The sequence below is a fragment of the Salmo salar genome, chromosome ssa21, assembly GCF_905237065.1.
Source record: "Salmo salar chromosome ssa21, Ssal_v3.1, whole genome shotgun sequence".
Lineage (NCBI taxonomy): Eukaryota > Metazoa > Chordata > Actinopteri > Salmoniformes > Salmonidae > Salmo > Salmo salar.
This window is the reverse complement of record NC_059462.1, coordinates 14,978,108-15,039,581: the sequence shown is the minus strand read 5'-3', so window position 1 is coordinate 15,039,581 and position 61,474 is coordinate 14,978,108. Positions and strand designations below refer to the sequence as shown.

General features: G+C 41.5%; 2 protein-coding genes across 6 annotated transcripts; one reads left to right on the top strand and one right to left on the bottom strand.

Moving 5' to 3' along the window:
* The first annotated feature begins 3,302 nt into the window (after positions 1-3,302).
* Positions 3,303-4,853, top strand: LOC106581724 (glucagon-1). Its single transcript, XM_014163974.2, has 4 exons — positions 3,303-3,564; positions 3,738-3,843; positions 4,003-4,158; positions 4,541-4,853. The coding sequence occupies exons 2-4, from the start codon at positions 3,749-3,751 to the stop codon at positions 4,659-4,661; spliced, it is 372 nt and encodes a 123-aa protein (XP_014019449.2). The 5' UTR covers positions 3,303-3,564; positions 3,738-3,748; the 3' UTR covers positions 4,662-4,853.
* Positions 4,854-8,393: 3,540 nt separating this feature from the next.
* LOC106581805 (sodium-driven chloride bicarbonate exchanger-like) lies at positions 8,394-60,167 on the bottom strand. 5 transcript variants are annotated; one of them, XM_014164138.2, is made up of 27 exons: positions 59,874-60,167; positions 45,556-45,582; positions 37,982-38,063; positions 33,782-33,925; positions 33,392-33,530; positions 32,368-32,528; positions 31,724-31,906; positions 28,843-28,934; positions 26,204-26,361; positions 25,816-25,903; positions 25,573-25,719; positions 25,363-25,457; positions 24,086-24,260; positions 22,735-22,868; positions 21,619-21,864; positions 20,761-20,866; positions 17,740-17,901; positions 17,204-17,317; positions 16,922-17,083; positions 16,175-16,426; positions 14,491-14,559; positions 14,110-14,283; positions 13,087-13,209; positions 11,747-11,814; positions 11,530-11,616; positions 10,993-11,010; positions 8,394-10,064 (listed from the first exon to the last, which is right to left on the bottom strand). In XM_014164138.2, coding segments are annotated over exons 1-26 (3,237 nt in total). In that variant the 5' UTR covers positions 59,922-60,167; the 3' UTR covers positions 8,394-10,064; positions 10,993-11,009. The 5 variants fall into 5 exon arrangements, 4 of the variants coding, with proteins under 4 accessions (XP_014019613.1, XP_045560421.1, XP_045560423.1 ...); XR_001323174.2 differs by having other exon boundaries at positions 10,993-11,616; XM_045704465.1 differs by having other exon boundaries at positions 8,394-11,616.
* Positions 60,168-61,474: the final 1,307 nt, after the last annotated feature.

Genomic DNA, 61,474 nt, shown 5'->3' with positions numbered 1-61,474 from the left:
TTGCTTGTATTGACTATTTGTATTTGATATTAAAGGATTTTGTTGATCAAAAGAAAAATGTGACCATTGAATTCGCCACTATGTACTGAAAGCCAATGCATGTTTGTATTGTATAGTATTTTCATATAAATGATTTCAGTGGTATTGGTAAACTTTTTATTGCACTGAATTAGTTGTGTAATGTTAATCTTGTTTTTATTTGAAATTGTATGAGAAATATAATTCAACTGTATTGTAATTTAAACATTGGTATGAGTATAATGTACCAAGTTTACATGGTACAGTGCCTTTAGAAAGTATTCACAACCCTTTACTCTTTCCACATTTTGTTGTGTTATAGTCTGAATTTAAAATGGATTACATTTTGATTTTATGTCACTGGCCTACACACATTACCCCATAATGTCAAAGTGGAATTATGTTTTTAGAAATTTTAACAAATTAATTACAAATGAAAAGCTGAAATGTTTTTGATTCAATAATTATTCAAACTCAAATAAGTTCAGGAGTAAGAATTTGCCTAACAAGTCACATAATAAGTTTCATGGACTCACTCAAAAATAGTGTTTAACTCTCACGTCCTGACCATGGTAAGCTGTTATTTTCTATGGTAGAGTAGGTCAGGGCGTGACAGGGGGGTTTATTCTATGTGTTCTATTTCTATGTTCTTAGGTTCTAGTTTTTGTATTTCTATGTTGGTTTGTTTGGGATGATCTCTAATTAGAGGCAGCTGGTCCTCGTTGTCTCTAATTGGAGATCATACTTAAGTAGGAGTTTTTCTTCCTGGGTTTTTTGGGTGATTATTTTTGAGTAGTGTTTGTTTCTCCTCTGTGTCACAGTTTGTTGTTTTTGTATTCAGTTTATTTATGTACTGCATAGTTTCACAGAGTAAATAAAATGTGGAACGACACACACGCTGCACCGTGGTCCTCTTCTTCCTACGACAGCCGTGACATTAACCTGATTTTTGAATGTCTACGTCATCTCTTTCCCCCACACATACAATTATCTGTAAGTTCCCTCAGTCAAGCAGTGAATCTCAAACACAGATTCAATCACAAAGACCAGGGAGGTTTTCCAATGCCTCGCAAAAAAAGGGCACCTATTGGTAAATGGGTGAAAAAAATTAAAGCAGACATTGGATACCCCTTTGAGCATGGTGACGTTATTAATTACACTTTGGGTGGTGTATCAATGCACCCAGTCCCTACAAAGATACAGAAGTCCTTCCTTTCTCAGTTGCCGGAGAATAAGGAAACCGCTCAGGGATTTCACAATGAGGCCAATAGTGACTTTAAAACAGTTACACAGTTTAATGGCTGTGATAGGAGGAAACTGAGGATGGAACAACAACATTGTAGTTACTCCACAATACTAACCTAATTGAAAAGAAGGAAGCTTGTACAGAATCTAAATATTCCAAGACATGCATCCTGTTTGTAACAAGGCACTAAAGTAATACTGCAAAAACAATTTGCAAAGCAATTATCTTTTTGTACTGAATACAAAGTGTTATGTTTGGGGCAAATCCAAAACAACACATTATGGAGTACCACTCTCCATATTTTCAAGCATAGTGGTGGCTGCATCATGTTATGGGTATGCTTGTAATCGTTAAGGACTGAGGAGTTTTTCAGGATAAAAAAGAAACGGAATGGAGCTAAGCACAGGCAAAATCCTAAAGGAAAACCTGGTTCAGTCTGCTTTCCACCACACTGGGAGATGAATTCACCTTTCAGCAGAACAATATCCTAAAACATAAGGCCAAATCTACACTGGAGTTGCTTACCAAGAAGACAGTGACTGTTTCTGAGTGGCCTAGTTACAGTTTGGACTTAAATTGACTTGAAAATCTATCGTAAGACTTGAAAATAGCTGTCTATCAACAAACAATTAGACAGAGCTTGGAGAATGTTGAAAAGAATAACGGGCAAATGTTGCACAATCCAGGTGTGGAAAGCTCTTAGAGACTTACCCAGAAAGACTGACAGCTGTAATCACTAACAAAGGTTTTTCTAACATGCATTGACTCAGGGGGTTGAATACTTGTCTAATCAAGATACATTAGTGTTTTATTTTTCATTACTTTTGTACAAATGTTAGCATTTTTATTCCACTTCACAAAAAATGACAATTAAATACATTTTACATTTTTACAACATTGTATGCTGTTGCGTTAAGATTTCCCTTCACTGAAACTAAGGGGCCTAACCCAAACCATGAAAAACAGACAATTATTCCTCCACCACCAAACTTGACAGTTGGCACTATGTTTTGGGGCGGATAGTGGTCTCCTGGCATCTGCCAAACTCAGATTCGCCAGATGGTGAAGTGTGAATCATCACTCCAGAGAATGCATTTTCCATTGAGCATAGTGATTTTAGGCTTGTGTGTTGCAGCTTGGCCATGGAAACCCATTTCATGAAGCTCCCAACAACGAGTTCATGTGCTGATGTTGCTTCCAGAGGCAGTTTGGTACTCGGTAGTGAGTGTTGCAACCGAGGACAGACGATTTTTACGCGTTACGCGCTTCAGTACTCGGCGGCCCCGTTCTGTGAGCTTGTTTGGCCTACCACTTTGCGGCTGAGCCGTTGTTGCTCTGAGACTTTTGCACTTTACAATAACAGCATTACAGTTGGCCGGGGCAGCTCTAGCAGGGCAGAAATTTGACGAACTGACTTATTGGAAAGGTATCATCCTATGATGGTGACACGTTAAAAGTCACTGAGCTCTTCAGTACGGGCCATTCTACTGCCAACATTTGTCTATGGAAATTTCATGGCTGTGTGCTCGATTTTATAGACTTGTCAGCAACGGGTGGAGCTGAAATAGCTGATCCACTGATTTTAAGGGGTGTCCACATACTTTTGGCCATGTAGTGTATATGAGTATATACCAAGTTCACATGGTATATGATTCTTCAGTCTGGACACATTATTGATAGAAACTGTGTGTTTTGCATATGATCATCATATCATCATTCATCATTGAACAAATTAACAAATTAATATAATCCTGAATTATATTGTGTTCGTGCCTTGATCACCTAAATATCTGATAATTCTCTAAATTCCACTCAGGGATAAAATGCTGAAAGGAGGTGTTTCAATGTTTGCTTAACTCCATATTCTTACGTTCCACAAACACTGAACCTGCAGTGCAAATCAGGCTATCTGAAAACAGATGGTAGACTGTTATATAAGTATTTGGATTTGTTGGACAGGATGAAATCATGTTTGATTTCGACACCTAAGTGACAGCTTTTACCTCTGGACATTTCCACATTTAAACAAAGATGGGCTGCAAATGTATCTAGTGCGTTGAGTCGAGTTCTGACTAATGGATTGAAAGTAACGAATGTGCTTGTGCGTCTGTGAGGAGGGTGCCACCTGAGCAGACAGTCACCCAGCTCAACTATATAAAGGCTGGCCAGACCAAGAAGGGGCCAAGAAGCAGCTCCAGGGAGCCAAAGAGAGAAGAAACCAGCCGAGATCTACCTACGCACAGCAGGCAGCCAGGCACAGACTCCCCCTTTCTCACCGACACTCAACAGAGGGAACACAGGTGAGCAGCACCAAACCCCTAAAACTCATTTTCAACCGCTGATACCTCACATCGGGAAGTTTCTCTGAATTATATTCAATTCAGAATGAGATTCTCTTCAATGTGATGCTGTTTGGCTGAAGTTGCAGATTTGTTTTTTTTAACAATCTCCTATTTCCACTGCTAATATCTAGGAGGTCAAAAGATGAAAGGCACCCACTCTTTCGCTGGACTTCTGCTCTTGATCATTGCTCAGAGCAGCTTGCAAATCCCGCAGGAGGACACAGAGGACAACTCCAGGTAAGAGCCTCAAACTCGGAGCAACTTCTGAACTCTGCACTATTCAGGTTGAGAGTCTCTCTCTCTCTCTCTCTCTCTCTCTCTCTCTCTCTCTCTCTCTCTCTCTCTCTCTCTCTCTCTCTCAGCATCCTGTAACTACTGACTTGTCTGTTTCCGCAGCCTGTTGACAGAGGACTCTATGTTCAGCGAGCCAAGGGAGCTTTCAAACACGAAGAGACATTCAGAGGGAACATTCTCTAACGACTACAGTAAATATCTCGAGTCGAGACGAGTGCAAGACTTTGTCCAGTGGCTAATGAACTCCAAGAGAAGTGGGTGAGTGTTTCTTTCTTTCTCTCCTACTGGTGTGTCTGTTTTCCTCATTCCATTTCAAAAAGCAGTGGATCATCTTCCAGTATGTTCCAGCTTAACCTGAAACTGTGTGAATGCAGTACTTAAGAGATATGATGAATTTAATGTCAAATGTTTTTGCTGAGCTAGAAACAAAGATAAAAATGCCCTAAATTTTTATGACATACTGTAGATATTAACTACATGTTGGTGATTTTCATGGTTTTATATGGTTTTAAGTTACAGCTCAGTAAAATCTTACTATAGCAGCATAATAATGCACAGTGAATCAATATGTTTAACAACTGCTTATTTCTCATATATTATTAACTATCAACACTATAAAATCTCTCCATATTTCTTTCAGGGGTCCCATCAAACGACATGCAGAGGGTACCTACACCAGCGACGTGAGCTCCTACCTGCAGGACCAGGCAGCCAAGGAGTTTGTGTCCTGGCTGAAGAATGGCCGAGGCAGACGAGAATAGGGCTCCTCTACTCAGCCACAGAGTCCCAGTGTCTTATTACTCAGTCACAGAGTCCGAGTGTCTTGTCTTATGAGCCCCCAGTCAAGAGAGAATGCAACACATCCAGAATGTTCCATCCCCCTGTTCCATTTCCTGTTTTATAACCTGTATCCTCCTTCCTCTGGTCATGCTAATAAATCCCCGAACAAGAAATTGTGTTGCCTGTCAATTGCTTTTGTTTGTTTAATATAAAATGGTGACATAGTGTATTAACTAAATGCTTCACTTTGTACTTCAAGGGCAAGATTTTCAGTGTTAAAAAAGGAGGGGAACAAGATTGAATGGTTAAACAATAGCCTAATTAAAAGTTTGATTTAAAAAAACACTCTCCTTCTAAAAATAACAGGTTAAAAACTTTGGAAAAACTGGCCCAAAATCTGTGGTCTGTACCTTGCTAATTTTGTGGAGAAAAATGTTAATAAACCATTATTCTAGCCATACAAAATGTATTCAAATATCCAAAGACACACTCAAAAGTATGTGGACACCCCTTCAAATTAGTGGATTTGGCTATTTCAGCCACACCCGTCACTGACAGGTGTATAAAATCGAGCAAACACCCATACAATCTCAGTGCTCCGTGACTTTCAACGTGGCACTGCCATAGGAGGCCACGTTTCCAGTAAGTCAGTTTCATCAAACTTCTGCCCTGCTAGTGCTGCCCCGGTCAACTGTAAGTGCTGTTATTGTGAAGTGGAAACGTCTAAGAGCAACGGCTCAGCCGTGAAGTGGTAGCCCACACAAACTCACAGAGCGGGAACACCGTGAAATGGGTTTCTATGGCTGAGCAGCCGCACACAAGCCTAAGATCACCATGCTCAATGCCGAGTGTCGGCTGGACTGGTGGCCTGCACAGAGCCCTGACCTCAACCCCATTGAACACCTTTGGGATGAATTAAAACGCCGACTTCGAGCCAGGGCTAATCACCCAACATCAGTGCCCGACCTCACTAATGCTCTTGTGGCTGAATGGAAGCAAGTCCCCCGCAGCAATACATTTGGCCAACATTCTGGATGTGTTCACATACTTTTGGCCATGTAGTGTATCTAAACACTAACCAGAGAGATGCCTTATCATATGAACCCATAAACACACATTTTGTGGAAATACTATATTCAGTTCAAATATAATCCTTACTTTTATAATAAATGTAATTGTAATATATATAATTATAGAACCTGTGTCAATCGATGAGTATCAATTCAAGATCATGTTTAAGTCGAGAACCTGTGTTCACGGAGGTGGAACCCAAATCAATCAGCCTTGAGGACAGCCATATCACCAAGGGGAAAACACACCCAGGGATTTCAATCAAGTAATGGAATGACGTGATGTGAATCAACAGCCTGGCAGGGATCAGTGATCAGGGACCACTTCCTAGGTGTTACTGGCATGGAAGTAAACTAGTCACATGAGCCAGATATATGTCATGCTTTGGGATGTGATACCTCTCTAAGCTGTCAGCAAGTGAATAGAAAACCATCTGTTGGTTTTAAAAAAAAAACACCTGCCCACACAATTCTATTTATATTCCAAATCTCTAAGGGTCATACTGGGCATTTGTCGTAATAGAATTTGGGTCTCTTTTGTTGTTGAATAAAAAATGATATGTAATTCACTTCTGTGGATGAGGCTGTCATTGTTTTGTACAATATGTTCAAGTGAAGTCACGGTGTATAATCCATCGTATTACCTCCAGGCAAATTGAGGTCATGCAATGAATGACTTCAGCAATTGTACTTCCTCTTTATCCAACCTTATGCTCACAAGGCAGATATGGCTGTGAGTGAAGTGGAAGACTCAGTTCAGTTGAGGGGATTTCTGTCAAACATTTCACCCACAGTGTAATGTGACCTGACCTAGGTCAGTGTAATGTGTGTAATGTGTGTAATGTAATTACAATGTAATGTGACCTGACCTTTGACCAATCACATCAGATTTTTTTCAGAGCTGATCTGATTGGTCAAAAAAACTATTAGTGAAAAAATTATTCTGAATTGGACTGCCTGTCTAAACGCTGCCCTAGTGTATAAGGTTGACTAGTCAACTTGAACTCAAAGTTGACCCTCCCTGCCTTTATTCACTGGAACTTGCATACTCCTTGGTTTCTCGTAGGTCAAAGCATACAGAGTAAATCTAAAAACTCTCACAAATTTAGAATTAGGGTTATATTTTGGGCATTTGTTTTAGGTGTCAAGGCCATTTCAGATCACTAGTTGACTTACTCCAAATCAGACATTCCAAACAGCATGAAGTAATATTGATGGGGAAAAGAAACATGTTCAAATAAATGTATTAAGTTTGAGTTTTATACTTTCATAGTAAATGTACATGCAGTTGAAGTCGGAAGTTCACACACACTTAGATTGGTGTCATTAAAACTCGCTTTTCAACCACTCCACACATTTTTTGTTAACAAACTATACTTTTGGCAAGTCGGTTAGGACATCTACTTTGTGCATGACACAAGTCATTTTTCCAACAATTGTTTACAGATGGATTATTTCACTGAATCACAATTCCAGTGGGTCAGAAGTTTACATACACTAAGTTGACTGTGCCTCTAAACAGCTTGGAAAATTCCAGAAAATGATGTCATGGCTTTAGACGCTTCTGATAGGCTAATTGACATCATTTGAGTCAATTGGAGGTGCACCTGTGGATGTATTTCAAGACCTACCTTCAAACTCAGTGCTTCTTTGCTTTACATCATGGGAAAATTAAAAGAAATCAGCCAAGACCTCAGAAAAGAATTGTAGACCTCCACAAGTCTGGTTCATCCTTGGGAGCAATTTCCAAACGTCTGAAGGTACCACGTTCATCTGTACAAACAATAATACGCAAGTATAAACACCATGGGTCCAAGCAGCTGTCATACTGTTCAGGAAGGAGACGCGTTCTGTCTCCTAGAGATGAACGTACTTTGGTGCAAAAAGTGCAAATCAATCCCAGAACAACAGCAAAGGACCTTGTGAAGATGCTGGAGGAAACAGGTACAAAATGATCTATATCCACAGTAAAAATGTAGAAATGTCCTCTGGTTTGATGAAACAAATATAGAACTGTTTGGCCATAATGACCATCGTTATGTTTGGAGGAAAAAGGGTGAGGCTTGCAAGCCGAAGAACACCATCCGAACCGTGAAGCACGGGGGTGGCAGCATCATGCTGTGGGGGTGCTTTGCTGCAGGAGGGAATGGTGCACTTCACAAAACAGATGGCATCGTGAGGAAGTAAAATGATGTGGATATACTGAAGCAACATCTCAAGACATTAAAAGTTAAAGCTTGGTCACAAATGGGTCTTCCAAATGGACAATGACCCCAAGCATACTTCCAAAGTTGTGGCAAAATGGCTTAAGGACAACAAAGTCAAGGTTTTGAAGTGGCCATCACAAAGCCCTGACCTCAATCCCATAGAAAATGTGTGGGCATAACTGAAAAAGCGTGTGCGAGCAAGGAGGCCTACAAACCTGACTCAGTTACACCAGCTCGTCAGGAGGAATGGGCCAAGGTGTATATTTGGCTAAGGTGTATGTAAACTTCTGACTTCAACTGAATACAAGATACATAATAAACAGTAATACTTCAGCTCTAAAGATCAGTAACAATAGCAGAAAATAAACAAAATATTGTTTTGGAGTGCCATGTTTCCTTACACTGCTTCACAGATTTCTGCCACAAATAAAACAGATTGACTTTTCAAACACATTTATTCAGAGCTAAGTACAATTAGCAACAGGAGTAGTAGCAGTTGAGTAGAAATGCTCAACAAGAGATTTCAAAATATTTTGCAGATACTGATCATTAAAAATGAAGCAAAAAGGTATTATAGATAAATAGGTTTAGAAAATTAGATGTGAACAAATTCGTTGTTGGTATTGTACAAAGGAAATATAGTTTAATCTTTATAACAATAAATATAGCTCCTATAAATGTTCCCCTTCCAGAAAAAGTGCTATTGCAATTGTTTCTATAGCCATGTATGTTACCTTTCAGCAGACACCTTCAAGTATTAGTTAAGCTTCATCTTTAGTTATTGACTGGACAATCATTCCTGGGCAGACACAATGCCCCCATGACAAACAACTCAAATAATATGACACACAAGCATTAACTTTGCAGCTTGAAAATATTGATATACTGCAATAACTGCAACTATTTCAACTTTGGCAACAAATATTATGATTTAAAATAAAGCCAGGATTATATTTTATTCTTGAACATTGTTTCAATTCTATCTATTGATATGCATAACAGTATTCTACAACGTAAGTCAGGCGTTTTACTAATCAAATGCTCAATGCAATGTTTGCTCTTTGTACAATAATAAATTGCCAACAATAAATAATATAAAAATGCTATTTTCAGCTAATCTCTTTACTGGTAGTAACACAATTGGAAAATATTCTAAGATTAAAGACTATTGCAAATAGCTAAAATCATAATGCAATACATTGAATGCTTTAACACAGATACTGTAGATTTTATTTGCCAATGAACGTAGCCCTTTCCTGCAGTCAAATGACCTAGTGGCCCCATGGGTGAAATGTTTCTTACGCCGGGATGCAAACTTAAAACGTAATAAAAAATGTTTAAACCCATAACCATGTGTGTGAGGTGTATACTTTTGTTTCAAAGAAGATTTGTTTATGACTATCCAATAAACCCTTTAAGTGACCCTGATTTAGCCCATTGCAGTAAAAGGTTAATCAGATGCTGTATATTTCATAAAAGTGAATTAATTAAAGCTGCATGCACACAGTACATTTTCACTTTGCCTATATTGTAGATATATGAACTCATGAATTGTATATACTGATGTACAGTACATAGTCTTTAACTGCAGTATTGTACAAACGTTTTAATCGATTGTTTATCTGGTTGGATAATTTATCCATTTCGAAACAACTGTAATATTATGATATTGAAAAAAATTACAAAAACATACAAAATACATTCAATAAATTCAAAAACATACATAACTTGAAAATAGTTTCTTAATGTGACAGATACATCCTGGACAGAAACATTCCGTTGCTTTCACATACAGTCAAACTAACCTCTCCTATATCTGCTGGTATTACTTGACATTTAAAAACACAAAAACAAATAAAAAGCTTACATTTCTGTAGATTGCCTCACAAAGAAGCAGCTTCTGACACATAAAACTAAAAACACTAACGCTTTTGAACACACAAAGATTTACAAGACAAATGTAAAGGAATGGTAAACTGTGGCACACAATATTGATTTGTTTTGAACACAGTGAAGGGGGAAACGTCATAGACTTGTCTCCCTGTCGAAGCAGCCCTTCTGCAACGTTCTCCTCTTCTTTTGTTTCCTTCCATTGTTCTTGGATAAGCTGTGGGTATAAACACTGGCTGTTAGTGCTTTCAAGTATACAATTTCAGAACGTAGCTTATACCGATCAGCTGTCCGGCTCCAACAACGGAGATTCTCCATTATGAATAATTTTTTGGTCCAGGATTAGGCTTAATCTGTGTCCCCAAATGTATCAACAACTGATGTTTTAGTTGGGAGGGGCTTTACGTGAACATTAACACCATATTGATGTGCTTTAGTAAATCGCATGGTAATCCCCTCCCATACAGAATTGCACTGTATGTTCAGGCAGCTGAGAAGTATAATGGGATCAGAATCTCAGACAATGTTCATGAAAGAGCAGTTTTCACAAGAGAGATGTACTAATATAATTACACTCTCCAGCTGTTGAGTAATGGGAGCCTGCAGCTAGTACGCTGTAGTGCTCCTTGCCAAACTGCCCGTCACGGCCATTGGCTGAGGCATAGTAGATTGGGTAGAGGGATGATTGTCATGCTAGCAGAGCCTGATTGGTACAGCAGCATCATGTTGTCAGAGATGGCTCCTACATGCACTTTACATCCTTGCTTTCTCAGTCATGTCACTTTAGACTGAGCACATTCATTCGTCACCGCCTGTAATACGCTGGGTTTATATTCCAAGCAGTGAACAGGTAATGGACTCCGCATCCATAATATTTATCTTTGCCTGACATTAGCAGTCATCAAAGAGATTCAAAGAGCTGTGCTCTCCCAGTGTTCATGAACTCGAAAATGCATAACATGACAATTTGAACGATGCAAAATAAGCAGCATCTAATTTCAACCTGATGGTAAATTGAGGAATTAGACATTGTACAATCCTGCCTCATATCATGCAAAGATAAACATAATTATTTTTATTCCAAAAAGTGATGGTCACCAAATGGAGTAAGGATGATCAAACGGGCACGGGGATCAGACTCTTACCTTTGAGGGGTTCAGCATCTAAGAGGACATAAGGGAGTTTATGACAGAGATGGAATGGGAAAATACAGTCAAGAAACTCATCAGTTCTAAAATGGAGAGACAACTCCTTTCTACAGTGAATAAGTAGCATCTAGTTTCAACCGAATGGTGAATCTGTAATTTTGTTCATATACAATAGCAATGACATATCAATATCCTGAAAATTCTCTATATGAGCATGGAACTTGGTCAATATGAGGCATTTTATGAATTCAATGGTACATTGTCATCAGTTTCTAATATAATGGTTATAACACAATATCTACTCAGTATAGGAGGAATCCTAACTTGAGATATTCTCAACAAACTCCATATTTTCACAAGGACTGATGCCATGGGGAAATGTGTAAGAAAGCTTGAGTTACATGCACATATCTTAAATGAAAACACATTTTTAAACAAACTGACAGAAGAAAAACAAAGATACATTTTAATGGAATAATGTATCAACTCCCAATGTGCTGATTTTGGGTATACATGCTTGAGGCAATGCAATACCATTTTGAGTTGTCGGAGTTGACATTCCACGTGTTTCCAAAAGAGCCTTTGGACATTTCATCTGTGATGTTGAGTACAGATTCACTCCTAAAAAACAAGACATAATCATGCATAATAATACACAACAAACAGTCAACTATTTTACTACCAATGAAGCTTGAAGTCTTTTTACAGTATAAAAAGGGAGATATAATGTTATCATAATAGCCAGACTTACTTTTGATATCCTTCTAATGGTAATTGCACTACTCCCTCTTCCTCTCCCAACATGCTTTGCTCCTCCTCCTGAAGAATATGATAATCAACAGGAAGTTGTTAAACTATAGTGATAGTACTGTACTGTATATAATTAATTGGTTAAAACACATGCAGAGATAAATCATTACAAGAAAAGTTACATATCTACAGTAAAAAACATTAAAAACATTATTTTGAGTTACTGACATAGCCTTGTTCTGTTCAATGTTCTCTACCTAGATATAGGTTCGTGCCGTGAAAAGATCTCCGTGGGCTATACTCGGCCTTGTCTCAGGGTAGTAAGTTGGTGGTTGAAGATATCCCTCTAGTGGTGTGGGGGCTGTGCTTTGGCAAAGTGGGTGGGGTTATATCCTGCCTGGTTGGCCCTGTCCGGGGGTATAGTCGGACGGGGCCACAGTGTCTCCCGACCCCTCCTGTCTCAGCCTCCAGTAATTATACTGCAATAGTTTGTGTCGGGGGGCTAGGGTCAGTCTGTTATATCTGGAGTTTTTCTCCTGTCTTAACTGGTGTCCTGTGTGAATTTAAGTATGCTCCCTCTAATTTTCTCTCTCTCTCTTTCTCTTCTCTCGGAGGACCTGAGCCCTAGGACCATGCCTCAGGACTACCTGGCCTGATGACTCCTTGCTGTCCCCAGTCCACCTGGTCGTGCTGCTGCTCCAGTTTCAAATGTTCTGCCTGCGGCTACAGAACCCTGACCTGTTCAATGGACGTGCTACCTGGTCCCGGACCTGCTGTTTCGACCCTCTCTTCCTATCTCACCTGCTGTCTCTAACTCTGAATGATCGGCTATGAAAAGCCAACTGACATTTACTCCTGAAGTGCTGACCTGTTACACCCTCTACAACCACTGTGATTATTATTATTATTTTACCCTGCTGGTCAACTATGAACGTTTGAACATCTTGGCCATGTACTGTTATAATCTCCACCCGGCACAGCCAGATGAGGGCTGGCCACCCCTCAGTGCCTGGTTCCTCTCCAGGTTTCTTCCTAGGTTTTGGCCTTTCTAGGGAGTTTTTCCTAGCCACCATGCTTCTACATCTGCATTGCTTCCTGTTTGGGGTTTTAGGCTGGGTTTCTTTCTGTATAGCATTTTGTGACATTGGCTGATGTAAAACGGGCTTTATAAATACATTTGCTTTGATACTCTAAATAACCAAATTCATGTTGTTACGTTCAAAAGAATACAAGATAAAAATCGCTGGCACCATTCAAACCAATGAGGGTTTGGAACGTTAAAGCCAATTATCTCAGAATCATCTTTTTGCAGAGAGAACCTTTTAAATGCTATTTTCATACCTCTTCTTCAGCATCGTTCAATTTCTTCTTCTTACTCTCTGGCATGAGATCATCCAGCCAGCTCATCTCTCTCTTGGTGAAGAAGCAATCCATCAGCTTCCTAATGAACACCAGAGCCAACACCTGCAAGGAACACAAACACACTTACTACTTAACTTACTATTCACGGATTGCATGTTTCCTCAAAATATAGTTTTGAACGTTCGTTTTGGACGGATGCCTGACTGAGCATTCTACTCAATGCATCATCAAGGAGCGCTGATGAACATTTAATCAAAAGTCCATTACGGTGGCTTGGAAATACAATGACATTCAAAAGGGCAAATAATTAGTAGGAAAATCTTTTGTCATCATTTTGATGTCACCAAATGTACTTTAGATGCAGTATAACATTAGCTAGCTAGCTAAAATTGAGGGGGGTGGCACCGGATTTTTAGCTAGATAACGTTATCAATGCTAGCTATTTTTGACGAACATTGCTGGCTAATGACAACATTGCCAACTGTCTAAAGTTCATTTGACAACATGATCATGCTGGCAAAGTTGTTTCCTACAAAATATTTCACTACTTTATCAATGTCATCATATTTCCATGCACTATAGTGTAATTTCGACGAGACAGTAGTTCTCCTCGGTCCAGAATGGCTGAGTTTATCACCACTTTAGGGCGCCACTACGGTGCCGCCGATAGAGGAGGGCTTGAGAACGTTCAAAACAATGGCATGACGTGACGGAGGTGCAACCTATGCTACTCAAGACAAAATGATCTACGTAAATAATCCTTGTCCCAGCAAGAACGGCCCATAGGGCAGGAGCCTATCTCCTGTTTCTAGTGTGCATCTATGCAGCTTGATGTACAAGTACACCCCACTGTACAGGACGCGTTCTAATGTATAACTTAAGTCAATGGCTATACTGTACATCTCATAGTGGTGCTAATTGTGTTGAACTACAATGTGGCCAAATAAATCTACATGTAACCTATGACCCGGGGAGAAAGCTAGGAGAAAGGCATTTGCGAACCATCATGGGGAAGACGATGGCATAATTGGAGGTCTTGATGACCCAGAGCATGACCAGGCAGCTGAGCTGGATGATGGTGAAGAGGTGGACCTTCCTCAGGGGAACGTATCTCAGGTAGATGAAGTCTGGCTGGTGCTTGGCTGGCATACCAAACAGCTTCAGACGGTCAAAGAACTGATGAGCAATAGAACAAAGGCTTACATGACAACCTCAGGAGCATTCAATTCAGGCCAACTGTGTTGTGATGAGTCTGCATTTTCTCAGATGGTCTTTTTGAACTTAGCTTCAGATGTTAGCCAAGTGTGTTCGAGCTTAGCCTTACAAATCTATTTTGACAGAGTGTACATTAACTTTATCTGAGTGTGCTTAGTGACATCTTACCTGTATTCCTCTGAGCGAAGATGCTCCCATGTACAGGAATACTCCATACAAGACAGGCATGGGAATATACTGAAGGGATGAGAGCAATCGTATTATATGATTCAGTTATACAAGTATCAGTAAAGACAGGAAACAGTCGAAAACGTGGGATTGAACCATATGAAACATAATGGTATAAATGATCTGTTCACTTTGAGGCACTGCAGACTAATACTCTGGGTGCAAAATAAATACAACTTGAGCAAGACGGACACTTATATTGCATTCGGAAAGTATTCAGACCCATTTACCTTTTCCACATTTTAATATTACTTTTTCCACATTTTAATACGTTATAGACTTATTCTAAAATGTATTAATTTTGTTTTCCTCGTCAATCTACACACAATACCCTATAACGACAAAGTGAAAAGAGGTTTTTAGAAATGTTGGCAAATTATTAAAAATAAAAAACAGAAATACCTTATTTACATAAGTATTCAGACCCTTTGCTATGAGACTTGAAATTGAGCTCAGGTGCATCCTGTTTCCATTGATCATCCTTGAGATGTTTCCACAACTTCATTGGAGTCCACCTGTGGTAAATTCAATTGATTGGACATGATTTGGAAAAGCACACACCTGTCTATATAAGGTCCCACAGTTGACAGTGCATGTCAAAGCAAAAACCAAGCCATGAGGTCAAAGGAATTGTCTGTAGAGCTCTGAGACAGGATTGTGTCGAGACACAAATCTGGGGAAAGGTATCAACAAATTTCTGCAGCATTGAAGGTCCCCAAGAAAATAGTGGAACCACCAAGACTCTTCCTAGGGCTCGCGCCCGGTCAAACTGAGCAATCGGGGGAGAAGGGCCTTGATCAGGGAGGTGACCAAGAACCCAATGGTCACTCTGACAGAGCTCCAGAGTTCCTCTGTGAAGATGGGAGAACCTTCCAGAAGGACAACCATCTCTGCAGCACTCCACCAATCAGGCCTTTATGGTAGAATGGCCAGACGGAAGCCACTCCTCAGTAAAAGGCACATGACAGCCCGCTTGGAGTTTTCCAAAAGGCACCTAAAGGACTCTCAGACCATGAGAAACAAGATTCTCTGGTCTGATGAAACCAAGATTTAACTCTTTGGCCTGAATGCCAAGCGTCACGTCTGGAGGAAACCTGGCACCATCCGTACGGTGAAGCATGGTGGTGTCAGCATCATGCTGTGGGTATGTTTTTCAGAGGCAGGGACTGGGAGACTAGTCAGGATCGAGGGAAAGCTGAACGGAGCAAAGTACAGAGAGATCCTTGATGAAAACCTGCTCAAGAGTGCTCAGGACCTCAGACTGGGGTGAAGGTTCACCTTCCAACAGGGCAACAACCCTAAGCCCACAGCCAAGACAACGCAGGAGTGGCTTCAGGACAAGTTTTTGAATGTCCTTCATGGCCCAGCCAGAGACCGGACTTGAACATAATCTCTGGAGAGACCTGAAAATAGCTGTGCAGCGACGCTCCCCATCCATAGACTGATGAGGGGGGGAAATTATTTAATCAATTTTAGAATAAGTCTGTAACATAACAAAATGTGGAAACGTGAAGGGGTCTGAATACTTTCCGAATGCACTGTATATTACCCTGCGATAGGAAAAGCCTTTGGACAGTCCGGAGGCTAGGGCCAACACAATATGAGCTCAGAGAAGCTATCTGACCTTGAGCACAGAGGTCATGAAGACGGAGCAGCCCATGAGCAGGAAGATCATGAGGCCGGTGAAGCGTTGCTCCCGGATGCCCAGGAATTTGGGCTGTTCCCCGGGGGCCGAGCACTCCGACTCCAGCTTCAGACTGTTGACGTGGGAGATGGAGAGCACGGTGGCAGCCACGAACCAGGGCAGCCCCATGATGGAGCACACCCCCAGCATGAGGCCCACCACGAACAGATCCAGATGGTACCCACAGCCTTTCTGTGGGAATTCAAAGACAATACAACACACCTGAGAATACACTACTCAATACTTAGGAACGCCAACATTTTAAAATCGAATGTTTCAAGAAATGATGTTTACAGAAGTGCTCCACTGTCAAAATGTTGACTACTCTGCGAAGATAAAAAAAAAAAAAAAGACTTCTGAAGGGTGCTTCTTTAATCCATATCAACAACTGTACCAAACACTTTACAACATTTCATAATAAACTACACATGCACCAAATCAAAGCCTTCTAAACAGGTAACGGTCAGGCTATGGTGTACAAAGCCTCCCAGATGATCTGAGCCTCCCCATTCCAGTGGCCTACTGCAGGGTTTCCCAAACTCGGACCTGGGGTGCACCTTTTGGTTTTTGGCCTAGCACTACACAGCTGATTCATATAATCAAAGCTTGATAATGAGTTTGGTTATTTGAATCAGCTGTGTGGTGCTAGGGCAAGGACCAACTTTGGGAAACACTGGTCTAAAGTACCTTTAGTTTGTGCTCCTTCCTGTTGATGATGACTGCCGTGATCTGTTGGTCCATGAAGATTAGGATAGTGCAGAGCAGAGCAGGGATCACTGTTACTAAGGTGGTCCACCAAGGGTTTCCGCCTAACGGGCTGATCAACCAACCACGGTCATCTCTGGTCGGCTGCAAGAATTTAGGTTATTGGTAAATATTGCATCTACATAGCATGGCGACTGTCCATAGTGTAGAGTATCTTGAGTAAAAATGTATAATCACATTGTAATATCTTGTTATCTACCTCACCTTAAACACACTGGGGACTTTTAGTTTTGGAGATGGGACCCCTAAGACATAGTCCACCAGTACCATGGTAAAGATGGTGATGAACACAGCAAAGTCACTGATGACAGCTCTCAACTGTGCAAGAGAGGGGTGCATGTCAACTGTCTGGTCTTAGCACGGGGAAAAATCTGTATTATTGTTTAATATCAAACTACAATGTCAATCACAGATTGCACAGGTAAATCAAAACACAGAGCACCTTGGTTGTTGATTCAATTCTCACATGGGATACACATTTTGCTTGAAGAAAAAAGGGGGGTTCTGTGCTCAGAAAACGGGAGAAAAAGTGCTGCCTTAAACCATAACAGAATCCAAAGAAAGTGGTGGAGGCGGACACTTCTCCATTAGAAACTCCGACAGTACTCAAATATGACCACTAGAGCGCTCCACTGCACCATAAAACTCAGGAGCATGACAGAAACCCTGTCTGCAGTCTGCAAACACATAACAGATACAAATGAGTGGGATTACAGTAGGAACTGGGTCTGCTGCCTTACCTTGGTGGGGAAGTAACGGCTGAACTTGAACTCTTTGAGGAAAGCCGACATGAAGACAGTGGAGAAGAAGAGAACAACAGACCAGAAGAGAACATCTGGAATGTAGGGTCCATGAGGGCCACAGGCGGTGCCCACAAACTCCCCTCGCCTCTTTATGCAGTCCTGCAACAACAGGTGGTCATTCAAAACATCCTGTGTTACAGGGTTGGGGTCAATTCCATTTCAAATCAGTCAATTTACACGGACAAGGTGACTGAGTGTATAGGGGATGTTGTTCCAAATGTGACTATTAAAACCTACCCAAACCAGAAACCGTGGATAGATGGCAGCATTCCCGCCAAAAACTGAAAGCGTGAACCATCGCATTTAATCATGGCAAGGTGACTGGGAATATGGCTGAATACAAACAGTGTAGTTATTCCCTCCGTAAGGCAATCAAACTGGCAAAACATCAGTACAGAGACAAAGTGGAGTCGCAATTCAATGGCTCAGACACGAGACGTATGTGGTAGGGTCTACAGACAATCACGGATTACAAAGGGAAAACCAGCCAAGTCACGGACACCAACGTCTTGCTCCCAGACAAGCTAACCACCTTCTTTGCCCGCTTTGAGGATAACACAGTGTCACCGACGCAGATCTCTCCCAAGGACTGTGGGCTCTCGTTCTCCGTTGACGAAGTGAGAGACATTTAAGCGTGTTAACCCGGCCCAGACGGCATCCCCAGCCACGTCCTCAGGGCATGAGCACACCAGCTGGTTGGAGTGTTTATGGACATATTCAACACATCACCGGGGGCACACTTCCTGCCCTCCGGGACATCTACAGCACCAGATGTCACAGGAAGGCCAAAAAGATCATCAAGGACAACAACCACCCGAGCCACGGCCTGTTCGCCCAGCTATCACCCAGAAGGCGAGGTCAGTACAGGTGCATCAAAGCTGGGACCGAGAGAGTGAAAAACAGCTTCTATCGCAAGGCCATCAGACTGGTAAATAGCCATCACTAGCCGGCTACCACCCAGCTACTCAACCCCGCACCTTAGAGGCTGCTGCCCTATATACAGTTGAAGTCGGAAGTTTATGTAAACTTCTGACCCACTGAGAATGTGATGAAAGAAATAAAAGCTGAAACAAATCATTCTCTCTACTATTCTGACATTTCACATTCTTAAAATAAAGTGGTGATCCTAACTGACCTAAGACAGGGAATTTTTACTAGGATTAAATGACAGGAATTGTGAAAAACTGAGTTTAAATGTATTTGGCTATGGTGTATTTGAACTTCTGACTTCAACTGTACATAGACATGGAATAACTGGCCACTTTAATAATGGAACAATAGTCCCTTTAATAATGTTTACATACTGCTTTACTCATCTCAAATGTATATACTGTATTCTACTCTACTGTATTTTAGTCAATGCCACTCCGACATTACTCATCCTAATATTTACACTACTGTTCAAAAGTTTGCGGTCACTTAGAAATGTCCTTGTTTTTGAAAGAAAAGCACATTTTTTGTCCATTAAAATAACAGCAAATTGATCAGAAATACAGTGTAGACATTGTTAATGTTGTAAATTACTATTGTAGCTGGAAACGGTTAATTTTTTATGGAATATCTACATAGGCGTACAGAGGCCCATTATCAGCAACCATTACTCCTGTGTTCCAATGGCACGTTGTGTTAGCTAATCCAAGTTTATCATTTTAAAAGGCTAATTGATCATTAGAAAACCCTTTTGCAATTATGTTAGCACAGCTGAACACTGTTGTTCTGATTAAAGAAGCAATAAGACTGGCCTCCTTTAGACTAGTTGTATCTGGAACATCAGCATTTGTGGGTTGATTACAGGCTCAAAATGACTAGAAACAAATAACTTTCTTCTGAAACTCATCAGTCAATTCTTGTTCTGCGAAAGGAAGGCTATTCCATGCGAGAAATTGCCAAGAAACTGAAGATCTCGTACAACGCTGTACTACGCCTGTACTACCCCTTCACAGAACTGCACAAATTGGCTCTAACCAGAATAGAAAGAGGAGTGGGAGGCCCTGGTGCACAACTGAGCAAGAGGACAAGTACATTAGAGAGTCTAGTTTGAGAAACAGATGCCTCAACTGGCAGCATCATTAAATAGCACCCGCAAATTAACACCAGTCTCAACGTCAACAGTTGCAAAGAAAAAGGCATATCTCGGACTGGTCAATAAAAAGAAAAGATTAAGATAGGCAAAAGAACACAGACACTGGACAGAGGAACTCTGCCTAGAAGGCCAGCATCCCGGAGTCGCCTCTTCACTGTTGACGTTGAGACTGGTGTTTTGCAGGTACTATTTAATGAAACTGCCGTTGAGGACTTGTGAGGCGTCTGTTTCTCAAACTAGACACCCTAATGTACTTGTCCTCTTGCTTAGTTGTGCACCAGGGAGCACTGTTGGAGCTAGGAACACAAGCATTTCACTACATCCGCAATAACATCTGCTAAATATGTGTATGTGACCAATAAAATTTGATTTCAATTGATTTGAATTAACTGAAATTACAATTAAAAAAAATTCTCAGAGCATTTAAGGAAATTGGAATTGGAACATCCTACATTTAAATGGAATTGACCCCATGGTCCTGCTGGGATAAGAGCATCCTTGTCCACAAAGAGTTAAATTAATACTAAAAATGTGTTTTTATGATTTGGCATGGGGTAATCCAGAGTAATCCAGCCTACATGTCCTTAATCTCCTGCACTGGGCCATCTCCATCTGGGAGAGCCTGCTACTTTGTGTGGAACAACCTAAATGTGCTCTTTTTTGGTTTCTACCGTCATGCTGGGGGTGTGCTACTTAATCAAAAATACAATACAACGTTTCCTTTTCTGTGTAGGGTAAAACGTTTATCCTCAACATGTGACAAAACCTGGAAAAACCATGGGAGACTAACCATGGGTTCTATTTACAGTATGCATCATCTTTCTAATTTTGCTTGATCCTATCAACAAATTATGCCACAGCCTCTCATACACTACCTTGACTTCAAGTGCCTCCCAATAGATCTCCGAAGCAGTAATGTTGTTCTGCTCCCAGTACCGTAGGGTGGCATTACTGGGATCCGGAGGTTCAACACATGAACACCTATGGAAACAACAGAACACTTCAACATCAAATCCCTTACTGATCACGATCATCTCAAATGCTACGTAGGACTTCTTTCAAACACAATATAAGATGTTGCTGTCATTCTGAACTCTAAGGGACGGTTTGCTTGACACAGATTATACCTAGCTCTGGATTAAGATGCACCTTAAGAGGCCAAGAAAATGATCAAGGACCTCAGCAACCCAAGCAAACGGTCTGTTCACTCTACCTTCTAGCAGAAAGAGACGGTACAGGTGCATCAAAGAGAGACTGAATAACAGCTTCTATCTTCAGGCCATTACTAGCCACCTGGGAATCTGCCCTGCAGTTTGAGACTAATGTGCCATGTACTGCATATAGAGTCATTGAACGCTGGTCACCTAATATTATTTTTATATACTGTTGTTTACTCACTGTGTATTTATACTGTATTTTCGACATAGCCCATCCTAATATACCTACCAATTTATATCCAAATGATATACTGTCTATACACACCGCGTATTTATATTCTGGTTATGACACATGCTCACTCTAATATACAGTATCTTCTCAGGATTATTAATTGGACCCGTTCTGTCAATTTTATTTTTGTGTTTTTTTTTTATTGTACTTGCGAGACATTCTATTGCACTGTTGGAGTTAGTACCACAAGCATTTAGCTGCACCTGCTATAACACCTGCAAATCTGTGTACGCGATCAATAAATGTTGATTTGATTTGATTCAGTGGAGTCAGTGCACACTTACGAGTATCGTGTGAGTTTGTCCAGGTTGTTGTTCATGTTGATGGGGTAGTGTTCCCCCAGGTGGATGAGCTTCTCCAAGGCCTCGTAGATGAAGATGATGCAGATGAGCGAGGCGAACGCCTCCTCTGTGAATCGTGTGATGTAACAGACCAGGGAGCTGGCATCTGTGGCCACCAGGAGCAGACAGAGGAATGCTGTCCACAGCCCTATACAGGTTCTCAGTGAGAGGTAGGATAATCCATACTCCCTGAGGACAGAGTGCAAAACATCCCTTTTATTTTATATTTTTTAAATGTAATCTTAATTTAGTCAGGAAAACCCCAAAAAGGGCAGCGCAATTAAAAAATACATTGATCCTTCACAATACAGTGCATACACAGCACCGGAAGAAAAATCATTGACACTGCAGCACTAACATTTCGTATATTATATGACAACATCTGTGAGGTTTTTACCTCCGATCTGATCTATCTACAGGATATGGGATCTGAGGTTGTCATTTTCACAATGGTATTTTAATACTACTTTAAAGCAGTATAGAACATTAAAACAAATAATCAATGTACTATGGAAGTACTGTATATGACATCCGGTCATCAGTATGTGACCTTAACTATTGTTATAGGGTCGGAAGATCCTCATGCAATCAAATCACACATTATCAGATGTGGTGACAGAATTTGGTGGTGAGCTTTTGTAACTTCTCAAGGGATATGTTCTGTGTTGGACTGTGATGTTATGCCTTTCACAGACTCCTGGTATGTCTGCACCCTAACTCAAGGCCATTGTGTTCCAGAACTGTTGTGTAACAATATGATTGTATTATCACCTCCCACCATTTATTATTTGAGTTCTTCCCTGTGAAATCAGAGGTGGATCTCCCCTCCAGCTCCTTGTATTAAAGAATGTTCTATTGTATCATTATATTATATTATATCTCTGCCTTAATCTTTGGATCGAATTTTCCACAACACAGAGATGCGAGTACAGAAATGGCTTGAGTGCTATAGACAATACATAGAGATAATTAATCATGTGGGCCCATAGTGTTATACTACTGTATATATAATCATAACTATATATAACAATACAACTATACTGTTGTCAACAAACTTACTTGCAGAATTTGTACAATATCTTCTCAAACACCAGCACAGGCCCTGTGCTGCCCAATATGGTGAGTGGCTGGCCAGCAAAGAGGGAATAAGCTATTCCTGTCATTGAGGCGCCAAACAGTGATTCAATTGCACTCTGCGGGACACAAAGAAACATACACGTAAACCCCAGGGCATTTTTAACTCAAATACTTCTAGTAAGTTGTACGCAAACTCAATGAAGTCATTATTACTTAAAATGTTAATGTGGTACTGACTGAAATCTAAATGAGAAGTCACACCAACAAAATTTTTTTAACGTATGATATCAAATTTAAAAAAAATCCCAGCATGCTCTTTTGCAATTGTTTTTAACATCTGCATTTTTGCATGTACCTTGAGTGATTGATTGATTAAATGTTTAGCTACACAAATATTTTTTATAAACTTATCCAATCATTGAATTTTTGCATCCGTTACTGAAATGGTTGTTCCAGTTTAAATGGCTTAGGTAGTTTCCTACCACTGTGTTCTTAACCCTGGCAGTCATAATGAATGCTGGTTGCGGGTGAATACAAATGTAAACTGTTGGATAGCCTAATGCTGACTAGGTTCCAATAGGAATTACACATCACTTTGCAAGCCAACAGAATGTGATTTACAGTTAGGGTTGCAAAATTCTGGGAAATGTCCCAGGGTTTTCCAGAAATCCTGGTTGGAAGATACCTGAAAAAATATTTGGGAAAGCTTGTGGAATTTTGCAACCCTACTTGCAGGACTGATGTGGCCTAACTATGAGTTTCAGGCCACTGTATAAGGCCTCACGATATGTAATGGTTCAATGATAATATTCACCTAGGAACTCACTTGGTTTAGGCCACAGGACTGAAAATAAACAAATTCAACAACCATGTCTCTGTCACTGACAAATAGTCATGGATGGCAACTCTACAATTCAATCGAAAAGGCAAGGCTCGCTGGGAAATGATTGGAGGCGTGCCTATGTGGGGCATTAAATTTAAGTACACCTTACAACAACAACAAAAACTGCATTTGTGTTACTTATATGGAGGTAGTACTGCTCACTTCAGCTATTTCATCTTCTTAACTGAATTTCTTTAGGTAATTGGTTTCCTCAAAATGTTTGAGCAGCCAGAATTGGTTTTACAGTGTAGATAATATTTATGAGCAAGAAAGATCTCTCAATAAATGTCTAAGCAGTTTATTATTATTTTACTGTGTATTTGATCGGGATGGGTTGCATCCTAAATGGAATGCTATTCCCTATATAGTTCATTACTTTGACCAGGTCACAAAAGTAGTGCACTATGTAAGGAATAGGGAGCCATTTGGGATGAAACCATGGTGTCTTACTATGCGTCCTTCTGTTGCCTCTCCCAGTAAACCGCCGAACGTGATGACAGGTGACATGCAAGCACAGTACAGGAAGAGGAAGGAGGCCAAGCACTGCAGGCTGAGACCGTCTGTGTAGTCGGACAGGTAGTGGGGCGCCTTGCGTTTGATGTCCAACAAGAGACCACCAAATAATCTGTAAACATCATAATAATAAGACATTTAGCAGACACTTTTATCCAAAACGACTAATATTATTGTGTGCATACAAGTTTAGGTGGCTCCAGCAGGAGTCGAACCCAGAATCCTGGCTTTGCAAGCTCCATGCTCTATCAACTAAGACACACAGAACACCTACTGTATATCTAATACCGGCACAGATCAAATTATATTATTTTATATAATGGTCATTCATTTAATCTCTTGTGACGCTCACATTGAAAATAACCTCCTAACAACTGCCTGCATTTCAAATCCATATCCAACCCTCATAGGTAATCTGCTGTCTCATGGTGAAGTGTGGATTTTGCAGTTGAAGCCTTTAAAAAAAAAATGTACTCCTCACACTACTTAATGAGCATGAAATACTGTAGAGAGAGTAATGAGGATGACTTGGCATGAGCTCATGCGGAAGAATATAGACCAGGCATTTGGGAACCCATCAATAGGTTGCTACACTCTGAGAAGAAAAGGTTGCAAATTGTACTTAAATTGGTACAAATGCTTGTCACTATAGTTCTACACTATAAGGTACAACAATTGTACTATTAGTTATAGGTACATAATTGTACCCTTATAGGCCATGCTCAAACTTGAATTAATAGACTATAGACAAATTTTCCTCTCACGGGTGGCAAAAAGAACTGAATGCCACTCCCCCACTAAGCCACACCTCCAATAATTATACCTTTCTATTCAAAATGTTGTGTACACAAATGTACCATTATACTAGATTGTCTGCACATATACCCTTAAAGGGTCCGGACAGTACCATGTGAGATCATGTGTGTACCTCTGTAAGTACATTATGTGTATTTTGATCTTTTGTACCCCATGGAACAATACTGTATCCTAATCGTACCTTTATTCTGAGAGCGTATGGCAACCATTGCATGACTTTCGTTCACACCTAAAGTGAACTGCATGCAATGGCATCCTCTGACAAGGTTCCGTAGATGTTTTTCAAAAGAAATAGGTGAAAAACCTGGTTACTTTTAATCTAGCGTTATTTCTTAATACACAACCACGACCACATACACTCACACTCTCTGAGCACCAGGCTGCCCCACCTCACCTACCGTCCTGTCCGCTGCAGCTCCGGACCACCATGTCCCTCGTGCTCCTCTTCATCACCTAGGTCTGTGCCGGTCTGTGCTGCAATCTTCCTCTTCTCCTGTTGTTCAAAGAACACTTATCTGTTATTTCTTTCATTTTTTTGGAATGAAAGACAATGCTGTGATTTGTATGTCTGCTGATGACAGACTTGTTAAAGAAAAGGCTAAACTCACCTGAGATGGCACATTTTTTGGTGGCTCTATTCGTATAGAAGGATCCCACTCCCCTGGTGGCAGGACAGTAACTTGGTCCAGGAACTCATCGATTCCAGCAATCAGATCATTGCGGTCCTTCGCTTTGTAGGCAACATCATGGAAAACCTTGGAACAAAGAACAAGAATAAATTCAGTCATGAATTGACATGTTAATTCAGTCATGCCCAACAGCTATGTTCATTATCGGAGAGGCTGTCTTACCTCGTCTGTCATTAGTGTTGCGATGGATCGGCCAATCTCATGGTACTGTGGCCCTTTCCCAAGAGGCCCTAGAAGAATGAACAAGAACCTAAAAAAACAGAGCGGTGTAGAGACAGTTGAGGGTCAGCCCAAAAAGGACTAAGGAGGGCATAGCGTTAGTCATAGACAGGAGACCATAGCTACAGGCTTATAGGTAGGGTTGTGAAATTCTGGTAACTTTAAAAAAAATCCCAGGCTTCCAGAAATCCTGGTTGGAGGGTTCCCGGATGTCCTGCTTATTTTCTCCTGATTCCAGGAGTATTCCATCCGGGATTTCAAGAAATCCTGGGAATTTTGGGAGAGTTACGGGAATACTGCACCGCTAAATGGGGGTCATAGTGTTACTAACCTAGTAACGATGGGGACCTCAGCCAGCCCGTTGAGCATGACTGCAGGTGAGAGACGTACAAACGCCACCACAGGCTTGTCTAGGAACTCCGCCTCACCCACCAACACATTGGACGCTTCCGCTCCCGGGGGAATCTTCTTCATGAAATGGAGGTCTATCTAGATGGACACAGGATAGAATATGCAATTTTTAGTGGAGCATTTTACGACTGAAGTCTTAATATAGCATTTTACTGTATTAATATCTCAACTCCTCAATTCAAAAGAAGAGTATTCATGGATTGCACGTTTCGTCACAATATTGTTTTGAATATTTGTTTTAAGACAGAATTCTACCCAATGCATTGTCAGTGGGCGCTGTCTAAATTGCATTACTGTGGCTTGGAAACACGATGACGTTTCAAAAGTAGGCAAATAATTAGTAGGGAAACATTTTGTTATCATTGTGATGTCGCCAGATTGACTTTAGATACAGTATAACTTTAGTTAGCTCGCTAAGATTGAGGGGACAGCACCGAATTTTAGCTAGTTGACATTACCATTGCTAGCTATTTTTTGACAAACTTTGATAGCTAATGGCAACATTGCGATCTCTCTAAAGTAAATTTGACCACATCATAATCATGTCAAAGTTGTTTCCTACTAATTATTTGCCTACTTTAGCAATGTCATCGTATATCGAGGCCACTATAGTGTATTTCTAACGAAACAGTCATTAATCCCCGTTATGTGTGGGCATCAGTCGCCTTAATGGCGCAGGTGTTGTAAGAATGCTCATAACAATGGCATGATGTAACCGAGTGATGAAGGTGCAACCCATAAATAGGAAAAGAAAAGCCGAAAATCTGAAATACATTCTCAAAACAAAAATAACCCTACTGAAAATGTGTGACTAGGGTTACAGAATTCTGGTAACTTTCCTCAAATTCCCTGGTTTTCTGGATTGCCTGCTAGTTTTCTCCTGATTCCGGGGATCGTCCATCCAGGATTTCTGTCAAAACTAGGAATTTTGGGATACTTACCAGAATGGGCGGCAGTGTAGCCTAGTAGTTAGAGCGTTGGACTAGTAACCGAAAGGTTGCAAGATCGAATCCTCGTAGCTGACAAGGTACAAATCTGTCGTTCTGCCCCTGAACAAGGCAGTTAACCCATTGAAAATAAGAATTTGTTCTTAACTGATTTGCCTAGTTAAAAATAATAATAATTATGCAACCCTATGTTGTGATAATAGTGCATTTCCTGTTAATAGCTAGATATAGATTGGCCAACCATAACATGAACATGTTATAACAAACTATTACAGAAGATTACCATAAATCAGTCTAAAGTGGTATCTCCATTTACATAACATTTCCAGAGGTTATCATCTCCTTGTTGTTACACGGTGTCTGCCCCCGCAGTGACACATCCATCCAGACCTGAGCCTGCCTGGCTGCCTGCAAACTGATCCTCCTGTCTCTGTTCTGCTGTGATCCTGTCTGTCTGCTATGGAGCCGCACTGCGTCAAATGGAAGTGAGGTAACTTTAAGAAGAGGCAGTAGGGGCATCGGAGTCCCATCTGTAAACACCATGCTCACTGCTAACAGAATAAGGAGGCCTCAAACTATATTGTAGCGAAGTGGAACAGAAAAGCTCAGCCTACAGAATGTGTAGCAAATTGAAGTAACTTAGCAATTGCATTTTTTAATAATATTCTAGGACAATAAATGTGTAACATGAGCTTCCTGACGGAAGAGTATGGATATGAACGAGCAGCAGTTACTGAGGTTAAATATATTATTTATGTCATTTGTACATTTTATTGACAGATACAGTGAAGACGTGATTGAGAGGAGGGGGATAGAGGAGAGGGACATAGAATGGAAAGTGACACAGTCAGGGTTTGAACCCAATACTTCAGGGGCAATGTGTGGTCTGTGAGCAGCAGTACCACCACCAGATCAACCCCTGGCACAATACTGAGGTTAATGGAGGTGCTATTGTTAAAGTGTACCGTTCAAATACAGGCCTAAGAATGTTAAATAGGCATGTTAAATCCAGAACATCCGTAGAACACTCTCTATTAAGCTTCTTTGTCCCAAAAAATATTTGGCTGCATTTTATTTCTGGTTTTATTCAACCACATTAGACAGTCTTAAATACATTCTCAGAACAAGAACAAAAGGCTCTGATACTTTGGTATCAGGTCACAGACAAATGGTTACTGACAAAAGGTTAGGATTTAGAGGTAAGTGAGACTGCTGTTGTCCCAGTCTAATCTACAATGCTAACGGCAGTGTTGGTGAGATGACTGTTTTGCAATAGAGTGGTTATAATGGTTTAAATCCTAATCCACAAAAAGAGGGCTTTTGTGGATCAAAAAAGCAACAAGTACAAACAAATGATAATGGAACAGATTATTTTTAACGTTCATACACCCGTCAACTGCAACAGCTGGTATGTTAAGTGCAGTATGTGGCAGTGTTGTATGTTAGTGAGTTCAAGGCCTATATTCTTAAAGTGTCTCCGAGTTGGGAGTGCTGATCTAGGATCAGTTTGGCCTTTTAAATCATAATGAATGAGAGGGAGGGACCTGATCCTAGATCAGCCCTCTTACTCTGAGATTCTTTGAGAATACGGGCCCAGAATGTCTTACTGTACCTTACTGAAGTCCACAGCACTGTTCTCTCTGCTGACTTCAGCTTTGCCATCATTGGGGATGGGTAGAGAGGTCTGGGGAGGAATCACCTGACCTGGAACAAAAAGAGAGGAAGGAGTCCAATAAGTCAACTACTGAGCCCTCTATATCAGACCAACATCAAGGTTTCACAGCAGTGCAGGTGCCAATGGCAATAAAGCACAGCGTCTCACAGAGAGAGAGAGAGAGAGAGAGAAAGAGAGAGAGCGCACTCTTGGGATACCAAAATGACCAACAGTGCTTTAGATATCTATAGATTTGCACTGTAATGGTGATGTAATCTGGGATTTATCAGACATTGGTAAAGTACCCTTATTTAGTGCAGATCCCAAGAGAGGACTGAAGATAAAGCCTAAGAGTGGCTGCATGGGGGAGGATGGGTGTCATGGATGGCCTTGGTGAGGATGGATGGGCAAAGCTTGTCCATTAGGATTTCAGCATGATCATTTGAGCATTATCATTGTGTCAAGGAGACTGACTGATGCAAACAGGAAATTAGCCCACAGCTGCCAGAGTAGAGCAAAAGGATTTAAATCGGAAGGATTACTTTTTATTTGTGAGAGGGCACAGATTAATACTAATTTCAGTGTTTGATCCATTCACAAGCCAGTAGAAACTCTCAGTGACTTACGGATGCATAACAAATCGAAATAATCAGAAATAAAAGCATGCCTTGCAATGATTCATTTTGACTCATATTTCCACATGAACTCAATGAGAGAAGCCTCAAGCAATTTACCAAGCTAGCTGCCCATGAAGAAACACCACAGCCTCTTTAGCTTTAAATGGCATTACTTGCAATGAGTAGGAGGTTGCCCTCGCTAACATGGCCCTGGTTTTGTTAATTAGTCCCACACTCGCTGTTTGCCACTCTTTAATTTAGCTTTTGGATAAACACTCTACTTAAATGAACATGCCTATGTCACACCACTCTGAATTAAATTACAGCAGAGAGTGACTCGCTAAAAGGGTTTTGGGTGGTCTTCATGTATCAAAATTGCCATGTGGAATGCTGGCAAACTTGCTTCCCGAAACATAATTCCTGTAAAAGGTGATGGACATTCTCAATAAGGTCATTCCTTATTATCAGTGAACCCTGCTGCTCGGGGTCCTTTCTCTTCTGAATGTTTCCCTGTCCACATCTTCTACACTGATCACACCGTATCTCTATATTTTCAATTCTGATATTAAAAACATATAACTCCATGTATAGTCGATGTTAATGTTCACGATAAGTACAGCGACTTGATAAATATGCCTAATAACTGTCACTGATGTCTATTGTGATCAATGGCATACACTTAACACTTACAATGTACGGCTCACATGATATGAGTTGTTGTCTACACTATACACTAACTGACTTGGTTAAATGAGCTGAAGCACAAATCACAACCTCTGTTATTGACAGAAACAACTTTGAAATTAGCAACCTTCACAAGTTATGTTTTAGGATATGCTCGCAGTAGAGAAAGGTTCTGTCAAGGTTTAAGAGTGGCCTGGGTCTGGGTCATCCTCCTTGTCCACAGGCTGGATATCAGACTTGGGTCTGGGGCCCTGTTTCTGTGGTCTGGGGCCTGTGTGTGGAGTGGCTGGAGGGTGGCGGGTGGTGGATGAGGTCAGGAGATGGAGGAAGAGACACACTGGGGACAAAACAGTGGCCGTGGGTTGCAGGATGAGACCTGCCTTTCACTGCAAGACCCCGCTGCCATAAATGAGCACCAGAAGGAGGACTTAAGGGTAGAACAGAGTGATGGACCACCTGCCAGACACACGTACACACATTCATCCACATATACAGACACACACAAGGAAACAAGAGAAGAGAGACACACTGAACACTGAACAGAAGGTAAATTATGGACAATGTAATGTAAAATGAGAAAGTTATCCACATGGGATGATTGAAACCACTACTTACAAGATTATTTCCAATTTTAAAGTTGCTGTGACCAGCGGTAAAAAGTGAGGAGAACTGTAACACTTCTGAATGGACCAGGGCCCAGGTTTAACTAAATATTTTTGAAGAAAAAAATAAAGGATTTTTCCTAAAAGAAAAATAAGAAGCTCATAAAATAGTTCTTAGGTGCAATTCCTAAGAACTATTCTTAAATCCCTCGCTATCTTCTGCAATATTTTAGTGCTTCCATACCCTCTTAAACATCATGTGTTTGAGCTAAAGACTGCTGTAGTTCATTGTTGGCATCAGATTTGTCTATTTCTTCTGCATCCACTGATGCCAACCATTAGTCTGTGCGATTGACGGGGGCTGAACTAGAGACTTGCGAGACTCGAAAACGATTCATATTCAATTATTGCATTGTGATCTTGCCTAATGTTTTCTCAAGCTTTCCTATATCTCTCAGATGTATTTCAGACACTCATCTTGTGGATATTAATGTTTATTTCACTTATTTCAAGTTCAAGGACAAATTCTGCCCAGGACATAGATTATAGAATATTGTAATAACCTCACATCGTTTCTGTCACAAACTCCAAACTCCACACAGTTGTCACTGACTGGTTGGATATTCATTTCCAATTTCTGTACCAACAGGTTTTTGCTTGACAGACCTTGTTTTTTTATTGACATTTGTCAATAAAACTCAAGAATGCAACTGTTTATGTCAATTTTGTGTTCTACTTGTAGCCCTGGTTGTCCTGAGAAAACACTTCAATGTGAGGCTAAATAGGAGGACATAAAAGATAAGATCAAATGAAAAGAGTGAAATTTCAGGTTTTAGATCCAGGGACTGGCTGGATTAAATTAGATAAGAACTTTTCAAATATCTTCTTAAGATGATTGTTGCTACTTACTTGAGCAGAGAGCTGCCTGTTACTCACCGTTCTTGTCCATGGACTGGGGCTCGGACTGCTTTTTGTCAGCGAAGGAGCGTACAATGGGGATGCGGTTGGCCAGCTTCTTCTGGTTCTGGTGGTGGTGCTGTTTGAGGAGGGACTCTCTCACCTTCCTCCTCACCTCGTCCCCCAGCGGACCCACGGTCTCCTGCTGGTCCAACACCATGTCTGACAAACAGGACCACACAGTCAACAGTTCGACAGCAATTAGGAAACCATTTATTACATTCTGATTCCAATGCTTCCAATTAAAGATTGAAATGAAGATCATAGAACAGGGTAATTTTCACCAGGAACAAAACATTAGGTTGCAAAACGTTTTTCTACGGTATGCACTAATGAATACAACGCAGGCGTATGGGGTAGTTCCAGATGCCACTCTGCTCCACAGCAGTGATTTTCAACCTGTGGTCCGCGGACATTACTTTTCACAATGCAAATTGTTTAACAAACATCCATCTCTAATAATCTGTCTTTAATCTGTTACATTCCCTGATCAAATTGACTCTACATTTTACGTTAAGACATTCCGTGACTCAGTTAATGGTGATCATCATGAAATGTCGACTGTGATTTGATGGTTCCCCTGAAAGGAAAAGGTTGGGAGCCGCTGCTCTACTGCACAATACCTGCTACCTCCTCCACAGAGCTGGCCCTCATGTCGAGCAGCACGATGCCTGTGAGGATGCAGCTGCGCAACTCGAACAGGCTGTGCAGGGACAGCGTGGCCACGTAGGGCTTACTCCAGCGCTCTCCTCCATCCTCCACGTCCTCTTCGAACTTCAGCCACCTGTATGAGGGACAGAGGCCCAGTTTCATGTCAAACTGTTCCAGGGGACTAGGGGATAGATGACAGACAGCTGTCCAGCCATCTGGAAGCCCTGTACTGATAGCGCTCAGCTTACACAGACGGGACACGAAGAACGTACTGATGCTGTACCAGAGTCTGGTCGAGCGGTAATGCACTCGACTCCGGACCATGCCCTTCAGTGATGGGGTTCGAACCTTGGTCCGGCTGCTGCAGTCTGTGCCCTCCCTACCAGTCATTCCTCCTTAAATGTCTGCCCCCTGTCCTGTCTAAAAACCAATATGAAATGATGTTTGGATCTCCGATTTGCTTTAAAAACAAAAAAGGCATATATCTATGCTATGGTAGGGACTGACTGACTGACAATCCATGTAAAGGTGTATCAGTCAATATCAATGTGACAGAAAGTATTGTAGTGTAGTATGCACAACAGGATATTCATCTAGTCCAGACCTTATCCTTGTTTATTACAAGTAGAGGTACAGAAATGTTTACTACAACTAGACAAGGGTTAGTTTCCCTTTAAATCTGGGCTCCCAGATCTCATGCACCAGACTTTATGCACCAGACTTTATAATTAGAGCTTTACTTAGCCCATCCGTCCCCGAGGATTACAATCCCTCTTTATGTAACGTTAACTCTTTCAGGTAACAGTTTTGGGCATTAGGATATTATCACAGAGAATAAAATGGTAAATAAATAAATCATATCATATATATATCGATTTCATAACTTTGCATGATTAAAAATCAACCTATGGACCAACATGGAATCCCCTAGGATGTGTCATTGGAATTGATTGAATGCTTTCAGTAACGACAGGGGTGTGTCATGTGACTCCCTACCTGGCGGTTTCCCTCCACTCGGCGTCCTCTCCGTCTTTCAGGCAGATCTCGTCCAGTTCAGTGAAGAGGTCATGGGGGATGTGCTCCTCGTCATCATCCTCTGTGCCCAGCAGGAACTGCACTCTCTGGGATGGCGTGTCTGGAGCGCAGGGTCAGGTAACGGCATCACTTACAGTACTGTCTGCCATACAGACTCCCTGATTAAGGAGCTCTGCAGCAGGTTATGCCCATACACTGATGGGCACTGTGCAGTGTGTAGACAGTAATCCTACTTTTGAAATGCACTATGCAACCATATAGACATAACATATCCTATAGCTCATAAAACGATAGAAATATAATCCGGCTGCTGCTTTTTACATGGGCCAGCCAGGCAGTGGCAATACTTACAGTATGTGGGAGACTCTCTTCCATTGTCCACTCCAGATTCCAGCTCCCTGCTTCTCTTCCTGTGTCTGTGTCCGTGATGTCGATGTCTCCGGTGGCTCTTCTTCCCAATGGGGACATGTACTCCAATGTAGAGTGTCCTGTGACCTAGATGCAGCCACAGGGAAATAAATATGATAAGATAAGATGATAACATAAGATAATAGGTGTCACGTTGTATAAAGGATTGGAGACAGGCGCAGGAATACGTAATAGGGGGTTTTAATACTCCACCCAAAAATACAACATGCCATGAATAACCGACCCTAAATGTAGATAGCGGGAATGGCAACTTCTGCAGCTGCAACTGGCCCGTCCGGCGCTGCAACTTCGGCAGCTGCAACTGGCCCGTCCGGCGCCGCAACTTCGGCAGCTGCAACTTCTGCACCTGCAACTGTCCGGCGCCGCAACTTCGGCAGCTGCAACTGGCCCTGATCGACCCACACCGCGGTCATGTGGTCATCCTTGAGGCCGGTGTCATCCCGCTGCTGGTGGAGCGCGTCAGGGGAGGGGTACGGCGCAGAGAAGTGGTGCTGGGTTCCTGCGGTTGACATCCTGGATGCTTCACTGACCAGGGATTTTCACCATCGGCACCCTGACCTACCCGCACCACGTCCCTGTGATCGTCCCTCAGGCCGGTGTCGTTCCACTGCTGGTGCAACACATCGGGGGGAGGGGGTACTGTCACGGATTCCCCCTGTACTGCTGCCCTTCCGTGCACCAGTTCCGCAGGTCAACTTCACCGGCCTCTAGGCGTCACTGAACTGTCTCATTACGCACACCTGATTCCAATTCCCCAATTAGTAATTGTATATATGTGCCCGCTGTTCACCATTGTCTTGTCGGTTATTGTTCCCATGTCCATTGGTCTGTGAGTACCTGTGCTTAGTTATTTTGGCTTTTGTGCTGCGTGTATTGTGCACTTGCTATTATGGGTCTCGTCCCGTGTAGGTTTTTGGGTTATATCCCGGTGTTTATTTTGGGCTTCGTCCCCGTGCCTTTCACGGCATGTTGAATTTTTGAGTGGAGTATTAAAACCCCCCTATTACGTATTCCTGCGCCTGTCTCCAAATCATTTATAAAACGTGACAAGAGACAGAGAAATAATTTTATTCAAAGAGGTCTGATTAAGGCTGCCCATTCTGTTTGTATTTACGGGTCAATATCAACAGAGATATACCCGCAACAAAGACAAACATTGTGGTTTACACTTTACTTTCTAACCAGCTATAAGTAAATACCAGCTTACATACCGGCCATAAAATAAACCCTTCTACTGACATCATTACTTTGTATCAGTGGAGGTCTAAACATACATCTCTAGGAATGTGTTATCGTCAACATCTGCCATAGAAGTACTATACAGGCCTCTTAAAATCCCCCTAGTGCATCATCTGGTATGATGAATAAAAAAAATACTTTTATTACATGAATTGCAGTAAAAAGACTGTGAGAGTTTGAAGCATACGGCTGTGTCTGATAGAATAACATGCAATATTGAGTCAAGCGCGATATATTGCAAATGATCTATCCTTTACCGTATTGTACAGATAAATAATATGAAATTGATGAGTAATTCACCCTAGTCTCATTTAGAAACTAAACCATTTGCAGTTGACCGGGATCTGTGCAGCAGGCAGATGGGATTAGATGTTTAGAGTTTAGATGGGATAGGCAGCAGGGGTGGACCGTCACCTTGCTGATATCAGTGAGACTAAATTGATGTGCTGCTGTGACAGTGTAAGGGTAATCCGCCCTAGCTCCACGCCCGCTCTCGCCTCGGGGAGAAACACAGCTTTGTGACTGCTCCTTCAGGCCCGGGGCTTTAAGAAGGCAGCTAGCAGCCTCTGCTGTTCAAACCAATTCCAGTTATCCCACAAACACTAGCGTATCATTGCTAAACACTTCCTCTATTTACACAAGAACTGGGAACTTCTGTGCTATGATAAATGCATATCTGGAAATTAAAATGAAATGAATTGGAAGTAACGTCCTTGAAAGCTCAGCATAAATAAATATGTGCATGTGCATTCATGCGTGTGTGTGTGTGTGTGTGTGTGTGTGCCAATGGAGGATTCTCAGAGGAGGAAGGGGAGGACCATTTTTCAGAATTTCAGAAAAATGTAAATAGTGAAACATTAAAAAAGTTACAACTATACTAAATATACTCACGTCACCAAATAATTAATTAAAACACACTATTTTGTAATGAAGGTTTACAGTAGCCTCAACAGCCCTCTGTAGGGTAGCACCATGGTGTAGCCAGAGGACAGCTAGCTTGACCCCTCTTCTGGGTACATTGACTTCAATACAAAACCTAGGGAGCTCAAGGTTCTCACCCCCTTCCATGCAATACCTAGGGAGCTCAAGGTTCTCACCCCCTTCCATGGACTTACACAGTAATTATGACAACTTCTGGAGGATGTCCTCCAACCTATCAGAACTCTTGCAGCATGAACTGACATATTCTCCATCAAAGGATCAGAGAAGGAATCTAGGACCAAAAGCATAAGCTACAGCTAGCTAGCACTGAAGTGCATACAGTGTTGTGATTAGTTTACTTAAAAAGAGAGAAAGACAATAGTTGAACAGTTTTAAACAAATTCATTTCTTAAAAAATGAAGGAAAAGCAAGAGAGAGAGAGCGAGAGGGATAGAGAGAGAGAGAGATAGCTATATTTCGTTGTAGTTTCTTCACTTACTTAGCTAGCAAATGCAGCTAGCTAGTTTAGCCTACACAAACACCCAGCTCAAACAGAGAGGGATGCTATGTTAGCTAGTTGGCTATGGCTATCCAACACTGGAACTCTTCCAAGTTAAGGTAAGCTTTGGGTTTTATTAATTTATTGCCACCGGGGCCCGCCGGTGTAACTGCTAAACTGCTTGCTGGCTGTACACTGTACTGCATGATTATAGCGGGTTTTCTAATGCTTTAGTTCTAGTAGCTATGTTGACTATGACGTTAGGTAGTATGGTGACAACAATGTAGGCTGTGTGTAGCGGTTAGCAGTTATGATATGTTTTTCTCGACTGGTCAGAGACAGCTGTTTTGTGTTGTGCACTGAAGTCCACAAGCGAAGGGAAAAGGTGAGAGGAGAGTACGTAGATGCGAGAAGGAATTATTCAACGAGCAAAGTGATCGTGCTGTTTGTATATGGGTGCTATGAAAGTGTTTGCAGGTGATCAGGGGTGTAATCATTCCTCCGATTCTTTTGAAAAAAAAATCTTAAACGGAAGCAAACAGAACGAAACGGGGATAAACATACCTGAATTTGTCCAATAGAAACTATAGTTTGCAACTGTTGCACTAATGTTTACACCCTAGATCAGCTAGATGCAGGCAAGAGTGTGCAAGGCTTGAATGTGTCACTGTCTGTCACCTTGATTGCACACATTTCTCTCTCGGCCTGTGCACCTACATTGTAAACTTTCATTAATAGCCTAGGTTATAGCAACCTCATGATAGGTATAGGGAATATGTGAGTATCGTATAGTAGCCTAAACCTATCAATGTTACAATGAACTGGGTGAATGGAATATGAATGACAGCCTTCCAATATGCTGTAATAGAAATAAGGCCATGCTCATAACATTTTTTATTTGTCCTCCATCTTAAACGGCACTGACCGCCACTGGTGTGTACTCAGACTATGTTGTTCAGATACTGTGATTCTGGGCTGGGGGCTTGTGATGGACTTCACACGGAAGAGACCTGAGCACACACTGTTGGCGTGAGCTGAATCCTAGTCACAACACACAACACAGAGTCACCAGCCACTATGCATTAGAGCAACTTAAGAACCAAATCAAACTTCACAATGTGTTACTATGTGCTAAAATGAGCAGGTCTTCTCTTTGGTCGTCAGGTTTTAACAATTCAGATACAAAGATAGGTGATTTTCAGCGATCTACACACTATTGATATCATGAGTCATGACTAACAGACCAATCAGAGTATTTTCCTGTCCTCCTGAAGTGCACTGCAGCTCAAGCAGCTCTCGTTACCACCCTCTCTAGTGTCACGCGTACGGTGTACATATTAGGACAGCCTCAGTCTTGAACACAACAGCCTTCTCTCAAGTGGCCCTGTGGGTGGCCTTCTAACCTTCTTGTCAGGCTTCCACACAATTAACTTAAGGTATTGTACTACATAATGTCAATGTACCTTCGAGTTCCTCCTTCTCAAAATTGGTTTTCAGCATGGACCGGTATCCACCTCTGTCCACCACAGCCTCTTCATCATTTCTCTGTGAAGGAGAGACAAAAACTGAAATGATTGAAGTTACATAATTGGAACAATTGCCATGTTGAATCCATATAGTCATTATGTACACGTAGTCATTATCTTCCCCAAGGGAATATTATTGCTTTAAAAAAGACTGGATAACAGCCAGGAGTCTCATTTGGCATAGTTGCTTCGAGGTGCACTGAATCACACTGAATCACACTTAGCTAGCAGACTGTAACGGGCTAATGTGACGCGCCATTAACCACTACAGGTTAGCTACTGTTTGACGTAGCGCAGATCATTTTTCCGCCAACCTTAACTTGGCGATACTTCCTCGATTCCCGACTTGGAAGACAACCAATGTCCGCTAGTCAATGAAATAAATATTTTGCTCCGCGAAGTGATCCAACAATGTGTACGACGCCATCTTGTCTCTTTCAAATCATCTCTCATTGACTTGAGACAGGTGGGTGTCCACCCCCCAAAAGTGCTGCATGTCATGATGACACTCAGCTGTCTCGATCGATGAGAGAAGATTTGAAATAGACAAGATGGCAGTACCTATCTAATAACCCCTGTCAGCCAGCTGGAACAGAGTAATGGTCGGACTAGGCAATATTTTCAATAGCTATAATCACACTTTGGTTCATCAGAATAGCACGTTATGCTTGTCTTAGCTGCATGCTCATGGTAGCCAGGTCGCCTAAGCATTTCAATGTTCCAGCTCAAACAATAATCTACTCGAGGGTCAACAAAAAAGTACTCAAAGTATAGTTTATTACTGACAAATAACGTTGACAGACTTACATATTATCAGGAATTATAAAACTGCCACGTTAGCTACAATAAGCATTGGGGCTATAGAAGTGAGCGAGGTTATAACATCAAAACAGAAATAGGACCTTTGTGAGAAGTAAGTTGACCTCAGAAAAACGTCGTTAAATGGTGACAGAAAGACAGCTGGACAGTGTCGATTTACACACAGCGTTTCCTGTTTGGCAAAGCCCCAGTCTGACTAAAAGAGCCTCTGCTAAAAACCCTCATCAGAATGAACGACCACTCAGTCTTATTGCGAATGAACTGTGATGCAGTCACTAAACACATTTGAAAACATTTGCCACCTTACACCACACAACCATTGTGAAAGGAACCCTCTGCTCTCCAAAACAATAGATGGAGGTAGAAGTGTCTAAATGAAGTGTGAACGTGTCAGATGTGTGGTGCTGATGAGAGGGAGACGTGTGGTGCTGATGAGAGGGAGACGTGTGGTGCTGATGAGAGGGAGACGTGTGGTGCTGATGAGAGGGAGACGTGTGGTGCTGATGAGAGGGAGACGTGGTGCTGATGAGAGGGAGACGTGTGGTGCTGATGAGAGGGAGACGTGTGGTGCTGATGAGAGGGAGACGTGTGGTGCTGATGAGAGGGAGACGTGTGGTGCTGATGAGAGGGAGACGTGTGGTGCTGATGAGAGGGAGACGTGTGGTGCTGATGAGAGGGAGACATGTGGTGCTGATGAGAGGGAGACGTGGGGGGATTAGTGAGAGGGAGACGTGGGGGGGATTAGTGGTGAGTGCTGCTGATCCGATGACCTTACATGTCCACCTATTTAAGACGGCAGGGAGGATGATGAAAGAGAGAGAAACAGTGTGTGAGAGCGAGAGAGGGAGAGAGAGAGAGAGAGAGAGAGAGAAGGGACAGCGAGAGAGAGAAGGGACAGATGGGTGTCACGACACAGCAAGATGCTCACAAATCTAATTTAAAGGGATATCCCCTTCGAAACCCTAGGAATTACAGTCTCCAACTGAGCAGTCTTTGTCCTGAGCAGTCATTGTCCGGACGTGATGTGTTATCAATGTAGATTACAATCCCACCACTATGCTTTGTCATTGTTATGACTTGGGCTATGTATGGTCTCAGGGTGGCTGTTATATTTAGAAGTCCAAATGTTATGTTGCTGCTGCAAACAATAAGAATTTACAAACAACTTCTAGATGTCTTACCCGTGCTTCAGTTGAACACAAACCCTACATGGTGTGCTGTCTAAATGCAAGTACTTCTGCTAGCACTGCTATTCTGTTAGCAGCTATTGGCCAGCTCTCTCCCGACCTGCTGCTTCCCCAGACACACAGCTAGCCGGACAAGGGCACTGAATTATCATCACAACTCTGTTCAAGCCTTCGAAGTAGTTTCGCAGCTCTGTATTTTAACATGCCTTATTGAGAGCCTTCGCAGTAGTTTCACAGCTCTATATTTTAACATGCCTTATTGAGTGCCTTCCATTCGCTTAATATGCTAATGCATGCTAATGCTAATGTGTGCCGGTGGCAGCTCGGAGGTCATATGACCAGAACTCCCAGGAGATGGGGGGGGGGGGCTGGTACTGCAGGATGGAGCAGAAGCGTGCACGTCACCAGCCCACTCAGTGATTTCTGCAAGAGGTACATACACTGCCTGTGAGGGAGCCTTTGAGGAGACATAAGAGAGAGAGCGGCACACAGCAGAGAGAGAAGCATGGCCAGATGAAGATATACTCCATCGAACACCTTGGCCTTTCTACACAGGGGCATGGAGTAGCAGGCAGAGCAAGTGAATTGTGGGAAGGCTCTAGTAAGCTAAGAGCAGCACTTCAATGATACTGCCCCCAACAAAGTGCCATTGGATGTTTTTGTCAATCCTGCTCAACAGATCTACTCTTCGATTGGTTTATCAGTATGGACTGTCAGAAACATACTGCAACATTGGATAGGCCTGCATACATTAAGCGGAACGTTGCTAACGTCCTTCCGGTTTGATGAATGCGTGGAGATATATGTGAAAGATCCGGTAGTTTGTTGTACCGTATGCTCGATATATGAGTCGCTCTATATATGAGTCACCACACACACACACACACATACATAGGCTCACAGACATGAGAGCACTTAATTCAAAAGAAAAGCATTTTATGTCCTAAACAATTTGGGACATTTCATTTCTATAAAACATGATCCAGATCCCTCTTCTCCTGACATAAATACTATCATTACAATGTCAGCCTGTCTATGGAAATGTGTGACCCAAATAGCTGTCTTCTCCCTAACCACAGAAGCCCAAGGAGTTTTCCGGAGAACTAGCAGTAATAACCTCATTACTGACAATGAGTTAGGTGTCGAAAGCATTCCACAGGGATGCTGGCCCATGTTGACTCTAATGCTTCCCACAGTTGTGTCAAGTTGGCTGGATGTCCTTTGAGTGGTGGACCATTCTTGACGCACATGGGAAACTTTGTGAAAAGTGTGTGAAAAACTTAGCACTGTTGCAGTTCTTAACTGGCACCTGTTACCATACCTCGTTCAAAGGCACTTCAATATTTTGTCTTGCCCATTCACCCCATGAAAGGCACTCATACACAAACAATGTCTCAATTGCCTCAAGGCTTCAAAATCCTTCTTTAACCTGTGTCCTCCCCTTCATCTACACTGATTGAAGTGGATTTAACAAGTGACCTCAATAAGCAATAATAGTAGCTTTCACCTGGATTCACCTGGTCAGTCTATGTCATGGAAAGAGCAGGTGTTCATAATGTTTTGTACACTCAGTGTATATCAGTATCATAGCACCAGCGCTGCAGTAAATCAATAAGAAGGTCTGGCCTGTCAATAGTGCTATGTATACAATTAGCACACCCTGAACACAATCAATCAACAAACAGGATCCCATGTCTCACTGCTTCACTGTAGCAACATGGACAGGGCATCATGACATGGATATCACACAACATTTTTCCATGGGTAGTAGTTACTAGCCGTTACGAGTGAACTGAAGCCAATTGAACAAGTTATACTATATTCTTCAAATACAGTTAGTGCACCATGTTCATACTAAGCACAAGAAATGTGAAACATTGACAAAGTTAGTATGTCGTACATCTGTGTACACTAAGAATGATAGAATCAGCTTTGTTTGGATGGGTTCTCTAAGATGAAATCTACTTAGTAACCAAAAGAAGTCGATTTTTTTTACTAAAAGCTTCTAAAGTATAAACCAAACGAAGTGCGTGAAAACATTGCTGGATGTGTGGCAAAAAAAGCTAAATTAAGCTTTGAAGACAACACTTTGTACTGCTCTGATTCTTCAGCCAGGACTATGGCCTCTCACGCAAAATGCACTCGGATTCAGAAAGCATCAAAACAGAGACATTAAAAGATAAAAAGTTCAGAGGTCAAAGATCAAGTTTTCAAAAGCATTGATGATATCTCTCAAGTCCATGGCCGCGTCTCGAATGTCACCCTATTCCCTATACGGTGTACTACTTCAATGACGCAGCAGCACGCTCTGCTATCAGACCTGTCACTCCCACAACACAGACACAAGCATAGAGGTTTATATACAAATGACATCTACAGTATAATTGAAGTATGGGTGAAGTGTGTTATCATTGATTACATGTGCTGTATAGATCTAGCATTTCTGGTTTGCTTTGCCACATGCTTCCCTGAAACCTGTCTTGGACATCAAATCAAAATCAAATCAAATAAAACGTTATTGGTCGCATACACTTATTTAGCAGATGTTATTGCGGGTGTAGCGAAATACTTGTGTTCCTAGTTCCAACAGAAGCTCTGGCCCTGGACCAGCGCTAGGACATAAGGGCCCATTTGGATTCTGAAGGACACTGCTGTCCTTCCACAGCTGCTGTGGCACATGGGTCAGGCTCCGTGGCCAGGACCCAGGTTGGTCATCTGAATGCTAATACACAGGAGGGATCAAAGTCTGTACAGTGCTTCAGGATTAAAGTACACACCGCACATTTTGTTTAGCGATATACTAACAGAACATTTACTTACTTAGTCCTCTTTGTCCCAGCTGCACAGTACATTAGCTTACATTAAAATGTGTTCTTACTGTATTCAGTTTTGTCTGTGTGCATCTGGATGGGTTTATGTTTGTCTTGTATAACATTCTATGGTGTCTGTACAATATAGCAGACCAAGGCATGTATTGTTGTGCATGTAAAGTGTTAATGTAGTGTGTTTTAGGAAGCAATGGCTTGTGACCTATTTTCCCCCAACTACTACACCTCTCTATGTGGGGTTTCTGGCTAACCTGGTGTGACATCCAACACTACATCCAACACTTCATGTGTGCTTCTACACCTGCATTGCTTGCTGTTTGTAAGAAGGGCTTTATAAATACATTTGATTTGATTTTGACTGCGTCCAACACCACATCCAACACTACATCCAACACTCCCAATGAGAATGACATGGCGCATACAGTAGCAGCATGACATACTGTAGGAATGAATAACAAGAGAAGAAAAAGATGACCAGAGATCAGTGTTGGCCTAACTCGCATTGTATGAGCACTCTGCACTCAAAGGCAAAAGGCATATTTAAGAGCAGAGGACTGTGGGGGATTAGTGGGGGCAGCCCAAGTGATTTAATTGGATGAGGCAGACATAATTTGGGGTCTGATCCGTGCAGATGGCAATGTTCACTCCGGCAGCAATAGCACCAGCAGCCTCATAATGACAACAACACCGTGCTCAGATGTCTCCGGGGTGCAGTTTCCCATAGGTACAGGTCTAGGTTCAGCTTCCCTTCCCCCAATCGCTTAACCATTAGTGGGGGGTGGGATGCTAAACTGACCCAAGATCAATGTATATTGCTCAGATGAGCTCAGCTTTGCATAGAACACAAAGTACATAATACAAAGAATACAGTCCTTCAACCTCCATTCACTTTTCCCACAACAAAATTGGCACCTCTCTAAGAATCACGAAGGACATCCAAAAACATATCATCCCTACAGGCTCTATAATACAAAATGGCAAAGCAGGCTTTGCCTTTCCTGGTGCAGAATTAATATGGGTGCACTCATCTCCTCTCCTGTATCCCAGGGATCAATGGCTGACATCAGCCGGGCAGGCTATCTCTCCCACCTCGACCCCCTGGCTGCCCTCTATCTCTCCGCTATCTTCTCCTACCTCTGAGAGGTGTACTTACTGTACTCTTCGATACAGTGTTCACTCCGCTATTAACTTTACACCGTTCAAATAGTATACTTCCTTGTGTTAACTTTGCCCTGATGTCATTAAAGAACAGGATACTGCAAGCATGATAAAGTGAAGCTGTTTGACACTGAGTTGTACAGATATTTCGAAAAGGCTTTTAGCATTAGCAGGAAACATCAGCATCACACACACACACACACACCCTTTAACCTTAGATAGCCTGAAGAACATCTGGCGAAGAACATCCTCCCAAACATAGAGCAGAACAGAGAGCAGAGCATAGTCACACCATCACAGAGTAAACAGAGCACAGCTATACCTTTAAAGAATAAAAGCGACTTTTAGGACCCAAGCCTCCAGCAGAATGCATGAACATATCCTTAAGGTGTTCTCTTGTACTTAGGAGTGCTGCTGAGCCGAGGTCAGGAGGCTGAGTTGAGCTCCGTAGTACCTGTACCTCTGACAGGCACACACTCTGCAAAGCAGTCTACCTTCTCACGATGCCAGGAACAGCCTTACAAATGCACACTCACTCCCTCTGTTGATTTTAACAACTGAGCAACCATTTATCCACCAATCCTGCATGAGATTACAACAATGACATCACTGGTGTCCAGACTCTTCTCTAAGAGGGAGATAGCTGGTGCTAAGCCACTGTGTTTCCCTCTTTTGTATGGCTTTCAGAGTAAAGCCCCTGTTGTAGCAGCTTGCCATCGCTGCACTGCTCAGATCCGCATCGCACCGCCTTGACCCGTCAGCCTAACCACTCTGGCCTGACCTTGTTCTCTCTCTCTCTCTCTGCAGACTGGAGCTCAGGTAAACCATGAGGCAATACAAAAGATGGGGAGCTATCACCCCAATGTAGCCAACTAAAACCCTTCTATACAGTGTAAGTTCATTATTTTAAAGGCCCAGTGCAATCAAAAACGTGACTTCCTGTGTTTTATATTTCTACACAATGAGGTTGGAATAATATGATAATTACTTTTTAGTGTAAGAGCTGTTTGAAAAGACCGCCTGAAATGTCTGCCTGTTTTGGTGGGAGGGAGTTGTGTTCCAAACCTCTGCCAATAACAGCAAATGTTCAGTTTTTCTCCTCCCACTCAAACCACTCCCAGACAGCCCTAGTTAAATTCTTGCTTGAGAAATTGCTCTTTGCTAAGAAGCTATTTTTGTTTATTTTTGACCATTTAAAATGAAAACAATCATAGTAAGCTACTTCATTGTTACGCAGAAATAATTTGATATTGAGATAAAAACGGCTGCATTGGACCTTTACATGATGCATTGCCTACCAGTGCCAGCATTTACATATTGAATAATGTTCGTTTGTGTATCAATGCCAGTTTGAACAAACACAACAATGTCACTGACACTGAGATAATTCAATTGTTTAGCATTGATTTTATGAATCTATTTTAGAGACACATAAGGATGTACTTTGATAGAGAGATCAGTGAACAGAAATAAAATGCTTTTTCAAGCACATAAAAAATACATCTGAGAACTAACTTACCACACTTCTGTGTCCAGGAGTTGACACCTGAATAAACAGTATTGTCATTATAAGCATTTTATAGGAAAGCAAGTCCATGGCAGTTCATGAAACATAACAACTACAAAAGCAGAATTGGTAACCTGTGTAGGGCAGAACTTCTGCTGCACACCAGTATTTTTTTAAATTTTTTATTAAACTTTATTTAACTAGGCAAGTGAGTTAAGAACAAATTCTCATTTACAATGACGGCCTACCAAAAGGCAAAAGGCCTGCGGGGACAGGGCCTGGGATTAAAAATACAAATAAATTAAATAAAAATGTAGGACAAAACACACATCACAACAAGAGAGACAACACAACACTACATAAAGAGAGACCTAAGACAACAACATAGCATGGCAGCAACACATGACAACACAGCATGGTAGCAATACAACATGACAACAACATGGTAGCAATACAACATGGCAGCAGCACAACATGGTAGCAGCACAAAACAGGGTACAAAAATTACTGGGTACAGACAACAGCACAAAGGGCAAGTAGGTAGAGACAACAATACAGTACATCACACAAAGCAGCCACAACTGTCAGTAAGTGTGTCCATGATTGAGACTTTGAATGAAGAGATGGAGATAAAACTGTCCAGTTTGAGTGTTTGGTTGCAGCTCGTTCCAATCGCTAGCTGCAGTGAACTGAAAAGACAAGCGACCCAGGGATGTGTGTGCTTTGAGGACCTTTTACAGAATGTGACTGGCAGAACGGGTGTTGAAAGAGGGTTTTATAAATAAGCATCAACCAGTGCGTCTTGCGACGGGTATACAGAGATGACCAATTTACAGAAGAGTACAGAGTGCAGTGATGTGTCCTATAAGGAGCATTGGTGGCAAATCTGATGGCCGAATGGTAAAGAACCATTAGTATTCTTGAAACTGTGTCCAAAATGCACCCTATTCTATAATCTCTACATAATACACTACTTTTGATCAAAGCCCTGGTCAAAGGTAGTATAAAGGGAATTGGGTGCCATTTGGGACGCAGGCTGAGTGAGTGGGGCACATCTAGTGGGGCACATTACTGGCATGATACTGTTCTATGCCATATGGTGCATCAATCACATCTGTTTGAGCCACCAGTACTTCTCAACCCGGTTGAGATGACAGTTATGGATTTTAGGCCAAATACTTCCCAGGGGGAAGCTAACATATACAGTGCCTTAGGAAAGTATTCAGACCCTTTGACTTTTTCACCATTTTGTTACAGCCTTATTCTAAAATTAATTAAATTGTTTTTTCCCCTCATCAATCTACATACAATATGTTTATTTTATTTTATTTATATTTAAATGTACCTTTATTTAACCAGGTAGGCCAATTGAGAACAAGTTCTCATTTACAACTGCGACCTGGCCAAGATAAAGCAAAGCAGTGCGATAAAAACAACACAGAGATACACAGAAACAAATGTACAGTCAATAACACAATAGAAAAATCTATGTACAGTGTGTGCAAACGTAGAAGAGTAGGGAGGTAGGCAATAAATAGGCCATAGACGTGAAATAATTACAATTTAGCATTAACACTGGGGTGATGGATGTGCAGATGATGATGTGCAAGTAGAGATACTGGGGTGCAAAAGAGCAAGAGGATAAATAACAATATGGGGTGAGGTAGTTGGGTGTGCGATTTACAGATTGGCTATGTACAGGTACAGTGATCGGTAAGCTGCTCTGACAGCTGATGCTTAAAGTTAGAGAGGGAGATATAAGACTCCAGCTTCAGTGATTTTTTTCAATTCGTTCCAGTCATTGGCAGCAGAGAACTGGAAGGAAAGGCGGCCAAAGGAGGTGTTGGTTTTGGGGATGACCAGTGAAATATACCTGCTGGAGCGGGTACTACGGGTGGGTGTTGCTATGGTGACCAGTGAGCTGAGATAAGGCGGGGCATTACCTAGCATAGACTTATAGATGACCTGGAGCCAGTGGGTTACGAATATGTAGTGAGGGCCAGCCAACGAGAGCGTACAGGTCGCAGTGGTGGGTAGTATATGGGGCTTTAGTAACAAAACAGATGGCACTGTGATAGACTACATCCAATTTATTGAATAGAGTGTTGGAGGCTATTTTGTAAATGACATCGCCGAAGTCAAGGATCGGTAGGATAGTCAGTTTTACGAGGGTATGTTTGGCAGCATGAGTGAAGGAGGCTTTGTTGCGAAATAGAAAGCCGATTCTAGATTTAATTTTGAATTGGAGATGCTTAATGTGAGTCTGGAAGGAGAGTTTACAGTCTTACAGTGCGGGCAGCAATCGGTTGAAGAGCATGCACTTAGTTTTACTTGCATTTAAAAGCAGTTGGAAGCCTCGGAAGGAGTGTTGTATGGCATTGAAGCTCGTTTGGAGGTTTGTTAGCACAGTGTCCAAAGAAGGGCCAGATGTATACAGAATGGTGTCATCTGCGTAGAGGTGGATCAGAGAATCACCAGCAGCAAGAGTGACATCATTGATATATACAGAGAAAAGAGTTGGCCCGAGAATTGAACCCTGTGGCACCCCCATAGAGACTGCCAGAGGTCCGGACAACAGGCCCTCCGATTTGACACACTGAACTCTATCTGAGAAGTAGTTGGTGAACCAGGCGAGGCAGACATTTGAGATGCAAAGGCTATTGAGTCTGATGATAAGAGTGCGGTGATTGACAGAGTCGAAAGCCTTGGCCAGGTCGATGAAGATGGCTGCACAGTACTGTCTTTTATCAATGGTGGTTATGATATGGTTTAGGACCTTGAGCGTGGCTGAGGTGCACCCATGACCAGCTCGGAAACCAGATTGCATAGCGGAGAAGGTACGGTGGGATTTGAAATGGTCGGTGATCTGTTTGTTAACTTGACTTTCGAAGATTTTAGAAAGGCAGGGCAGGATGGATATAGGTCTATAACAGTTTGGGTCTAGAGTGTCTCCCCCTTTGAAGAGGGGGATGACCGTGGCAGCTTTCCAATCTTTAGGGATCTCAGACGATACAAAAGAGAGGTTGAACAGGCTAGGGTTGCAACAATTTTGGCAGATATTTTTAGAAAGAGAGGGTCCAGATTGTCTAGACCAGTTGATTTGTAGGGGTCCAGATTTTGCAGCACTTTCAGAACATCAGCTATCTGGATTTGGGTGAAGGAGAGATGGTGGAGGTTTGGGCAAGTTGCTGAAGGGGGTGCAAAGCTGTTGAACGGGGTAAGGGTAGCCAGTTGGAAAGCATGGCCAGCCGTAGAAAAATGCTTCTTGAAATTCTCGATTATCGTAGATTTATCGGTGGTGACAGTTTCCTAGCCTCAGTGCAGTGGGCAGCTGGGAGGAGGTGCTCTTATTCTCCATGGACTTTAGTGTCCCAAAACGTTTTAGAATTAGTGCTACAGGATGCAAATGTATGTTTGAAAAAGCTAGCCTTAGCTTTCCTAACTGGCTGAGTATATTGGTTCCTGACTTTCCTGAAAAGTTGCATATCGCGGGGGCTATTCGATGCTAATGCAGAACGCCATAGGATGTTTTTGTGCTGGTCAAGGGCAGTCAAGTCTGGGGTGAACCAAGGGTCATATCTGTTCTTAGTTCTATATTTTTTGAATGGGGCATGCTTATTTAAGATGGAGAGGAAAGCACTTTTAAAGAGCAACCAGGCATCCTCTACTGACGGGATGAGGTCAATATCCTTCCCGGATACCCGGGCCAGGTCGATTAGAAAGGCCTGCTCGCTGCAGTGTTTTAGGGAGCGTTTGACAGTGATGAGGGGTGGTCGTTTGACCGGGGACATTACGCATGCAGGCAATGAGGCAATGATCGCTGAAATCCAGGTTGAAGACAGCAGAGGTGTATTTAGAGGGCAAGTTGGTCAGAATGATATCTAAGAGGGTGCCCATGGTTATGGATTTAGGGTTGTACCTGGTAGGTTCCTTGATAATTTGTGTGAGATTGAGGGCATCTAGCTTAGATTGAAGGATGGCCGGGGTGTTAAGCATGTCTCAGTAGATTGCAACTCCACCCCCTTTGGCAGTTCAATCTTGTCAGAAAATGCTATAGTTAGGGACGGATATTTCAGGATTTTTGGTGGCCTTCCTAAGCCAGAACTCAGACACGGCTAGGACATCCAGGTTGGCAGAGTGTGCTAAAGCAGTGAATAAAACAAACTTAGGTAGGAGGCTTCTAATGTTAACATGCATGAAACCAAGGCTTTTACGGTTACAGAAGTCAACAAATGAGAGTCCCTGGGGAATGGGAGAGGAGCTACCATAATACCCCTTAATGACAAAGCAAAAGCAGGTTAATAGACATTTTTTCTATTTATTGAAAAGAAAAAAACTGAAATAATACATTTACATACATAAGTATTCAGACGCTTTACTCAGTACTTTGTTGAAGCACCTTTAGCAGAAATTACAGCATCGACTCTTCTTCGGTATGACGCTACAAGCTTGGCACACCTGGATTTGGGGAGTTTCTCCCATTCTTCACTGCAGATCCTCTCAAGCTCCCTCAGATTGGATGGGGAGCGTTGCTGCAAAGCTATTTTCAGGTCTCTCCAGAGATGTTGGATTGGGTTTAAGTCCGGGCTCTGGCTGGGCCACTCAAGGACATTCAGAGACTTGTCCCTTAAAAGCTACTCCTGCGTTGTCTTGGCTGTGTGCTTAGGGTCATTTTCCTGTTGGAAGGTGACTCTTCGCCCCAGTCTGAGGTCCAGAGTGCTCTGGAGCAGGTTTTCATCAAGGATCTCTCTGTACTTTGCTCCATTCATCTTTGCCTTGATCCTGACTAGTCTAAGAGTCCCTGCTGCTGAAAAACATCCCCACAGCATGATGCTGCCACCACCCTGCTTCACCGTAGGGATGGTGCCAGGTTTCCTCCAGACGTGATGCTTGGCATTCAGGCCAAAGAGTTCAATCTTGGTTTCATCAGACAAGAGAATGTTGTTTGTAATGGTCTGAGAGGCTTTATGTGCCTTTTGGCAAACTCCAAGCAGGCTGTCATGTGCCTTTTACTGATGAGTGGCTTCTGTCTGGCCACTCTACCATAAAGGCCTGATTGGTGGAGTGCTGCAGAGATGGTTGTCTTTCTGGAAGTTTCTCCCATCTCCACAGAGGAATTCTAGAGTTTTCAGAGTGACCATTAGGTTCTTGGTCACCTCCCTGACCAAGGTCCTTCTCCCCCGATTGCTCAGTTTGGCTGGGTGGCCAGTTCTAGGAAGAGTCTTGGTGGTTCCAGACTTCTTCCATTTAAGAATGATGGAGGCCACTGTGTTCTTGGGGACCTTCAATGCTGCAGACATTTTTTGGTACCCTTCCTCAGAACTGTGCCTCGACACAATCCTGTCTCGGAGCTCTACGGACAATTCCTTTGACCTCATGGCTTGGTTTTTTCTCTGACATGCTCTGTCAACAGTGGGACCTTGTATAGACAGGTTTGTGCCTTTCCAAATAATGTCCAATCAATTGAATTTCCAACAGGTGGAATCCAATCAGGTTGTAGAAACATCTTAAGGATGATCAATGGAAACAGGATGCACCTGAGCTGAATTTCGAGTTTCATAGCAAAGTCTCTGAATACTTATGTAAATAAAATATTTGTGTTTTTGATTTTTAATACATTTGCAAAAAAATAAGTTAAACGATTTAATCCATTTTAGAATAAGGCTGTAACGTAACAAAATGTGGAAAATGTCAAATGGTATGAATACTTTCCGAAGGTACTGTATACTATATAGCTTTCAGCAACTACTGGACTAGAATATAATGAAAGTATATCCAATATTTATGATGATGATGCCTCTGAATATGAGTCTGATATATGAATGCAGTGAATACAGCAATGCCATGTGGGCAATACATGCATATTTATACTATCGCTGTTGAAAGGAGGATGGTCTAATTACAGGAAATGTATGAAGACATATCCCACTGGGCAAAAACTGGTTAAATCAACGTTGTTTCCATGACATTTCAACAAGAAAATTCAATGTGATGACGTTGAATCAATGTGGAAAACTGATTGGATTTTCAAAAAGTCATTACCGTAAGGGAATGTTTTTCACCCGACTTTTAACCTAAATCCAATGGCGTGGTGAAAGGTTGTGTTGATTTCACGTTGAATTCACATTAGTTGACAACTCAACCAAATGTAAATCAAAACTAGACATTGAACTGACATCTGTGCCTAGTGGGATGTCACATAAAATAAGTTGTCATCTTCATGAATTCTTTGTATGTATCTTTCAAATCTTTATATCTCATCTTTTTGTTGTGGATTTTTAACACAGGGCATTTTCTGTACGTAAATTACATTTCTGTAAACAACAGACAAGGAAGTAAATCTGATCTAAATCAAATTGCTGATGAAGTGTGAGGTCTGATTGGATAATGGGCACATCAACATTTTGTGCACAGCAGAGATTACTGTACTCGTCATTCCACATGGCTCAAAACAACCAAAAGAGCATTCAAATGTTGGACCCTGACCTAAACCTCCATCTGCATGTTAAGGTTGTCCAGTCCTGCTTTTATCATCTAAAAAATATAGCTAAAGTCAAGTCTTTTATTTCAGTCACTGATCTGGAGAAAGTTATACATGATTTTATTTCCCCACACCTAAATGACTGTGAAATTGGTACGTAACAGCATTAAGCACAGGAACAGCCTTATCCATCAGTCATCCTCCTGTCAGCCATCACACCAGTCAATGCAGTCTATGAAGAGGATTGTATTTTGGGGGTTATATAAAAAGCTGCTTTACTGTCAACAGCAAATGGATAATGAAAACAAATCTCTTCGGAAGTGATTAGAGCAGCAGAGATGCTGGAAGTACATAAAAATTGTATTTTTAATTTCATCTGGACTAGTTTGAAAAATGTTAATTGCATCCTTCCTTCCACAAGCACTCAGAGACATGCTAAACTGAGGTTGACATCAGCGGCCTGTGCAGTTGCTGGATATGCTCTTAGGAAGCCCATCATCCAGTGCCGTTTCGAGGCATAAGCGACATAAGCAGCTTAAGGCCCTGCGACCACTAGGAAGTCAGTCGGGGTCTAAACTTACTGTTAGTTTGGATAGTAGAATAGGCTACACAACGTGCAATTTCAAAATTTGGTAGTGCATGAGCAGCTTTCCTTTCGTTATGTCAGTCACTGAAAGTAATTTAATTAACCCATGTCAGCTAATATTTAATAGATTGCTAGGTAAGTTGGTCTAGCCAGCTATCTAAACCTTGTAGTAATCATGGCCGAATTGGGGCCCTGACCTCTAGAGGGCCCCAATGGATTTTGTTAGTCACTCTCACTCAGATATCATAGGAACATGGCATAAGTCATAGCAAAATGTGTAGAACTGCAGGAAATCTGCTTTAAAACTGCAAAGTTGTCTCTGTCCCATGGAAAAAAAGCGTAGAATTGCAGAAAATCTGCTTTAAAACTGCAACATTTCAAATCAAATTAAAATCAAATTGTATTGGTGACATACACATATTTAGAAGATGTTATTGCAGGTGTGGCGATGCTTGTGTTCCTAGCTCCAACAGTGCAGTAGTATCTAAAAAGGATTCACAACAATACAAACAAATCTAAAAGGTAAAAGAACGGAATTAAGAAATATATAAATATTAGATCGAGCAATGTCGGAGTGGCATTGACTAAAATACAGCAGAATAGAATACAGTATATACATATGAGGTGTAAAGCAGTATGTAAACATTATTTAAACATTATTAAAGTGACTAGTGTTCCATTATTAAAGGTGGCCAGTGATTCCAAGCCCATGTATATAGGTCAGCAGCCTCTAAGGTGCAGGGTTGGGTAACCGGGTTAGTGATGGCTGTTTAACAGTCTGATGGCCATAAGATAGAAGCTGTTTTTCAGTCTCTCTGTCCCCGCTTTGATGCACCTGTACTGACCTCGCCTTCTGGATGTTAAAGGTGTGAGCAGGCTGTGGCTCGGGTGGTTTTCTGAAGGCCAAAATATGTGGAATTGCAGGACTTTATATTTAAAGCTGTAAAAGTTTCTCTCCACTCCTCTAAAATCTTTTGCCACCGTGAGGTGGCAGGGATCCCCAACCAAATCTCACTTAGGGCCCCGAAAAAGCTATAAATGGGCATTCCATCACCCACCAATGCAGCCAACCAAAATACTTTAACAGTTATGTGAAGTGCAAGATACGTTAACTTTGTCCACAGGCAAATGTCGAATATAGTTTTATTCCTGGTTACAGATACCCTTGGCCTAAAGTGTACTTGAAGGGATGGATGACTGTCTATAACCAATGGAAACAAACTGGTTGAACCAACGTTGTTTCAATGTCATTTTTCGACGTATTGTGACGTGGAATCTACATGGAAAATATATTGTCATCAAAAAGCCCCCCAAAAAAAATTAAAACCTGTTTGAAAAACATCATCAACAAAAACCTTTGTTTTGAGGGTGGAATTTCACCCACGGGATTATGTCATCATTGTAACCCCTTTTCAACATAGACAAACCCGGTATAAAATATGTTGAATTTGTACCTTTTAAACTAAGTCAGATTTTCAACCTTATATCCACTATCAGAAAAAATATATATAGGCTGGGCAGCACCTCCTATGGTGAGTTGCTCTATCTACTGCTATTCATTTGTTCTCCCACCAAAGGTTTCAACCAAGCCCTGCTTAGCTTTTATATTTGTCACTGAGTACGGTTACAGGCACACAATAAGGAGATTATTGTGGATAGTCAGATTAATGCAATATTTAGATTAAAATGCTTACATGCTTTGCAAGAAGAACGATGTCCCTAATAATCCTGTTTACACGGACACATCTGAAATCAGGCTACCTGATGGCAATCCGATAAATGCAGAAAATCGCTAATCAGAATAAACTCTCTACTACACCACTATTTATGGGAAACATATTTGATTCTGAGTTCAGTATGTGAAAACTACTTCTAAGACACATAGATTCAGTTGTTCCGAACTCACTTCAGTTGCGCTAAAGAGGGAGGCTCGCTCGGCTGGTGCTAGCACATGCGCAGATCAAATACATTAGATATCCATTAGATCAAATGCATTAGATATCCTTTAAATGTTTATATTTTGTTAAGCTGTCATCCAAACACAATTCAATATTATTTTTGAAATACAGTAAATAGCCTATCTTACAAACTAATGTAACCGTATGTATTCAACCTTAAAATAAATAACACGTCCATGGCCACATTTTGAGGTTAGCCTACAGTAACTATAAATGTTTTCTTGTGTAATCATAGAAAGTGTGTATATTCAAGATAGCATGTTGACAAAACAAAGGAGCTGATCTTGGACTTCAGGAAACAGCAGAGGAAGCACGCTCCTATCCACATGGATGGGACCGCAGTGGAGAAGGTGGAAAGCTTCAAGTTCCTTGGCGTACACATCACTGACGATCTGAAATGGTCCACCCACACAGACAGTGTGGAGAAGAAGGCGTAACAGCGCCTCTTCAACCTCAGGAGGCTGAAGAAAATTGGCTTGGCACCTAAAACCCTCACAAACTTTTACAGATGCTCAATTGAGAGCATCCTGTCAGGCTGTATCACCGCCTGGTACTGCACCTGCACCGCCCGCAACCGTGGAGCTCTCTAGAGGGTGGTGCGGTCTTCCCAACGCATCACCAGGGACAAACTGCCTGCCCTCCAGGACAGCTACAGCACCCGATGTCACAGGAAGGCCAAAAGGATCATCAAGGACATCAACCACCCGAGCCACTGCCTGTTCACCCAGCGATCATCCAGAAGGCGAGGTCAGTACAGGTGCATCAAAGCTGGGACCGAGAGGCTGAAAAACAGCTTCTATCTCAAGGCCATCAGACTGTTAAATATCCATCACTAGGCGGCTTCCACCCAGTTACGTAACCCTGTACCTTGGAGGCTGCTGCCCTATATACATAGACTTGAAATCACTGGCCACTTTAATAATGGAACACTAGTTACTCTAATAATGTTTACATGTTTTTTCTTCACTCATCTCATATGTATATACTGTATTCAATTCTATTGCATTTTAGTCTATGCCACTTATATATACCTTAATTCCATTATTTTACTTTTAGGTTGTGTGTATTGTGTGTATTGTTGTGAATTTTTAGATATTACTGCACTGTTGGAGCTAGAAACACAACCATCTGCTAAACATGTGTAAACATGAATATGTGACAAATACAATTTGATTTGATTTGATTCGATGCACATGTTGCAGGTCTGAGGAGATATTCACAATTGCTATAATAATCTGCACAGAATCTTGTACAGCATTGATCACTTGCACCATGTCCTTTTAATGTAATCTCAACTGCAATCCAGGTAATTTAGTTGTGCTATTAGATAAGTACAGTGATAACAAATTAAATACAAAATATCTGACATTGTATTCCCATTTGGACTTTGTTGCTATATAAATGGTTGAAAGCGCAGTGATAACACATTGAGATGACAACTAAACCAAAAATCTGACATTGTTTTTCCATTGGAATTTGGTTGAGCTTTCATATGGTTGAAAGCATAGTGATAACACATTGGGAATTCAAAAAACTTCTGTCTGTCTTTTTGAGTGGGTGAATTAAGGTTGACATCTCATTGATCAACGTCTCAACCAAATATTACCCACATTTCCACGTCGAAATGACATGGTTTGCCCAATGGGTTGTCTCTATAGGTGGGACAACATCTTCGTTACAAATGGCAGCCTAACCCGTAGTGCACTACTTTTGACGGGAGCCCTATGAGTCCCGGTCAAAAGTAGTGTACTGAAGGGAATAGGCTGCCATTGGAACGCATACAACTTGTCTGATCACTTATCTCATTTATATTAAGAAGGCTCTCTCTGATCTTTAGCAGGGCACTTGGCAGGCACCCTGAGACTATCCCCTAGCATCAGGGTTATGAGTTTATAGATTGCACTCATGAGTCTGTGATTCAGTGAATGTCAGTGTAAACATACTGTACAATCTATTTCCCTGGGTTCATATACTGTATAATCTCAGCGCATGGGGTCACCACTGGATTTACCAAATGTAAATTTAAATGGCTTCTGGCATAGGAGAAGCAATTACAATTATGTGTACAGGCCTGCAATGCTAAGCTACACTCTTCACTGAAAATGGTAGCCTGTTGTTGAAAGTCAGCTTTTTTCTACAGATTCACAAATGTATTCATTAGCAATATGTTTATATTAATATTTTAGAACCTGGTGGTATAATTTGTCCTTGTGCAAGGAATTTCCTCTTAGAAGAAAATAATATATAATATATAATATATTATATTATATTCTAGATGACATGAGTATGGAAGCTCGTTCCCGCCCCCCAATAAAATCTATGAGATAGTAAGTAAATGATGAGATGATAAATCATAACTTTATTTGGTAAACAGCTGAGGAATGGGACAGGATAAATGTCACCACTCTCAAATACATAGACGAACGGACTCCCCTATACAGTACATTCGGAAAGTATTCAGACCCCTTCTCTTTTTCCACATTTTATTACATTACAGTCTTATTCAAAAATGGATTAAATACAAATGTTTTCTCATCAATCTACACACAATGCCCCATAATGACAAAGCGAAAACAGAAACACCTTATCTACATAAGTATTCAGACCATTTGCTATTAGGCTCGTAATTGAGCTCAGGTGCATCCTGTGTCCATTGATCATCCCTGGGATGTTTCTAAACTTGATTGGAGACCACCTGTGGTAAGTTTTATTGATTGGACATGATTAGGCAAGGAATATACCTGTCTATATAAGGTCCCACAGTTGACAGTGCATGTCCAAGCAAAAACCAAGCCATGAGGTCAAAGGAATTGTCTGTAGAGCTCCGAAACAGGATTGTGTAGAGGCACAGATCTGGGGAAGGGTACCAAAAAATTGAAGGTCCCCAAGAACACAGTGGCCTCCATCATTCTTAAATGGAAGAAGTTTGGAACCACCAAGACTCTTCCTAGAGCTGGCCGCCAATGGTCACTCTGACAGAGCTCCAGATGGGAGAACCTTCCAGAAGGTCAACCATAACTGCAGCACTCCACCAATCAGGCCTTTATGGTAGAGTGGCAAGACAGAAGACACTCCTCAGTAAAATGCACATGACAGCCCGCTTGGAATTTGCCAACAAGCACATAAAGGACTCTCAGACCATGAGAAACAAGATTCTCTGGTCCGATGAAACTAAAACTGAAATCTTTGGCCTGAATGCCAAGTGTCATGTCTGGAGGAAACGAGGTACCGCTCTCACCTGCCCAATACCATCCCTACGGTGAAGAATGGTGGTGGCAGCATCATGCTATGGGGATGTTTTTCAGCGGCAGGGACTGGGAGACTAGTCAGGATCGAGGGAAAGATGAACAGAGCAAAGTACAGAGAGATCCTTGATGAAAACCTGCTCCAGAGCGCTCAGGACCTCAGACTGGGGCGAAGGTTCATCTTCCAACAGGACAACGACCCTAAGCACACAGCCAAGACAACGCAGGAGTGGCTTCGGGACAAGTCTCTGAATGTCCATGAGTGGCACAGCCAGAGCCTGTGCTTGAACCCGATCTAACATCTCTGGAGAGACCTGAAAATAGCTGTGCAGTGATGCTCCCCATCCAACCTGACAGAGCTTGAGAGGATCTGCAGAAACGAATGGGAGAAACTCCCCAAATACAGGCGTGGCAAGCTTGTAATGTCATACCCAAGAGAATTCGAGGTTGTAATCGCTGCCAAAGGTGCTTCAACAAAGTACTGATTAAAGGGTCTGAATACTTATAGAAATGTGATATTTCAGGTTTTATTTTGAATACATTTACTAAAATCTTTAAAAACCTGTTTTTGCTTTGTCATTGTGGGGTATTGTGTGTAGATTGATGAGGATTTTTTTTCATCCATTCTAGAATAAGGCTGTAACATAACAAAATGTGGAAAAAGTCAAGGGGTCTGAATAGTCTGAATACTTTTCGAATGCCCTGTATGAGATCAAAATGAAAGTTTTAACCATGTTTTGAAGCTATACAGTGTTTGTTTATAATTACATTGTTTACAAACAATGGAGTTAAACAAGCTTATATTTTGGGTTCTGATGGGGTAAGACTGTTGCTCATGAGGCATTTATAAGTTATATTCTTCAATAATAATGTAAAGTCCAAAAATGGATGTACCAGTCCCTGATTTTCAAACAGGCACCAACACACATCAACAAAACTCTCCAACCCCTTAATATAAAATCTCTCTCTCTCTCTCTCTCTCTCTCTCTCTCTCTCTCTCTCTCTCTACACACTTACAACTTACTATAATATTATGGCTTACATATCTCAAAATAATGACTAGTTATCTCCTAATACTGACATACTATCTCATAATTATGACTTACAATCTCATAATAACAACTTACTATCTCATAATTATGACTTACAATCTCATAATAACAACTTACTATCTCATAATTATTACTGACTATGTCATTATAATGACATATCTCATAATTATGACTAACTCTCTCACAATAACAACTTACTATCTCATAATTACGACTTACACTCTCATAATAACAACTTATTATCTCATAATTATTACTGACTATATCATTATAATGACATATCTCATAATTATGACTAACTCTCTCATAATAACGACTTAAAAATCTCATAACAATGACTTACTATCTCATAATTATGACTTACTATTTCACAATAATGTCTTACTCTCATAATGATTAATTACTATGTCATAATTTGTAGTCAGATTCGTTTTTTGCGTGGCAGGAACGAGCATCCATACATGAGTCGATACAGCCTATTGAGGAGAAGAGAAATATATCGAATTTCACTGATATTATAATTTCAAATTTATGAGAAGCCTATGGCTGCATAATGGAACATCATTCAAAGCTGTCAAAAATAAATGAAATTGCATTTCACATGAAAATACAAAAGTAATTCATGAATAGGTTGAAACTGTCTGATGTGTGAAAAGAATATGGCATATGTTATGCTAGGTACTGCCGTCATTGTAAATAAGAATTTGTTCTTAACCGACTTGCCTAGTTAAATAAAGGTTAAATAAAAAGTAAAAAATTAAAAAACTGCAGGTGGTTGATCATAGCATATATAACAATTATACCGGCTTCCCTGTTGATCTAATTAGTTCGATATCGCTGATTTTGATATCGTCTAGAATATGATACTGTAGTACATTTAACATGATACTTGTCAAAAATCAAAATTATTTTCACCCTCAAATACTTGGATCTTAAAGATGAGGGCCCCACAAAGAAGATAACGTCCGCCTAATCAGTGTACTGCAATGGGAAAGAGTAGCTTCTTACCGTTGGCAGTAGCGCCTCCATTTGAGCGCCTTGGTCCTTAAAGTCCATGTTCCTATAGTCTAACTCCCGGAATATGGAATGGTGGTGTTATTTTTACTATTCCCAGTGTTAGGTCTGAAAAGTGCAGTACGGAAAACCACGAAATGACACGCTATGGTCACATGTTTAGCAGTAGTCGTGAAGCCTTGGCAGATATAATTATTCCTCACATGGGCGCAGTTTATATTTTATCAATTGCACACAAACCATAAGCATCCTTCTTGCTTTGTGACGCCGCAGAATAGATTGTTGGGAGCACATTTATTATCGAGGGTGTTTCTCATAAATTTATAAGTTTGGTAGGCTACCGTATCTCGCTGATGTTTGTTATGACAAAATTACAATTCTAAAAGACACCCGAGACAAACTTTACACAACTCACTGACTCAAACTGCATTAGTAGAACTGAGAGCATATACATGGTCGTAACTACATATACACACAAAAATATATATATATATATATATATATATATATATATATATATATATATATATATATATATATATTATAATAAAAATATATATTTTGTACACATTAAATAAAATAAATTACGGGTCAATATCTAAATATTGCCCCTTGAGTTGATCAAAGCTCAGAACGCTTATTATATTCTTGGTCTGACCATTCTAATCGCACATGCCTTTTTGCGAACGAGGGGAATCATCAACAGTTCGTTATGTTCTCCTGCATCCCCAGGATTTTACTTCCGGGTGTGCCCTTTTACCAGCACATTCACCACTCTCTCTTAAACGGCCAACGCCGCCTTCTCGCGGCACAGACCGAGGGCCTGATACGTGAAACGAACCAGCCTACCCCAGCTCGAAGTCGGCTCAAGTAGGCAAATAGAGACGCTGCTGGCAGTGTTTGCGAGATGCCGGACAAAAGGAATTGTTAAAACCACCCTGCGATTCCTGCCGCGTCTACAGACATCCCTCAAACAACCAAAAACCTCCTCTCGGAGAATGAGTGCACAAATGGTAAATAGTCGCTTTATTATAGATAAAATATTTATGTCATGGAAAGGTGGCTGCTGGCAGAGACTTATATTGCAATAACGTTGAAGGTCTCTGGCTAACCTACTTAGCCAGCTAGAAGAATGAAGTAAGAAGTTAACGTTAAACGGAGTCTACCTCAACATGAACAAAAAATAGGCTACAAAGTTCTCATAATAACTTTGCTTCACAGGGAGTAGGCTACTGAGACAGACAGTGATGTGGCGCTCAGTGAGTGGAGAGGCTGAGGCAGGCTGCAATGCATGCAATTGAGCAGAGGAGACAGAGAGGTTAGTACAGTCAGCAGTGGAGGCTGCTGAGGGGAGGACGGCTTATTAGAACGGCTGGAACGGAGTCAATGCAATGGCATCAAACACATGGAAACCATGTGCTTGATGTATTTGATACCATTCCACTGATTCCGCTCCAGCCATTACCAAGAGCCTGTCCTCCCCCAATTAAGGTGCCACCAACTTCCTGTGGTACAGTGGTTCCCAAACTTGCTGTCGGAGCCCCATGTGGGGTCCCCTGAGGAAAATCTGTAGTAATCTTATCAAACAAGTTAGA

Coding starts and splice junctions, on each gene's coding strand:
- LOC106581724 (XM_014163974.2), top strand. CDS start 3,749: ATGAAAGGCACCCACTCTTTCGCTGGACTTCTGCTCTTGATCATTGCT. Junction 3,844..4,002: donor GACACAGAGGACAACTCCAG/GTAAGAGCCTCA, acceptor CTGTTTCCGCAG/CCTGTTGACAGAGGACTCTA. Junction 4,159..4,540: donor ATGAACTCCAAGAGAAGTGG/GTGAGTGTTTCT, acceptor TATTTCTTTCAG/GGGTCCCATCAAACGACATG.
- LOC106581805 (XM_045704465.1), bottom strand. CDS start 59,921: ATGGACTTTAAGGACCAAGGCGCTCAAATGGAGGCGCTACTGCCAACG. Junction 25,904..26,203: donor GAGGTCCCCATCGTTACTAG/GTTAGTAACACT, acceptor CTGTTTTTTTAG/GTTCTTGTTCATTCTTCTAG. Junction 11,815..13,086: donor TGAACGATGCTGAAGAAGAG/GTATGAAAATAG, acceptor CATATTCTTCAG/GAGGAGGAGCAAAGCATGTT.